This window comes from Schistocerca cancellata, chromosome 3 (genome assembly GCF_023864275.1).
Source record: "Schistocerca cancellata isolate TAMUIC-IGC-003103 chromosome 3, iqSchCanc2.1, whole genome shotgun sequence".
Lineage (NCBI taxonomy): Eukaryota > Metazoa > Arthropoda > Insecta > Orthoptera > Acrididae > Schistocerca > Schistocerca cancellata.
In genome coordinates this window covers 49,299,399-49,371,487 of record NC_064628.1, presented here as the reverse complement: position 1 = coordinate 49,371,487, position 72,089 = coordinate 49,299,399, and positions in this window count along the sequence as shown.

Genomic DNA, 72,089 nt, shown 5'->3' with positions numbered 1-72,089 from the left:
AGGACAGGGTTTGTTTTACTGCAGTATTTTGCATGGAGATCTCCCTTCGTTCATCATTATTCTCAAAAGTCCTATCTAAGCCTGCTTTCTGTATTCTGTTCACATCCTCTGTCAAAAATAGTTTTTCTCCACTGTACAGTATCCTTTTTTTTCTCAAACCATTTTCATATAGCTTCTCAATACATTTCTTCCAAATCATCATAGTTAGTTTCTTATTTAGTCTACCCCTCTTAAACTAACTTAAATCTACTGAGCTCAGATATATATACCACGGGACGAGGCAATGCAGCATCACATAAAACAATTAATATAAACAGCAATGAAAAAAAAAACGCAGATTTGCAAAGCAAGCAGCATTAAGAAATTAGCAAAGCAATTGTAATATTACAACTAATCTAAGGCAATGTGCAGCAAATAATAAAAATAAATCATTAGTAAAACCGGCTTAACAGAATAATACAAAGTCAAATTCAATAACACTATGCCTGGCAAACAGCAGCAACTTATACCTAAACATGACATAGCTTAAGCAGAAAAAATATTGCAGTAAAAACAACAATGCAGACAAGGGAAATGTCTATTCACATCTTAATGTCTATGTAATTAAAGTGGTGCACCACAACAACTTATTGTAAAAAGAAATATTACCATGTACTTGAAAAGAAAATTATGTGTCCAGTTACTGTTACTAGTCCCTTCTTATTGTTCTTTCCTTTCCAAGTGCTCCTTTTTTAAAGAATGTGGATTACAAAATTATTATTTAATAGATCTTTTGACAGAAAGTGTTCACATTAGCAAATGCATTTTATTTTATAAAAGCAATGCTGCAACACAGCTGGAAACCAGATATCAAGTGAAATAAGCAACTACGAAAAGCAAAGCATAAAAATATCATTCAATAGTCATGTGACATTTCATAAGTTATTAGAAATTCTCTCAACTCTCGTAGAAAGACGCTTGTCGTAATCAGGTGTGCAGATGTAAAAATATTTCTCGTCATTTCATTAGGCATTTCAGTAAATATCATAAATTACGAGCTCCACAGTATGCTTTTAACAAGGAAATGTCAATAGCGAGGATAATGGCCTCCTTTTTTTTTTCTACCTGTGCTTCCGGAAAGGCACACCCTAATGGCTTGTTCTCCAGGTGTCTGACACAGCTGTGTGCCGACGACGCACGTGCAGGTGGTCACTTAACTTTCTTACGGAAATATTTACGACAGCAGTTTCTGCTACAGTGACAGTTTCATATAAAAATTTCACAGGTTGAGAATTTACGTTGCAAATGTGTAGAAACAAAATCCTATGAATATAACAGTGTCCAAAAAAATTTTCGCCGGCATTGTGATACATTCACGCATTTACACACATTTCATAACTCTTAAAGTACGATTCTTGGTTTCCAACATCCTTTTTCACAAGTCAAGAGTCCCTAACTTCTATTCATTATTCATATACATGTAAACACGTAATCACATTCCTCATATATGGTAGCATCATCTTATTGACATAAACATACCTCAACAGCATAATACACATCGTCGTCGTAAAAATAACATCATAACACCTCAGTCAAATCTCAAAAACGTCGTAGCTTTCTGCAATAATTTCAAAACCTAAAAAAAATTCTCTGCTCATTTCAATAGTGTCATCTACCTAAAACGTACTTTAAAAATCATGATCTCATACCAAATACATCATTCAAAGCTCTCATAGTATCACAATGGTACCAAAAAAATATGAACAGTTCACAAAGTACAGACAAAATACAATTTCGTAAGTGTGAAGTGATACAACGGTGTAATTGCGTAAACATGTGTCACTGATGTAGTAAAAATGTTTGTCTCTCTCAGTTAAATGATCAGATAGCTATGTAATTACGTGTTGGAGGAATATGGTACCGATGTGTAAAGTTGTATAAGCAAATACCATATTAGCTATGGTTCCTTGTGCTTGCCAAACACATGGTACACAAAGTAAGCATGTACCCCCCTGCATTAGTAGCATCGTGATAAAATCGTGTAGCTGTCACATTAACTAACCACTGTGCCATCTGGGATCTCCCAGAAAGTACTTTAATTCAGAATGTATTTTCAAGTACACCAAAATGTTGCATTAAAATCTCATTAGCAGTACTGGTAAATGTTCTAAGTACGTGAACCTTATTGTCGTTACGTAATCGTGCAACTAACAAGCAAGAATGTACACACACAATAACACTGTGTCGTCTGTTCACAATAACAATGCATTCGTAATTTCTGTTTGAATAAGTTCTCTTCATTCTTGACTGGATATTTAACTTTAAACATTGTTGCATGGTAACAGTTTCTAAAGCATACTAGTAACGTGAAGTGAAACGTTTTATGGCAAAGACAAAGTTAAAAAGCAGATTATTTTTCAATAAACGGTTTTACATGTGAAATGTGGTGTAACCCTTTGCTCTTCTCAGTATGCAGAGTTTCAACTTTAACGCAATTATCATGTGGTATACGTCGGTAAAGAATACTGGAATTTTTCTCAAGGTTAGCGTCTATGTTATTTTTCCCTGAGCCAGTGGGCGCAGGTGGCTGCCTGCGGTGCGAGTCATTGCCTATTGTCTCTTTGTTGGCGCGCATCGTTATTGGGATTTGGAGACCTAACTTCTACAAATTCACCGTGACGAGAATCCCGCCAGTTCTGACGCAGTTCACGTCTGTTGTTATGATCATATTGTCTGTCGTCATGTCGGTAGATTCCATAGTTTCTTTCTTGTCGGTCACGTGGTGGAGAATTTCTCCCTGAGTCGTAACTGTGTGCTGGACCGTTGCATCTAAAGTTATTCTGTCTCTCTTGATAATAATTGTTTTGGTTCCCATATTGTCTGTTTCTCTGATTGTCTCTGTGATAGTCATTACCGCGGAGAGGTGATCTTTCCCTGTAATTATTACTGCTCTGCCAACGGTTGTCATATGGGTGGTGTCTGTTTTGGTCACGATTTGTGTTGTGAGAATAGCCTTGTCGTGTCCAGTTATTATTTCTGTCATCGCAGAATTGTGACAGATGTGACCTGTAATTGTTTTGTTCCTGTTTTCGCGTTACGCTATTGTCAGTGTCAATTTCTAGTTCTTGTAACAGTCCCTGAAAAGCTTCAATGTCGTCTTTGCAACGTCCTGCTAAAATAATATGTCGTAAATGTTCAAGCAGTTTGATTAAGCAAATGCGGATGAGTTCTGAGGGGCTGTATGGGTTTGACAGGTACTGATTCTTGTGCAACATGTCTTCAAAATATTTCACAAGACTGGAAAATTCAGATTGTTCGAAATGTTTCATCATTATGATGCCATGTTTTACTCGGTCTTGTGTGGCTTGAGACCAATATGCTGAGAGGAACGCATGGTAAAATTCTCCTTCACTGTGACAATCGTGAATGACCGATCGCATTCTTACAGCTGGTTCATTCTCTAAGTAGCCACACATAAATTCTAACCTGTGCTCCAATGACCAGTTAGGAGGGAAACAATGAGAGAATTGATGGAGCCGCGCTTGTGGATGAATGTCGTTGGCAGAATTCTTAAACGTTTTGAATTTACGTGTAGTAATGAACAGCTTATAGTCAAAATCATCGTGTCGGCGAGTAGCATGTCGGTCATTGTTACGTCGTGTCGGCGGTTCGATCTCAAAATTCGGTGCACATTGCCAATTTCTTTCATAACTTCCGAAATGCCCTGTGTTATTATTTTGTGGCTGTTCCGTATTTCTATGTCCCTCTTCCCATATTGGAGCGCGAGTGTCCTCTGAAATACGTAATTCTTGTATTACCTGTGTCAACTGATCTTGTACTTCCCGGATTTCTCTTTTGTACTGTGTATTGATTTGATTTTGATTTTGTTTGAATTTTCATATTTGTTCATACTCTTCTGTGTCAGTGAAGGCTACGAGTCTTGTGTCATACAGATCATCATCTACCTTTGTAGATAAGTTAGTGACCTGATCCGAAAGTTCGGCTACTTTCTCCGATAGTGTACTTATTTCCTCCATGTGTCTTTCTGAACCAATTTTCAGGGTATCTACTGTGTCCTTTAAATTTTCCTGAGTTTTTGCAAGTTGCGTAACCGAATCGGTAGATGCAAGTGAGTCAATTTTAGCTTGCAAGGTCTCATGATTTTCATGAACAATAGTTTGCAGTTCTTTTATGGCTGCTTCGTGATTCTGTAATGCATTTTCATGACGCGAAAAAATAGGTTGGAAATGCTCACAAATTTGTGTTTTTACATCATTACAGATTTTTTGACATTTCGATTCGATGTTATGTAACTCAGTAGTTAAATCTTCACGTGTTTGTTCAAGTGTGGTGTCTAACTTTTGAAGATTTTGTTCCATTGTGTCTAACTTTTTAAGATTTTGTTCCATTGTGTCTAACTTTTGAAGCTTTTGCTGTGTTTGTCTCTGATTTTGTTCCATTGTGTCTAACTTTTGAAGCTTTTGCTGTGTTTGTCTCTGATTTTGTTCCATTGTGTCTAACATTTGAAGATTTTGTCCCAACTGTTGCATTAATTGTAATAACAATGCATTAGTGTCTGGAATCTGTTCCTCTACACTTTTCGGCAGTGCATTTGCACCAGCAACATTCACATTTTGACAAGCAGAAAATGTGTCTTGACTCATTTGAGAGAACAGTAAGGACCCAAAAACCTAAGTCTACAGTATTTGCAATATTGTGTTCTGTCATTTCGGATTCCTGAGGGGAGCTGTTGCCGACCGATCGATCGATAATGCTTCCCTGTTGACTAATTGTTTCACTGTCTACACCATTGTTTGCAGCCCGCTCCATTTCCCTATGTACAATTACCAAATTACTACTTTCAACATTAGTTAATTCATTAAACGGTGGCGCTAACACACTGCTTTCGTCTTCACTGTCATTTCTCAGTTTACTTTGGAGCCTAGTATTATGTTTTTCACACGCCATTATTGTCACAATATTTCACACGACAACACAAAAAAAACACAATTTGAAGAGCAAAAATAAGAGAACACATTAACATAGAACTGAAAATAAATCTAGTTAATTGCAAGCGCAGCTGCGAAATACTTGGTGCAAATCTACATGCATGCCACAACTGTTTTACTGTGCAACAATGAAAAACCACAACTACCAAGGAAATTCTCTCTATAATTACGCGCTAGCATTAAACAAAAGCTACACTAAATACACAAACTACAAGAAAAAATCAGAAGATTCCAGTGAGGTATCCTAGGCTAAGGGTCGACATATGAAACGTCCCCTTAGAAAAATTTATACACGACTGTGCTTAAACTGACACAATATTTTTAGCGCAACGCAATCTGTCTATCAAAGATCCCTGCAAAAGAATGGCCCTGAGTAACATTAAACTATACCTTTCACAAATAACTTACCTCACAAAAATCTTCATTACTCGAACTACTGCAATACAGCGAGCGCCACTACTGCCAGCTAAATAAAAGATTCAAACTACGGAAGGCACTAACTACTGATAGGCATAGTTAGCAAATGAAAGATTTTGATAGAGAACAAACAATGTATTTACCTTAATAATCATAATATATATGCCATCCAGTCTTACAAATTTCCAATCTCCGCCATTTCTCTCCCCACATCCACCACTGCTGGCGGCTCACCTCCTACTGCGCAACGCTACGCGCTGTTCACATCCAGCTGCCGCTGCCCAACACTACAATGGCAGACAACAATGCAAACTAGCTACACACTGCACACAGCACAGCCAGTGATTTTCATACCGAGCGCTACGTAACGTTGCCGATAAGAAAACATAAACAACCTACTTACACATATTATTTCCACAGGGCCAGAACAGCAGTGAGGTCCCATAGCCGATCGTTTGTTGCTTTCAGTTGTTCGGCAAAGGAAAACACAATTGAAATTTAGAAAAAGATAGAGAAATATGGAACTGAAATGAGGGAAGCTTTAAAGTGAAAGACAGGAGAGAACACTGGGCACCTTGATAAAAAGTTAAGAGGGAAACACGGCCAAATGAGGAAAGCAAAGACCCAGCAAGCGGAATTCATTACTAAATGGAATGAGCGAAAGTAAAAGTGAATGTGTAACAAAAGGCGAAGAAACGTGTCGCATGCATGAACTAAGAATTACCCAGATTGAATCAGTTGTGAGTAGTTGCACCGAAAATTACGGCCAGCTCAGCATACGGCTATTCTCAGTACAAAGCGAGGCAAGAACTGTAACAGAAAGAGTGGAGTGTAACTGGATTTAGCGAGAACAGTAATGTGGAAGTCGCCAAGGTCTAGACGGTGTTAATAATGATTGCTAGCACAGTGAGCACCAGTAATGATATCTTGGGTACCCTTGTAAAATAAACTTTACAGAAAGGCGCTGCAAACATCAGAAAGGGGGTGAACAACACAGCAGTAAATGGATTGGGGAAAGCGCAAGATTTCAATAGGGAGTACAACAGATTCCAACCAGGAGGGAGACTGCACTCAGTGGCATTTTTGCGCAGACGTAAAAGAGTGACACCTGAGAAATGGACGGAGGAACTAGTGGCTAACTGGGCAAATTCCTAAAATTTAGACATGTGGGGACATTCACTGCAATATACGTACTGGGAGAGGAATATCTGTGACCTGACTAGAGACTTCAGTTCGTTGTTAGTGTCCATTGTGAACAGTCGTGTGTCTTTTACCCGGGCAAATATTCGCTCAATAAAGTGTAATTCTACCGTACCATGTTGAACCTTTGCAACTTTGAGGTTCGCCGATGACATTGTAATTCTGTCAGAGACAGCAAAGGACTTGGAAGAGCAGTTGAACGGAATGGATGGTGTCTTGAAGGGAGTATATAAGATGAACATCCACAAAAACAAAACGAGGATAATGGAATGTAGTCGAATTAAGTCGGGTGATGTTGAGAGTATTAGATTAGGAAATGAGACACTTAAAGTAGTAAAGGAGTTTTGCTATTTGGGGAGCAAAATAACTGATGATGGTCGAAGTAGAGAAGATATAAAATGTAGACTGGCAATGGCAAGGAAAGCGTTTCTGAAGAAGAGAAATTTGTTAACATCGAGTATAGATTTAAGTGTCAGGAAGTCATTTCTGAAAGTATTTGTATGGAGTGCAGCCATGTATGGAAGTGAAACATGGACGATAAATAGTTTGGACAAGAAGAGAATAGAAGCTTTCGAAATGTGGTGCTACAGAAGAATGCTGAAGATTAGATGGGTAGATCACATAACTAATGAGGAAGTATTGAACAGGATTGGGGAGAAGAGAAGTTTGTGGCACAACTTGACCAGAAGAAGGGATAGGTTTGTAGGACATGTTCTGAGGCATCAAGGGATCACCAATTTAGTATTGGAGGGCAGCATGGAGGGTAAAAATCGTAGGGGGAGACCAAGAGATGAATACACTAAGCAGATTCAGAAGGATGTAGTTTGCAGTGGGTACTGGGAGATGAAGAAGCTTGCACAGGATAGAGTAGCATGGAGAGCTGCATCAAACCAGTCTCAGGACTGAAGACCACAACAACAACATGTTGCACCTCATTTATATAGTACCTGCAACATACTCTACGGCCACACTGGTGACCCCAGCAAATCGCGACGATCTCATACGAGATAATTTTCATGTCGGTACAGTTTCTACGCGATGATAGTTTTGCCTTTTTGTAACCATTGTGTGCTGAAAATCACAGTCCAATCTGACGTTTTCCAGTCTAGATAGTTCAGTGCTTGTCAACCGACTCTTTAGACGTCTACAATAATCAGTCCTGCAAGTGATGTGCTTCGATACTGTGCTTAGACTTACAACGTTAGTGCCGAACAACTGAAAGCAACAAACGATCGGCTATGGGACCTCACTGCTGTTCTGGCCCTGTGGAAATAATATGTGTAAGTAGGTTGTTTATGTTTTCTTATCGGCAACGTTACGTAGCGCTCGGTATGAAAATCACTGGCTGTGCTGTGTGCAGTGTGTAGCTAGTTTGCATTGTTGTCTGCCATTGTAGTGTTGGGCAGCGGCAGCTGGATGTGAACAGCGCGTAGCGTTGCGCAGTAGGAGGTGAGCCGCCAGCAGTGGTGGATGTGGGGAGAGAAATGGCGGAGATTGGAAATTTGTAAGACTGGATGGCATATATATTATGATTATTAAGGTAAATACATTGTTTGTTCTCTATCAAAATCTTTCATTTGCTAACTATGCCTATCAGTAGTTAGTGCCTTCCGTAGTTTGAATCTTTTATTTAGCTGGCAGTAGTGGCGCTCGCTGTATTGCAGTAGTTCGAGTAACCAAGATTTTTGTGAGGTAAGCGATTTGTGAAACGCATAGGTTAATGTTAGTCAGGGCCATTCTTTTGTAGGGATTTCTGAAAGTCAGATTGCGTTGCGCTAAAAATATTGTGTGTCAGTTTAAGGACAGTCTTGTATAATTGTTCAAAGGGGACGTTTCATATGCAACTGCTGAAGTGCAACATTCTGGCTGCTCTGATTCGTATTCATTCGATACAGACACCGCATCTTCCGCACCACACGTTATTTCGTTCGACCCCCGTTTGCTGCCACCGGCTGCCCGGATTTTGAACATGCACGTTGCGTCACCGACACGTCTGGAATGTATTCAGTTTCCCCTGGTTCAGCCTCAAGCCCCGTCTGCGAGTGCAGACAGGTTATATGCAACTGTCGGTTTCACAAATGAACAGTTGCATCAAGTAAATTCCACCGAACACCGAAAACGTGTTCGCATTGTTAACTGCAATACTGGCAGCCGTGTGCTGCAGCATCAGCGACGCCCGGGTCTGCGCAGAACGTTGTTGAGCTTGGTGTGCATAAAGCCCGGTCCAGACGCAACGATCTGTCTGCGCAGACATCGGCGCAGATGTCTGTACATGCAAAAGATCGCTGCAAATGTTGTGTGTTCACACGACACAAACCTCAATCTACTACTCGCCCGCTATCTGTCGGTATAGAAAAGAAATATCAGTGCCAAGTGAGTACGCTCCCCGTAAACGTCAAAAACTTAATTCAGTTATTTTGAAACATAGAAATGGAGGAAGTTCTGTTGTGGTCTGTGTTCGCAACTTGTGTTGCAAAAAACATCCAGACCAACCGCAGGAAACAGAGAAAGCGGTCAAAATGGTGTAGACAGTGGCTGCTAAAGCGAAAGCAGTTTTCTCACGTAAATTTACTGCGAGAGTTGCAGGGCGAACCTAACGACTGGCGAAATTATTTGCGGATGGATGACGGAAATTATAATTCTCTCTTAAAGCTTGTAACCCCTCATATTATGAGAAAAAATACTTGTATAGAGAAGGTCAATTTCTCCTCATGAACGGCTGGCGGTAACATTAAGATTCCTAGCAACAGGAAGGAGCTACAAGGATTTGGAATTTTCAACTGCAATATCGAAACAAGAGTTGAGTGAAATAATACCCGCAATTTTTCAATTAGAGCATTGTATGCTGCTGTCTTTTTGTCTCGGTGACTATATTCTTTACTTTAATCTTCCACAGACATGGGTGGTTTCTATATATTTCAATGAATTCACTTACAAACTCTCGAGAACACTGACGAGTATCAGCCATTTTAATGCCCTGTGCGCACAAATACAAACACTAGACTGAGCAAACAGCTGTTTCGCGCCAGATTTGCGGCGATCTCTTGTCCACACGCTCCAACTTGTCTGCGCAGATGTGGTTTGAACCCACAGATTTGAGAGGTTTCGCTCAAACCTCCAACTCCAACTTCCAGGTTTGCACACACCTGAGATTGGTGCAAATCTTCTGTCCACACGCAACGATCTGTCTGCGCAGATGTGATGTGCGCAGACATTTGCGCAGACAGATCGTTGCGTGTGGACGGGCCTTAAGCCTGCGCAAAACATTGCCTTCAGAGTCGAGCCGCACAACCGCTTCTCACTGCCGACTACCCCGCACGAGTGCAAATTGCTTCTGCCAGCATCATGCAACAACATACGTCATTGCCGCCGCTTCGCACGGTGACCTTCACCCGGTCAGAAAAACCACTGAGCACCGTGTTACCACGCCCCGCGTGAAGCCACGTCAGCCAGTGAGCAGTTCGCTGACATATGCACTTCCGTCTTTTACACTGCAGCGAGTCTTCTCTCACTACTCTCTTCTCTGACTTCACATCTCCAACTGAGCACATGAACATGATATTCTCATCGACTTGGACTCTGACGAATGTCCTGCAGGGCTTCTATCGCCGCTCACCCTACTTTCGAGCACGGCATTTTCAACCACATAACGTGCCTCATCATCTCCGATGAGTAAAATTTTGGCAGACATCAGCCATGACTTCAACTTGCTAGCACTTGACTGCTCACTGGCAACAGAGGAACCTACGGCATTGCACCTCTACTTAGTGATGGATCTTGTATGCAAGTTATACTTCTCCCTGGACATACCACCCCGTACTGCAGTACTTTGAGATGGACCAACGCATCCCAGCACTTTTCTCACTGGCACCTCTACTCCTACCTTGTACATCTTCTGATCGAGACGAACAATACATTCAATGAATTTGCTTCCTCTGCTGACAAGCACTTGGACGTCCATCAACATTATGTGTGTCACTGAATGCACTGTAACAATGACATATCCGCTATCTCTGTTCTGGTGGGTGAGCAGCCCACAGCCTTAACACACAACTGGCATGGTGATGAAAGTGGGAAAAACCACATGGCCCCGGTCCCACCGACTGGTCGTGCCCACAGCCTTAATACACAACTGGCATGACGATGAGAGTGGGAAAAATCACATGGCCACAGTCCCATCGACTAGTCATGCCCACAGCCTTAATACACAACTGGCATGATGATGAGAGTGGGAAAAACCACATGGCCCCAGTCCCATCGACTGGTCATGCCCACAGCCTTTATACACTACTGGTATGATGATGAGAGTGGGAAAAACCACATGGCCACAGTCCCATCGACTGGCCATGCCCACAGCCTTAATACACAACTGGCGTGGTGATGAGAGTGGGAAAAACCACATGGCCCCGGTCCCACCGACTGGTCATGCCCACAGCCTTAATACACAACTGGCGTGGTGATGAGAGTGGGAAAAACCACATGGCCACAGTCCCATCGACTGGTCATGCCCATCCAGCAACCGACCGTCCCACTCCGCCTTCTACCCAGCAATCACACTGTCACCTACCCTGGACAAACAGTGAACTGCAGACATCACTACACCCAGCTCTGTCTCATCACAAGGCTACTCCATCACTGAAACCATCAGGCATGCCCCCCTGGCTGTAAAGCTCACCATTGCCACATCTCTTCCACATGACTCGCTGCCACACAGCACAACTGCCGCCTGCATCGATCTTCACATGACAGTAACGACCTCAACAGCCATAAACACCTGGTTACACATTCAACTAACACACACACACCACAGATTGGATGATGTTCTGCAGCACAATATACAGAACACGTCAAAGAAACTATCAAGCTCAACATAACAACATTTGACTGTGTGATAGCGTCTCTGTCTGTATCAGCTTCAACTGCAGCCTGAAACAGGTTCCTGATTAGCATTCCTGATTCCTGCCTCCTCATGACTCCCCATCCCCCCACCCACCTGCCACGAATGTCCATCATACAAGGTGTGCCCATTGAAGTTTGCATCAGCTACAAACTAGCAGCTCACGTCAATCAAACTGCCCTCAAAGTGACCTTCACTGTCACTTTGATCAGATCAAAGTCTATTTGGCATGTGTGGCCTGCACATGCTGAGATCCTTACCACTGACACCATTCCACCATTTCTTCAGTTGTACCTGGACGCTTCGTACGTCAGCTACAGTGATACCTCTCGTTCATATCTCATAGCACGCCCATTGTGACTTCAAGGAACGCTCCAGCCGTGTCTTGCGAAACTGCCAGCCATGGCATGACCAGTCACGTCTATCTGCACCTACCACTTCCGCGGTCGCTGACTTCACTCTTATCTTCCCTTCCGTGTACCACACTACAGGGAACAGGGGGAAGGGGAGCTCTTTGGGAACATCCACTATACACATTGGAGATGTGCTGGGATTGGAATATTTGTGACTAGATCAGAGACTTCAGTTCATTCTTAGCGTCCATGGTGAACAGTTGTGTGTTTTTTTCTGTGTGTATATTCACTCAATAAAGTGTAAGTCTACCGTACCATTTCGTACCTCATTTATATCGTATTCGCGCCATACTCGACTTCCACAAACAAAATGACTTATCATGAGTTTGAAAAAGCCTTCTTAGAAACAATATTGGGCTCATGAAATGCAAGAAGAAGTCAAGTAGCCGGCCGCGGTGGTCCAGCGGTTCAGGCGCTGCAGTCCGGAACCGCGGGACTGCTACGGTCGCAGGGTCGAATCCTGCCTCGGGCATGGGTGTGTGTGATGTCCTTAGGTTAGTTAGGTTTAAGTAGTTCTAAGTTCTAGGGGACTTATGACCTAATATGTTGAGTCCCATAGTGCTCAGAGCCATTTGAACCAAGTCAAGTATGAACTGAGGTTGTGAGGACATAAAAAGATGGATGGTGCATGCTCGAAAAGTTACTAGAATTAAACAGCTATTTGGAAACGCTAATGGGAGAGAAACCTCAATAAGATGGGTAATGAAAAGACTCCTGACGAGGTATGGGGACACGTCATACAATCTGATGATCATAAAGGAATAGCAACCAAAGGTAATTTTAAAATTCATAGAAGAAATGGCACAACGGGAAGGTCACGATTCTAATAGAAATAGCAAGGACCTGAACTACCAGAATCAGGGACACGCGGCACCAGTAGGCAGCACGAAATGCGGCACAGCAGTCGGTGATGAAAGAGGAGTGCTTATGCAGGCGGGATTTCCAATGTCCCAGCGGTTATAATAAGCACAACATGGGAACAGGCTTTCAACTGCGAGATAAGTAGACACAGCCACGGGTAGATCATGCAAAATACGAAGAGAACAGCACGAAATGGGTCCGGTAGCGACAAGAGATGACACTACACCCTGAGAGAAGAAGACATGTGTATATCCTGCTCTGAAAACAGATAGCAGGAAAACATAAATTTGTTTCAGCTCAGCACCGTTGTGGAACTGATGTTGAAGGGCAAGTTGTGTGATTAAGTTTTATAAAGACAGAAAGACAATACCAAATTGAGATACAAACAGAGATGTGAATTTTAAGAACCTATCAGTAATAGGGATAACACCACAAACAAGGCTGCAGACAATAACGAAAAAAATGAGTAGTGTGTGTACCAACTATCTGTGTCACTTCCTGTATATTGGCGAGTTTGTGCACAGAGATCATTGCCCTAATGTTTTCATCATCCTTATCAAGACCTCATCAGTCTTATCAGTGATGTCATCAGTTTTGCCAATGGGAAGCCATGACCCCTTTCCCCTCTCGCCCTCTTTATTTCTAGGTAACCATAGTGCAGTGTTAAAAAAAGAAAGCGAATGAAAAATCCAAGATGGCGGAAATAGCCCGATTGTTTAATGGAAGATTAAAAAGCCTCTCCTGTCCCCGCGGCTCAATTTGCGCCTAGCCTAAGGGCATCTTGTCACGGTCCGCGCGACTCCCTCCGTTGGAGGTTCGAATCCTCCCTCAGGCATGGCTGTGCGTGTTGTCCTTAGCGTAATATAGTTTAAGTTAGATTCAGTAGTGCGTAATCTTAGAGACCAATGGCCTAAGCAGTTTGGTCCCATAGGACCTTACCACAAATTTCCAAAATTTCCATGAATTAATGAGGTTGTCTTCATACCCGTATGCGTCCATCTGCTCAATACAATTTGAAATGAGACTCGTCCGACCAGGCAACATGTTTTCAGTCACCAACAGTTCAATGTCGTTGCTGAAGGGCCCAGGCGAGGCGTAAAGCTTTGTGTTGTGCAGTCACACGTGGGCTTTCGGCTCCGAATGCCCATATCGATGATGTGTCGTTGAATGTTTCGCACGCTGACACTTGATGGGCCAGCATTGGAATAGGCAGCAATTTGCAGAAGGATTGCACTTCTGGCACGTTGAAGGGTTCTCTTCAGTCGTCGTTGGTCCCATTATTGCAGGATCTTTTTCCGGCCACAGCAATGTTGGAGATTTTATGTTTTACCGGATTCCTGATATTCACGGTACACTCGTGAAATGGTCGCACGGGAAAATCCCCACTTCATCGATACCTCGGAGATGCTGTATCCCATCGCTCATGCGCCGACTATAACACCAAGTTCAAACTCATTTAAATCATGATAACCAGCCATTGTGGCAGCAGTAATCGTTCTAACAACTGCACCAGACACTTCTCTTACATAGGCGTTGCTGACCACAGCGCCGTATTCTACCTGTTTACATATCTCTCTATTGGAATACTTATGCTTATACCAGTTTCTTTGGCGCTTCAGTGTATATCGCAGTAAACAATTGATAAGCAAAATATATAGATTATTATTAGAAGCAGTATACAATGTACTTACATCTCTGCAAAGACAGTGACTGTAATGATAGTGTTGACTCTTCGAGTGCTCAGCATCAACTGAAATTTCCTAGTAAGTTTTCCAGACTTTATAATACGCTCCACTAAATCAGCATGCAGAAATGCGATAATTATGCAAAAACGTGATTAATAGGTATTAGTCAACAAGGGTTTTTCATATCTTGTTTACAGCACATAATTCTCAGAAAGGGGACCCTACTCGAGATATTTCAAGAAACACAATGTTTATTTGCATATATGTGCATTGAAGAGGAAACACCTTCAGCAGATCGCACTGCTCCACAATATAATTTTGCATTGAAAGAAGAACTTGTGGAGAAAGTAATTTTTTAAAGTATGCACGTCATAATTAAAGTGATAGTGCACTTGTGTTAGTAGCAACGGAAGTGAGAGCCATTTCAGCGGTCACTGGGGCCTTGGGAGAGAGATAAGGCTGTCGTCTTCTGTACAGACGTGTTCAGATTATTAGACTAGAGACTTTTTTCCAAAACTTTACATTTATTACACATTTACATTCACGTACAGATTCTATGTGCACATTCAATACTTTAAATGCATGCCTTTGTTCTTAATCAACATTTTTATCCTGTTTGGCATAGTTTTTATTTAATTTTCACACGACATTTTAATATCATTGTCATGGGACCATATTTCCTCTAGTTTGTCCATGAGATCTTGTTTGGTGGTTATTGTAAATTTCATTATCCTCTCTTTCACAACAGCCCATAAATTTTCAACTGGGTTCATATCAGGGCTATTCCCTGGCCAGGGCAACACTTTCTGTTGCTTTTCTTACAAGTCCTTTGAAACACTTTTGGCTTTGTTGCAAGGTGCCGTATCATGCATAAAAATGGCATCTTTATTAGGAAACCACTCATTTATTTGGGGGAAATGTTCTTTTTCAAATCTCTCTTTATATTGTTCTTGCCTCATTGTCCCGTCAACAATTTGTAATGTGTCAGGACCTTTCACTAACATCACACTCCAGACAATAATGGAAGTTGGATGCTTCACACATTGCTGCACACACTCAGCTTTCAACTGTTCTCCAGGTCTGTGACGAACATACTGGCTGCTTTCTTCCATCACGGTGATTACAGATTCATCATTGAAGCACACCTGAAGCATGTGTACAAAATTGCAAGTTAGAAAAATTGGGAATAGTAGCATAGGAGACCTCAACAGTCTCAAAATTCGAATGTGCATTTCTTCAGTCTCAATAAAACATCACAATTTCAAGCCAAAACTCCTAACTTCAGAGATCAGACACACTTAATTTACTATATCATTGCACATACCTTAGCCCAGTCCTCCTTGTCCACTTCTGAAGCTGTTTGGCCCATTGCAGACTTTTGGTTTTCGTGGCAGGTGTGATTTTCTGTTTTTTATTTGGTTGTCATGCCTTTAAACCGCTTTCACACAGCCTCTTCCTCACTGCCACGGGTGAAACTATAACACCCAAATGTTTCAGCTGATGGCTCATGTCTGTAGAAGTAAGTTTATGGTTCATTGTTGCCATGTTTGTAAGTCTTCTAATTGTTTTAGGACTGATCTTTCTTTTGTGTCCACATCTTCCTTTCCTGTTTGGCTTGTATTCACCACCTTTCTGCACTGAAAGTTTGATTCTGCTAAGAGTTTTCTGTGATATTCTCACTCTGTCAGCACTTTCTTGCCGTGTTAACGATTTTCAGCAAGAAGTGCTACCACAGCCGAAACTTTCCGAGGTGAAACATCTTTTTTCTCCCCCATTACCTCACTTTCTTTGCGATCTCCAGGATTTATTCCTATAGCTAAAAACATGCAAGTTCACAAGCTATATAATATCTTGTTAATGTAGCAAGAAGTTGATAGAATAAATAACAAGCTGAAGTACAGCACAGAAACATAAAATATTACTTTAAACACAGTTTCAAAGAACACAGACAACTAACACCAACTCGATTTGGAGGGAAAATGACAAATGTTACCAACTGTAAACTTCAGTGATCTGTAAGTTGCTTGGAAGGGAAATTTCGTGGCATCAATCAAACCATTAAAGCGAATCAATTATTACACTTTTCTCTCCTATTTTTACACCAGAAAACTTGAGAGTATCGAAAATAATCGTTAGTCTAATAATTTGAACACATCTGTAGATTGTTACTTGTCCTTGCTCACTCGTCTTACACTTTACATGTAGATGTAAACATGGCTGTATTATATGACTAATATTTTGAATTATAAAAATATGATCTCTAACCATCTGTCACATAACCCAGCATTTGTTGTTCAATACGAATCAATAAATACGTGGATTGTTTCTGAATCTGTAAAATGAACTATTTTTGGTGGGGGCGGCATCTCTTAGCCGATGGAATGTCTCCATATGCAATATCCGAGTCTTTCATTATAGTATTAGGCTACAATCGAAGCTCGTCTTCAATAGACATTATTTCGTTAACATGCTAATTAGTGTGCAGCCAACAAAGTTTTAACAACTGTAATAAAACCAACTAAAACTGAACTGCATTTTGTGGACAATCGCATCTTTTACACTGGTTATTCGATGCAGTTTATGAATTACAAATGCATATTTCAATAAACAATGAAACTGTAACGTTTCAAACATAAAAACTGCTCCCCTGAAAAACCTATAAAATGGACTTAAGAACTTTTCCATGTAGTCTTCAAATGTAAGTACCAGATATATTGAAACAAATCAGAAAATAATAATTATACTGGAAATGTAGTATTTACGTTCTTCTAGTTGTAGTGCAAATAGTATCACTGTACCTCCTAGTATAATTTTTAATTAAAAAGGTAGAAGCAATCTTTTGAAGTTACAAGAAAATGTTATTTACTGTAAAATACGTTAACATCGTAAATAACCCATAAATTAAGAAAATGTTATTGTTAATAAATATACAAAAAGTTGTTAACAAAAAGAAAAAAAATCATTCTCAATAACCTGTAACTTATTTTTTATCAATGTTGTTATTTGTAGAAGACCCTGACTCTTTCACTACAGAGTACAACTGACTAGGCTCATGTGATTGAATTACAGAGATAGAAAATTATTGTTGACGATCCAGATCTTAATTTCGTATTGTTTACAACAAACTTCAACTCCGCGTTCTCGCTTCCCACGCCCGGGTTCCCGGGTTCGATTCCCGGCGGGGTCAGGGATTTTCTCTGCCTCGTGATGGCTGGGTGTTGTGTGCTGTCCTTCGGTTAGTTAGGTTTAAGTAGTTCTAAGTTCTAGGGGACTTATGACCACAGCAGTTGAGTCCCATAGTGCTCAGAGCCATTTGAACCATTCAACTCCGCCTTGATGCTGAGACCTCAAATGCAGAAGCCTACAAGTAGTTGAGCTATTTATAAGATATGATGGGGAGGGTGGAAGGGAGAGATAGACTCTTATTGACCCACTGTTTTCCCTGCCATTTTATTGTTCTCCCATTGACTGGAAGATAAAGAGAGATGACAGGGGTTTCCTGCCACTTTTATATCACATAACCAGTATCAAGCTACGCCATGACCTTCAATTTAAATAGTCCATTTGTCCAAGGTGTTTGGGAGGTTCCTATAGATGACCTTGATCAGTTCCTGTTTCCCCAGGTGGAGGGGAGAGGGGGTGGTGTTGGATATACGTCGGCCAAGCGTGTAACCTGATATGCCCCTATCTAATCAGTGGTTTTGAGATAAGCCCATTATCTGTGCCTGTATCAGCTTTGCTTTGCTGCTCTAGGCTAGCAAAGATTGTGGGAAGTTTGGCGGCACAACAGTACGCCACAGACATCCTCTGTCCTCATCTCTTACCTCTCATGTGACATTATCATGTTGCAGTTTTTCAACAGAACAATGCTCATCGTGCACCACACATCTGTGTGATGTTAAGATACTCCCACAGTAAGCAAGATCCCCAGATCTGTCTCCAAAATAAGAAGTGTGGGACCATCTCTAATGTCAACTCTCTCCCATAGCCAGTATCCGGGATATCAAGAACTATACTTTGATTAAAATTACTGGATAGTTTACACTTCACGCGTTGCGGCTGGTTTCCTCCAATTAGAGCACTCAGCGTGACGCCCGAACTGTTTGCCGTTGCCAAACTGTTACAACAGTTAGTCAGTTTACTTCCAGCTCCTTGTCTGACATTCTTTCTTGATGTGTGTGAGTCCCAAATCACGGATCTGGCACTTTGATTTCGCATTTCAAATGGTTCAAATGGCTCTGAGCACTATGGGACTTAACTTCTGTGGTCATCAGTCCCCTAGAACTTAGAACTACTTAAACCTAACTAACCTAAGGACATCACACACATCCATGCCCGAGGCAGGATTCGAACCTGCGACCGTAGCAGTCCCGATTTCGCATTTCATCATACATGGTAACCACACCATAAACAACACACACACTTATGATGCAAATGAAATATACACGTTTCTACACAGCACTACATAAACACTACTACATACTTCCCTACAAGAATTGATTCAGTGTCACATGTGTGGTTATCGTAGTCACAGATGTCAGCTTACATTAGATAAGTTTCGCACAACATTGCATGAAACCGAGTTTTTGAAGGTTGCAATTCATCATTGCGACTGGGTGATCACAGTCAAAAATGCTGGGTGTACATAAAGTCCGGGAACACTTTTTCAATTATTTATTGTTCAAGAACTAAACATTATACAGATGTCATACATATTGTATTTTGAAGAGAAACTCTGAAAGTCTTTTTTACAAACATTCGATATGCGAACCACGAGTGACCCAGCAGACGTCAAAATGGTAATCGAATTCTTACCAAACCCGTCCCTGCATGGCATCGTCGACTGTGGCAGTCGCTTCCTGTATTCTCTCCCGGAGCTCTGCTACATTACGTGGTAGAGGTGGTACATTCACCAGATCTTTAATATGTCCCCACAGAAAAAAGTCAATGGACTGAGGTCTGGTGATTGGGGAGGCCAAAACGCTTGTCTTTGTCGTCGTCATTGAGCTTCTGCACTAGCTCCAATTTCAATGGTTTCATAGACAGCTTCTGTCGCAGGACTTTCCACACTGTCATTGGAGCCATTTTGAGTTCACGGGATGCACGATGCACCGATTTCTATGGACTCCTTATGAATGCCTCTCTTACGTGCACCACATTCACTTCATTCACACTGGGACGTCCGCTTCTCTTTGCCGCGCACAAGCAACCCATCGTAACGAATTTGTTGTGCCACTGGTAAACGGCCTTCCTTGTTGGTGGCTTCTTACCGAATTTGGTTCTAAACATCCGCTGAACAGCTGTAGCACACTTGTTTTTGTCGAACTCCAACACACAGAAAGCTCACTCCGCACCTGAATTCACCATGTTTGCGACTAGCACTGACTATCGGCAAATTACCGTACTACGCTGTGGCGGTGTACACGAAAAAAAAACTTTCAGGGTTTCTCTTCAAAATGACATATGTATTATATCTGTACAATGTCTGGTTCTTGTGCAATAAATAACTGAAAGTGTTCCCAGACTTTATAACTGAACTCAGTGTTGTACTTAAGTGCAATGATTGGTGTAATAACCTGCCATGTTCAAAGGTTTTAGGTTCGAATTTCGTTAATTGTTGTGGAATATTTTTATTTTTAAATCTAATCAAAAGAGTGTGCTTATAATTTTTATTCAGTTAATTGGTTTAAATGTATTTTTTTTTATTTCTACACTACTGGCCATTAAAACTGCTACACCAAGAAGAAAAGCAGATGATAAACGGGTATTCGTTGGACAAATATATTATACTAGAACTGACATGTGATTACATTTTCACGCAATTTGGGTGCATAGATCCTGAGAAATCAGTACCCAGAACAACCACCTCTGGCCGTAATAACGGCCTTGATACGCCTGGGCATTGAGTCAAACAGAGCTTGGATGGCTTGTACAGGTGCAGCTGCCCATGCAGCTTCAACACATTACCACAGTTCATCAACAGTAGTGACTGGCGTATTGTGACGAGCCAGTTGTTCGGCCTCCATTGACCAGACGTTTTCAATTGGTGAGAGATCTTGAGAATGTGCTGGCCAGGGCAGCAGTCGAACAATTTCTGTATCCAGAAAGGCCCATACAGGACCTGCAACATGCGGTCATGCATTATCCTGCTGAAACGTACGAGGCCGTTGGGATCCAGCACGGCATTCCATATTACCCTCCTGAACCCACTGATTCCATATGCTGCTAACAGTCATTGGATCTCGACCAACGCGAGCAGCAATCTCGCGATACGATAAACCGCAATCGCGATAGGCTACAATCCAACCTTTATCAAAGTCGGAAACGTGATGGTACGCATTTCTTCTCCTTACACGAGGCGTCACAACACCGTTTCACCACGCAGCGCCGGTCAACTGCTGTTTGTGTATGAGAAATCGGTTGGAAACTTTCCTCAAGTCAGCACGTTGTAGGTGTCGCCACCGGCGCCAACCTCGTGTGAATGCTCTGAAAACCTAATCATTTGCATATCACAGCATCTTCTTCCTGTCGGTTAAATTTCGCACCTGTAGCCCGTCATCTTCGTGGTGCAGCAATTTTAATGGCCAGTAGTGTAATTGTCAGCCATGTCAAATTCGTGATTGGATTGATTTTTTATTTGCTTTTATTTTTCTACTTATCATTCTCTTTTCGTCTGGAATCTGTCTATGCTGTCTTAATCTGCAACCAAGTACCAACGAGGACTGGTCATTGGTTGGTACCGTGGCAGCTCATGTAGCCGGTGAGAGGATAATTTCAAGTAACCAATGACAGTCAGAAATTAAAGTTTACTTTTAGCGCTGACACAGAACTTTTTCTGTCTTGAGTTTGCTTATAGGTATTAGTTTTAACACCTATAAACAAAACGATTGCGATTTTAAATCTGCCGCAAATTGTTGACCACTGCTCTCTCGGATACATTACACTTTATTACATTGTGGTTAGCCTACATGAGTTTAAATTCTGGGCTGCATAAGCGTCTCCTGTCACATTCTATCGTTGGTCATGTAAAATCAGTTGTCGACAGAGCATCTCGCATTTCCGACATACCTTGCAGCGGCCGCTTCCAACATCGCTCTGTGTTACACAGTAACAGCATTTGTGAAGTGACCTGCCATGTTTGTGTGTTACAACCGAGCAGCAGCCAGCACCCAATGTGGCAACACCACAGTAGCAAGTGACAGACGTCAACTATCAAATAATTTTAAATGGCCTATAACTACAACAGTTGTGAGCCAGCCTGTCTCAGGAGTGGATACAACAACAATGACACTCTTCCCAACCGAATGGGTGCATGCATCCAGACAATAGAGGGTGTAACGACATACTGATAAGTAAGCTCAAGTAGTGGGACAACAGTGGCGTCACCCCATTTTGCATTGCTGCCAAATTTATTCAAGATGCCAGATCCAAGATGGTGGCCATAGATGTGGCAGAGTTGCAGTGATATCATGGTGGGAAGCTCAAATTTTGGCGAGAAAATAGGTTAATTGGTCTACCTCCACTAACCTGAATCCACCTCACCCCTCCCCCCTCTCCATACTCACCCCTCCCTCACTTCCCCCACAGGAAATTGTAAGGAAAAGGACTTAGTCTGTGGTGGGCTGCTGGATAAGATGGATGTAAGTCTTTATTTTGTGTGTATTGCACTGTATCTGTAGAATTTTGGAACACGTATTGTGTTCGAGTATAATGACTTTTCTGGAGAGTAGAAATCTACTCTGTAGGAATCAGCATGGGTTTCGAAAAAGACGATCATGTGAAACCCAGCTCGCGCCATTCGTCCAACTCAGTCTCAATGTAGACAAGTGTAATGTGCTGCGAATACACAGAAAGATAGATCCTTTATCATTTAGCTACAAAATAGCAGGTCAGCAACTGGAAGCAGTTAATACCATAAATTATTTGGGAGTACGCATTAGGAGTGATTTAAAATGGAATGATCATATAATGTTGATCGTCGGTAAAGCAGATGCCAGACTGAGATTCATTGGAAGAATCCTAAGGAAATGCAATCCGAAAACAAAGGAAGTAGGTTACAGTACACTTGTTCGCCCACTGCTTGAATACTGCTCAGCAGTGTGGGATCCGTACCAGATAGGGTTGATAGAAGAGATAGAGAAGGTCCAACGGAGAGCAGCGCGCTTCGTTACAGGATCATTTAGTAATCGCGAAAGCGTTACGGAGATGATAGATAAACTCCAGTGGAAGACTCTGCAGGAGAGACGCTCAGTAGCTCGGTACGGGCTTTTGTCAAAGTTTCGAGAACATACCTTCACCGAAGAGTCAAGCAGTATATTGCTCCCTCCTACGTATATCTCGCGAAGAGACCATGAGGATAAAATCAGAGAGATTAGAGCCCACACAGAGGCATACCGACAATCCTTCTTTCCACAAACAATACGAGACTGGAATAGAAGGGAGGACCGATACAGGTACTCAAGGTACCCTCCGCCACACACCGTCAGGTGGCTTGCAGAGTATGGATGTAGATGTAGATGTATAGTTTATTTAAACAATTTGAATTGTCATAGACAGTAGCTCCGTCCAGTGCGTTCACTATGAGGTCTGGAGTCCAACTGACCTAGTCCGCGACACTCCCAGCAGATGGTGCTACCCCCTCCACTCCCATTATGTAATCCAAGATGATGGTTTTGAAAAAATTGCGGGAAATTCGCTCAGTCTCTGATATGCTCCCTAGGAGGACAGATGAAATTGTTTACTGTGTGTACTATGTGTTCAAAGGATGAGATGTCTGTGCTGGAGAAGGGGGAGTTTAACGGGTATATTAGTTGTAACCATGCAGCTGAGGACTTCGTCGATAACCAACTGCACGATGTTTGGAAAGCAATGATATTTGGTGAATTATGAAGAAGATGAATACACTTCATCAAATAATGAAGATGAGCAGGATGGAGATTACAACACACTTGTTAAACCTCCCTGAGACATTTCACATGCTTTTGTTGGAAATACCACATCCTCCCCTTGTCTTTGAGTTGAGATGCTTCGGGAGTCATTAAATCCAGTTGAGGGTGTGTCTCTAAATATGCATTCAAAAAGATCACTGCACAGAAATTTGCTTCAATTTTGTGATGTGTACCACCACACTTGGACACAGACTCTATAAAGATTGCGACACACTTGTGAAACCTCTTCGAAACGCTTCACAAGCCTTTAAGGGAAACAAATCCCGAAAGCGATATCAGCTGCAATATGAGATCCTACACGCAAAAACGACGATATTTGGAAGTCGAAATAAATATCTCTGTAACTTTAAACAGGACTCCCATCCCTTTTCAAGTTTTTGCTGCTTATTTGAATGCACTGCCAGAGAGAGAAAAATTTCCCTTTCTGACAGCTGCTGTGGTGTTCATCACTTTTCTGAAGTGCTGAGTGGGCTTAGTTTGTATTTGCTGCTGGAGTCCGGGACGTTATTTTCCTCACTCCTCGAAGCACACTTGTGTCTAAACACAGATGGGAAAAACAGAACCATTACAAGTTAATGGTCCGGCCGGAGTGGCCGAGCGGTTCTAGGCGCTACAGTCTGGAACCGCGCGAGCGTAACGGTCGCAGGTTCGAATTCTGCCTCGGGCATGGATGTGTGTGATGTCCTTAGGTTAGCTAGGTTTAAGTAGTTCTACGTTCTAGGGGACTGATGACCTCAGAAGAGTTAAGTCCCATAGTGCTCAGAGCCATTTGAACAAGTTCATGACATATTTCGAATTCCACAACAGTTCATGAAAAAACACAAACAGAATTCGAAGCACTACCCTACAAACGAGAAAAATGGCTGCAATTATCAGTGAATTTTCGATGTACTACAACTGCTGGGCTGGAGATGCTCTAGAGCCAGAATGGCGGGTGGGGTGACAGCATCCCGCCTGTCCGAACCAGAGGAGGATAGTCTGCTTGGACTTCTCTGAACACTCGAACAAAGAAGACACCACGTGACTCTCAGACGTCAAGGAACTTTCCATACGTATCTTTCCCCTATCTTGTCCAAACCAGCCTGTGAAGGTTCCTATGCGCCGCACAAAGGATGTCTTGCGACTCTCTGACATCATGGAACTACCTGTGAATGGAGCATTCTAATTGCTTCTTACTGAATTTACCTGCCAAACTGCTGCTGTTGCCGATGTGGGAGCACTTAGTGCTATTTTCTGCAGATGGACAAATTGTGAGACTTTCAGCGACAAAACTATTTTGCACAAATCGAAGAAAAACGTACACTGGTAGTTGGACCCTGCAAAAGTGTTCTACAGATCATGAAATATGGTAACTATCGCCAAAGACCCTTCCTCAGTTACATTGCTCTGTCTTGAATTTTTTGGTGTGAAACCGATCTCCAACTGGGCCATATCACCACACATGATTACCATACCTATGTAGTAAACACAATTCGTATCCTGCATCAGACAAAATTATCACTTCTGCATCTTGCATATAGCTATTGACCACCAGACACTCATACATATACTGTAAAGACCAACAGAGCCAAAAAAAAACATAGCATACATAGTCGCAGTACTAGATATATCCCACGAGGTAGGTCGGTTATCTTGTGCAGCCAACGGTCACGAGGCAACTGCCCACCGCACACGCTGGCCTGATCTGCGATCAGATCGTCCTCCATAGACCGCGGTCACTCTCCGAACTGCTGTACAAAGGCCAGGCTGGTTCCCCAGCACAAAGGCGTAAGTTTCCGGCCCTGACCTGCTTGCTTGCTGCTGTGCCATGCGCGCGATGGTACAGTCCACCAAATTACAACACCCCCCCCCCCCCCGCCCCCGCCGTCCACCGTCCATCACCGGTTCCATCGTCTAGCTCCCCCACAAACTTAAAGTGGCTAAATCTGTGGGGGCGAACTTTTGCGAGCTAGCCTAGTCAGGCCATCACACTGTGTGCTTGGGCCTCCTCAATTGAACTAGTTCCTAAAAAGAATTGTACTTGGCACCTATGTGGCGACTATCGCTACTAAGCACCCATACAGTCATGACAGCTACCTTGTTCCGAAATTGCACGATTTTTCCCACGTCTTGGCTGGGGAAAAATTTTTCAGTGTCGCCGACTGCAAAACAACGTTCCTGCAAATACCGATGGAAGCCAAAGACGTACCAAAAACAGTGATAATCATGTTATTTGGTGTCTTTGAGTTCCTGTAGTTCCTGTATATGGTGTATGGACTAAAACACATTGCACAGACTTGGCAAAGATTGCAGAATGAAATTTTCGCTCTGTAGCGGAGTTTGCACTGATATGAAACTTCCTGGCAGATTAAAACTGTGCGCCGGACCGACACTCGAAGTGAAGAACTTTGCCTTTCGCAGGAAAATGCTCTACCATCTGAGCCACCCAAACACAACGCAGGACCCTTCCCCACAGCTTCAATTCTGTCAGTACCACGTCTCCTACCTCCCAAATTTCAGTCGTGCGGAAGTATTCTACCATCTCAGCTACCCAAGCATGACTCCCAGAGTTTCTATGAAGTTTGGAAGATAGGAGACGAGGTACTGGCAGAACTGAAGCTGTGAAGACGCTTCGTGAGTTGTGCTTCGGTAGCTCAGATGGTAGAGCACTTGCCTGTAAAAGGCAAAGGTCCCGAGTTCGAGTCTCGGTCTGGCATGCAGTTTTAATCTGTCAGGAACTTTCGAGGCAAAGATTTATTGATAGCATACTGTTCAATTTGCCTTTTCTTACTCCTATCTAGATGACATGATAACCTTCTCACAAAACGAACAAGATCATGACAACCACCTGTGTGCAGTCCTGATAAGTCAGCCTGTAACCTCCCCCTCACTTACCGACCTTAATGACAGTGAAAAATGAAACCGCGTGTACCTAATGGGAATTTTGGAAAAGCAATCGTCACCGAAGTTAATCTGTCGGTAAAGAGGGAGGAAAGGGTTACATCTAAATGAAAGGAAAAGTGCTAACGAAACTGGTGGAAATTAATTTTGAAAAGGGGTAAAGTTAATAAAGAAAGTAAATGTGCAGCCGTTACGTTAACAAATAACTAGCGGTAATTAGATATTTGAGATTTGGGGGAAATTACGGTCGCCAGTCCTATGGACAATTACTATAATAACTGAAAAAGAAAGATTATTACACATATAATTAGCACTAGAAGCGTGGCAACTGAAGGTTGACACATGTAGTGTGAAAACTGAAAGTTTGTCAGAAGTAATAAATTTCACTACACCCTGACTTAATTTAGCAAAGGAATTAATAAAACAGGAAAATCGAAAGTTAATTTAGTGACTGAAGTTAATAGTGAGCTTTCTTTCTGAAGCACATCGAAATTCAGTAAAATACGGTTAGTCTTGGACTACCTCAACAATCATTTCAAAAAACTACTTGAATCTACGCAATTTGGAAATAAGAGATTTAACTTTGAACTTGAATTAAATGATTCTGAACAATTAACAATAGTAAAATTTAGTACGTACCAAGCTGAGCTGCAGTCACAGGTAAGCTAAAATACGATAACAAAACTCGCACTCTTAATTTGTGCTTGCGTAATCTGAATATTGTAGCCAGCTAACTGAACTTTGAAATTAAAGCAGTGAAATAGAATTAGCTATATTACTTTAGTGCTGGCGTTTAAATTTCAACGACACTCGGGTTCATTTCGGAAAAGGAAGGGACCCTGCTTGGTAATGCAATTGGGACAATGAGCAACAAAGGTTCATGCTAAGTTGCTGTTATTATAGTTACGAAAATGGTACAGTTTGAAAAGCTGAGGTCTGCCATACAGTTCTAAAACTTTACTTGCTTCCAGTCTTCCTTGATGGTTGATTGAAGGTTTGAAGCCGTCGATCGAGGAGGTGGCGACAGTCACTCATTGTCGGCCGTCGCTGTTGCAGAAGCTGGATGTTGGCGCGCCTTCTTCTCGACACGGTCACCAGACGAAACGGGCTCTTGATGTGCGCTAGTTAATGTTTCTCGTCCGCGACACCATGTCAGAAACTATCATCGCAAGTCGAGCGCAATTACATGCTGCCAAACCCCGAAAGCGCGGCAACTCGCGGGAGCTTCACACAACGCACCTGCTCCACTCGCTACTCCCGCCAGACTCCTTCCCTCAGCCCGCGCTCCACGCGGCAGAGTTAACACTACCAAAGATCCTACACACTTTGATTCTTCACACGACCTATCGACGTAATCGTTCGATAGCAGTTTTCCCTAGGCAAGACCCAGCGTAAAAATACAAATAATATTTACGAAACAAACCAATTATACATCGACATAAATGCATAAATATACAAATAGTAAAACAATTACAATATACAAAGAGACAGAAATGTCATATCTTGAGGTAACAAAGCAAGGAAAAAAAAATAGTACAATAGATGGAAATAGGAGGATATGCATTTCCGGCGTTACACGTGCCCCACATTGTCTGAGGATGTTCGTGTAACGTAAACAGACTCAGAAAATGTCCCAAAAAAGAAACAGCGGAAATGCATATGCTCAAAACATCAAAAAAATTTAGCATTCGTCTAATTAACCATAAACCAATTTTTAGACAATAATAATTGAGTGGAGACACTCCTAATCTTATTCCACTCTGTCATCTTGCACAAAATAAAACAGGTTGACAACATATCAAAATTCATAGAAAACATAGAAAATGGTTTAGCTATTCCAAAATCATTAAAATTCGTAACACTATAAGAAATGGAATACTATTTGCAAAATTGATCAGAGTACATGGTCATAAAAAACAGGTATATCAAAATACGCAAACTAATAATTAATTACATAGAATACACATTTTTATGTAACCTTTCCATAATTAATTTTCTCGTCATGTCCAATTAACGCTAAACAAGAAAATAATATACAGCAGATCGAAAAAAACATAAATATTGACAGCAGAATTCTTTCAGCTGTCCAGGAAGAAAAACAGTTCCGCCTTCCGTACCCGCAAGTACAAAGAATGCCGACAGCGGCACAAGAGCCGACAGCGGCACAGAGCCGACAGCGGCTTCGCCTCGCAAGTATTGTTGCGCCCGCCTGTGCGGCACGCTTGATCTCACCTGCCTGTGTGACGGCATTTCCAGAACGTCCGTTTCACTGAATTCTTTAGGAAAAACTCACTCCCGAGTAATCTCAAGGAGTCCCTTAAAACTATCACAGTGGATAACTCAACACTGTCCATCATCACACGCATGTACTAGCCTGAAACTTAAAACAGCGTCTAAGTACATCGGCAATGACTAATAAAAACACACATTCATGAAATATTACAGAAAGTTACAAAATCATATTTACATTGCTTAATCTACTGTGACTCAGCTGAAAACTTAAACTAGCAGCTTGGATTTTTCAGATGATTACTAATCAGTTACTCTTAAATCATTTAGTCAAAATTAATTACTTATTAATTACAACTTCTCTAATGACCTCTAGGTCAGGCAAAAGCATCGTAACATGGCCTATCCTTAAATCTTACACTCTATATTTACATACTGTACAAATTACCCATTGTGTTGTATTAATCGATCCTAGGTTGGTACAATTTCAAGTCTACAATATTCCGTATACCTAATCGTTTTCCAGAGCTTGGATACTCTAAGCAATAAGCATTTGTGTGAGGTATACCAATGACTTTATATGGTCCATTATAAACAAACTTAAATTTAGAGATTTCATTGTCTATCTCGCTCGATTTCTCATGAGCTTTTACAAGTACTAAGTCTCCGATTGCAAAATTAGCAAAACGCGCTTTTGCGTCATGACGACGTATGCGAGCATCGGCTTTTAGCTTCATTACTTCTCGCAAACGATCTTTTTTCACACCAATACTAATGTCAATCCGTGGAGGGAATTTGATTATCTCTTCCAATTCACTTTCTACACTTTTGTCACTGCCGAAATTCCTCACGTTACGGCAGTTCAAATTCATTCCTACGTAAATGTCATCCGACCAGTTAACAATGTGTATAGGCTGGTATTGCTTATGCACACCGTCTCCTGCCTCGTCAAAACTAACTACTATCGTTTTATCTTGTGACGTACATGTCAAAGTTTTGCTTTCGCAATTAATCACTGCACGGTACTTTAATAGCCAATCTAACCCGATAATTACTTCCGTAGTCAAGTCTGGCACGACGACAAACTCTTGTTCAAATCGTGCCCCACATATCTCGAAGTTGACAAAAATCTGTTTTGTGACCGGTTTACTGGCCTTCCCAGTAGCACCGATAATTTTCACTCCTGCTACTGGCATAACTACGATGCCAGGTCTGTCTTTCAGTAACTCAAATATTTTCCCAGATACAGCACTCAATTCTGCACCGGTGTCAATCAACACGTTTAGTTGTAGGTCGTGCATATTAACCGACACTACTATCTGTCTACACTTGTCCTCGACTGTTTCTTTATTTTCCCACAGTAAATCCTCGTCTATATCCAGGTCATTCCAGAAAAAACCATCCGGCTTTGATCCTAAATCCGGCTTATCTGGCGGCTTTTTCAGCCTCTGTTCACATACAGTTTTAATTTCAACACGTTTGTCCTGAGGCTTAGTCTGTAGCTTCGCCTCCAATACCGAAACCTTTTCCTGTAACTCGTCAACTATTGAGTGTTGCTTTGCTATCAATTCATTAATCGTCACCTTCGTTGATTCCACCTTGGTCAGATTAATCTCATCCGCCAATCTACCTGGAGGAATGTGTCCAGTAGTTTCTGCAATTACTTCCGCTAGATCTGCGCAACCCACACTGCTATCGTCTGACCGTATAATGTCAGCTCTAACCTCATACACGTTGTAATCTATGTGCTTTTCTACCAATCGTGTCCGGCTATCACTAAAATTTTCGCAATCTTTCTCCTTAATACTCTCGCAATGTTTAAACTGGAGGTTTGCGTCGGATGGGTCGGTTACTTCTACCACTGAAACTTTCGGTAAGGTCTGCCGGTTAGGGCCAGAACTTTCCGTTACTACTTCAACATCTAACTCCTGCGGGACGAAACACGACGAATCTTGCTCGTGCTCCCCCTTAACATCAACTATTTCTAGTAAAGTCTGCCGATTAGGGCCAGAACTTTCTATCATTTCACAAACACTATCTTCCTGCGGGACGAGACGCGGAAAATCCTGCACGCGCTCCCCATAAACGCTTCTCCCATACAGGCCCCTATAATCTCTTAGTTCGTCGTATAAGCGACCGAACTGCCTTAACCAGACCTCATCCCTCTCTGCATCCCCTCGCTCGATGACGGACGTTTTATCCGACATCTGATCTTCTCTCAACACTTGTGAATCATTATTAAACTCAATCTCCAGTTCCGCTGTGGGTATTACAGCTGCCACTTTATGATCGATTTCCGGAACACTACTTAAATTGTTCTCACTGACAGCGAATGTATTTTCTACTGCCGTGTATACAGCTGATCTACTACTTGTGGGCGCACTCCTTTCTCCTAACACTGGCACACACTCCCGCCGTTGATTATTCCACACGGAATTTTCATAATGACGATACCTGGTTTTTCTCCTGTTATTGGGCCGCCAAAATTTCTCCACGCCCGCTCGGCCCCTCACCGGCGCGGCTAATGGTTTCCCTGTCTCGTCCCAGCAGATACGCTCCCCGGATGCTGCTGAGGCGGCTGATCACACCCTCTGGCGTTATTACTATACCGCGAAGCCCGTATCACGCTAGTATGATACTGATTTCCGTCATTCCTGTTATTATTTGCATTGTACCGATTGTTATTACGGTCCGAACCATTATTGTTATTGCTGCGGTATGCATTATTCCCATGGTTATCGTTGTTATGGTTGAGGTGGTACCCGTTGTTGTTACCAAGGCCTCTACCACTGTCGCGATTATTGCGCCAATTGTCCTCGTCCTCAACTCTTTCCAGGAAATCATTGATTGTCCTGTAATTGCTTCCTACGTAGCGTTTTGTATCATCTGGAAGCTTCTTGTAGAGTTCCCAGACTATTTCGGATTCCGTGCGGCGATCACGCAAATATTCCAACTTGCGGATCCAGCCCTCACAAAACTCCCTCATCGAACCGCGCGAATTCGCATCGAAAGGCCTCGATACGACAAATTCGCGCCAGACACTTTGCTGTTTTTGCTCTGACCAGTATTCAGCCAGAAACAAATTTTTAAACTCGTCAAAAGTCAGGTTCGTAATGTTGAGGTTTAAGCCCCAACGCTTGGCATCACCAGCCAGCACATCAATAACCGCATTAATTTTTCTCTCATTAGTCCATGATCTGGGTAAAACTCTTTCACAATTTTTAATGAAATCCGTCGCGTGTATACCGCCTTTTTTCAAGGGGTCGAACCGCTCCTCTTTCGTCAACAATTCCGAACTATGTGCACAGATTGGCACATAGCTCTGTTTTTCGTCAAGTTTCTTTTCTAATTCCGACACTCTCGTAATTACTTGGCAAGTGGTTGTCGCAAGCGTTTCCACTTCCCTCTTTTTCTCTTCGCAGGTATTAGACTGCTCCCTCACTTTAGTGTCTACTTCGGACACTAAAGCCTTTAAAGTTTCCACCTTCTGTTGATCCTCTTTTTTCACTAATTGAATTTGTTCCGTCACCTTATTCTCGATGATCGGAGCAACTGCTTCTCCTACACTTTTCTCGATTCTGCTAATTTCGGAATCAAAACGAGTATTTATGCTCGCAATTTCCGCCTGAACGCCTATCATTTCCTGTTTAAGATTACCGATTTCGGTATTAATTACAACAATATCTTCTTTGATTTTATCAACTTTTGTATTAACAACTCCAACATTGTTGTTAACAACATTAATAGCTTTGTTCTGATTGTCTAGCTTTCGTTCAATTCTTTCAGACTGAGCTTCTTGCTTGGCAGACAGAGCTATAATTTCTGCCGATTGACTCTTGATTTCATTAATCAAAACATTCAATAAATCAGTTAAATTCCCGGAGACTACCGGTTTTACTTCCGTAGCTGGTTCCTCTATATATGTTCCCCCGTATTCATCATCAAGGGGTACAGATTTGATTTTCGCTTCCGATTCCGAAACATTTTCTAAAGTTTGGAATTCCATTTCTGCTCTTTGTTGCGTTTCGACGGTCGCGTCTTTCATGCTAGCCGCCTGCCCCTGAACAATGGGAGCCGCGGTGCGCGTTTCCCACTGTTCGACCGATTGTTCCGTATCCAAGTCTACCAAATTTTGGCAATTGTTGCCTTCACTCATTTTAATAATTTTCAATATAAATGCCAAATCTCAAATCTAATTAGGATTCCTCACACTAACATTCTCGCTGACGTATCGACCATTTCGTAACCAGTACTTTGTTACGAGATTTGCACAATGCAAAATTCGTGTCCAGAACAATCTCAAAATTGAAGATTGTCCTGTCACCAGGTCGCCACGTGTAACCTCCCCCTCACTTACCGACCTTAATGACAGTGAAAAATGAAACCGCGTGTACCTAATGGGAATTTTGGAAAAGCAATCGTCACTGAAGTTAATCTGTCGGTAAAGAGGGAGGAAAGGGTTACATCTAAATGAAAGGAAAAGTGCTAACGAAACTGGTGGAAATTAATTTTGAAAAGGGGTAAAGTTAATAAAGAAAGTAAATGTGCAGCCGTTACGTTAACAAATAACTAGCGGTAATTAGATATTTGAGATTTGGGGGAAATTACGGTCGCCAGTCCTATGGACAATTACTATAATAACTGAAAAAGAAAGATTATTACACATATAATTAGCACTAGAAGCGTGGCAACTGAAGGTTGACACATGTAGTGTGAAAACTGAAAGTTTGTCAGAAGTAATAAATTTCACTACACCCTGACTTAATTTAGCAAAGGAATTAATAAAACAGGAAAATCGAAAGTTAATTTAGTGACTGAAGTTAATAGTGAGCTTTCTTTCTGAAGCACATCGAAATTCAGTAAAATACGGTTAGTCTTGGACTACCTCAACAATCATTTCAAAAAACTACTTGAATCTACGCAATTTGGAAATAAGAGATTTAACTTTGAACTTGAATTAAATGATTCTGAACAATTAACAATAGTAAAATTTAGTACGTACCAAGCTGAGCTGCAGTCACAGGTAAGCTAAAATACGATAACAAAACTCGCACTCTTAATTTGTGCTTGCGTAATCTGAATATTGTAGCCAGCTAACTGAACTTTGAAATTAAAGCAGTGAAATAGAATTAGCTATATTACTTTAGTGCTGGCGTTTAAATTTCAACGACACTCGGGTTCATTTCGGAAAAGGAAGGGACCCTGCTTGGTAATGCAATTGGGACAATGAGCAACAAAGGTTCATGCTAAGTTGCTGTTATTATAGTTACGAAAATGGTACAGTTTGAAAAGCTGAGGTCTGCCATACAGTTCTAAAACTTTACTTGCTTCCAGTCTTCCTTGATGGTTGATTGAAGGTTTGAAGCCGTCGATCGAGGAGGTGGCGACAGTCACTCATTGTCGGCCGTCGCTGTTGCAGAAGCTGGATGTTGGCGCGCCTTCTTCTCGACACGGTCACCAGACGAAACGGGCTCTTGATGTGCGCTAGTTAATGTTTCCCGTCCGCGACACCATGTCAGAAACTATCATCGCAAGTCGAGCGCAATTACATGCTGCCAAACCCCGAAAGCGCGGCAACTCGCGGGAGCGTCACACAACGCACCTGCTCCACTCGCTACTCCCGCCAGACTCCTTCCCTCAGCCCGCGCTCCACGCGGCAGAGTTAACACTACCAAAGATCCTAAACACTTTGATTCTTCACACGACCTATCGACGTAATCGTTCGATAGCAGTTTTCCCTAGGCAAGACCCAGCGTAAAAATACAAATAATATTTACGAAACAAACCAATTATACGTCGACATAAATGCATAAATATACAAATAGTAAAACAATTACAATATACAAAGAGACAGAAATGTCATATCTTGAGGTAACAAAGCAAGGAAAAAAAAATAGTACAATAGATGGAAATAGGAGGATATGCATTTCCGGCGTTACAAGCCTCTCACTGGATAGTTGTAAACGATGACAGGTGCTAACTTCGCCACCCCCATGTGACCTTTGTCAGACACCACGTCGGCACATCTGAGGTGCGTCCTACTCTCGAGAAAACTGAGCAGATATGCCTCCTCCTACCTCCCAACAACTACCAAGAGCTGCATAGGTTTTTGGGGGTCATAAATTTCTACAGCAACCAATAGCCACACGCTGCTGAGACTTTGCTACCAGTCACCCAAGTATTGCACAGCAAGAATACGTCTGGTACACAGGGCCTCGATTGGACACTGCAAATGCATGTGGACTTCAATAAAATAGAAGAAAACCTGTTCACGTCATGACCCTCCCTAACCATCGCTGGATACACAACTAATTATTACGTCTGATGTTAGCAATCATGTGATCAGTGCTGCTTTGCAGCAAGAGATCGGTGGGATCACTCAGCCGTTCTGGCATTTGTCACACAAACTTACTGGCACCCAGAAAATACTGTCCACATTTGACTGCGAACTGCTAGTCATATATGAAGCAGTTTATCACTTTCAAGATGATTTTGAGGGGAGACCTCTCACCATATACACAGACCATTGCCCATTGGCAGACGCATTCTGCAACCTGTCAGCTGATTCTGCACCTAGGTGTAACACTTCTGTCTCTAAATGTAGCTGGGTTTTCTCTTTTGATGCTAGTCAATTGTCAGGATGCAAAGGGCATTTGATTCTAAAGCATTATGTCAGGGTGCAAATACTAAATAAATTAATTTTTCTCTCTTAACAGCATGAGGGCAGGGTGAGTTCTTCCTTGGCTCGGGTATGAGGTAGAATGAAACAGCATTTTTACATAAGATAACTTTAATTGAAAGTTTTGTACAACTGTTTCTTACTGGATGTTCTGGTTCGGACAGCGGCAGCTGTGTCGTTTGCGAAGCCTTCTGCTGCGGCAGCGGCGGCGTCTGATTACGCCTGGCAGTGTGTATCTCATATCGCCATCTCGCCCAGTTGACTGGAGACGCGCATCGTGCTGTGGCCCGTTTAATTATTGAGAACGAAGTCGTGCATCGGATGGTGATACCTTGGATGTGGCGTCCCAGTGTTTCTCTTCTCTAAGCGGCCGCGTGTGTCAGTGATGTGCGTCGGCCAGCGGAGCGGCGCGGCGGGGGAAGGCCAGTGTCCCGGACTCGAACAACGGACTCCCGCTTGCCAGACTTCGGCTGCCAGATCTTCATCCCAGCTCACAGGTGGCTGCTGACGTGAGGCCGTCTCCTTCCCGTCCTCACGAGTCACCCGGGTACGTAAAAATCAGACTTCAAATACCTTTTAACTTCTGTCTTATGGCGCCGAGGCTGCTGCTTGCTATTCCATTACAGCGGCGGACTTGGTGCGTCTGTGTATGATGTAGTCTCTTCTTGCATGACAGTCTTCAGCACCGAAACCGACTGAAAACTACTCCTAGTCTCTTCTTGTCGGGCCCGCTGCGTCTCGCATATTTATTCACTTCAGTTCACTGGAGGTGAACGACTTCACGGTCATTGCCTCTTCTGTCACTTTGAAAAGCTTCTTGAAGAATCTTCTTAATGTCGGTCATTGGCTCTTGGAATGTAGGCGAGGGCCTTTGCTCACATGCGACAACTGAGAAACACGTGAGCCGGTCGGGCGATGCCCTGACGGCTGAATCGAAAGCGCCCGCTTATGTGGAACTTGCTGACTTCACGGTCATTGTCTCTTCTGCTCTGCCCACTGTTTGCCAGTATGTAACTCTCTAAACTAAACCAAGTTTTTCATTTATTTTCTAATTTCTACTTCACTTTGATTTCACTAATTTATTTACTTATCTTAAGTACCACTCAACATAGGACATTCCACCACCTAGATTTCTCAGCACAGTTTACACTGACATGCAGTACATTAAAGGTACCAATAATATTGTGGTGGAATATGTTTCTCGTATTGCAGCTGTCTCCACTCAGTTGGACTTCAATAGGATCACAGATACACACGCAACAGATGCTGATATCCAAGCTAATTTAACAAATCAGACACCAGACTTCAATTGCAACAAGGCACGCTACCTTGCGCAACACAACAAGTTTGGTGTGACATTTCGAACAGATGGATCAGATAAGTCGTCCCATAACCGTATCGCAGGACAATTTTTGACCTACTCCACAACCTTGTACATCTGGGCATGTGCCCTACTGTACACCTCATCACAGAACCATTTGTCTGGCCTAACATTAAAGAGGATTATGCCACATAGGCCAGGACATGCATCTGTGCCAGCAGGCACACAGAGCCCCCCCCCCCTTATTAAATTCCCGATTTTAAAGTAGGGCCAGTCCCCAAACTGCATGGTTACCATTACATTCTGTTGACGACCGATAGCGTGACATGATGTGGAGGCCATGCCTTTTTCTGACATATCAGCAGACACAGTCGCGAAAACTTTTGTCAACAGTTGGATTTCCAGATTTGGCTGTTTGGCCTCTTTAATGTCGGTCAAGGGTCTGCAGTTCGAATCTCAATTATTTAACGACTTATGCCACCACCTATGCAGATACCACCAGTCCCACAGAACCGCCTACCACCCCCAGTCCAATGGCCTCAAGAAATTGTGGCTTTGGATGATGAAAGCTACTCCCATGTGACACTCAGAATCGTGGGTGGAGGCTCTTCCATGGGTTCTCCTGGGCATTCACATGGCACATAAAGATAACTTTGACACACCGCTCGCCAGAATACTATACAGCGAACCCCTCACTCTACCTGCTAAATTCATAGAGCATGAAACGGTCCTACAGACCAGAACTTCGAGACTTAGTGGCATGAGAGGGCAAACATATACAAAACATCCGTGTGCCACCCACCTCCCATCACATGACACAACTAATTTTTATTCATGAAGATCTGGCCACATGTTCTCATGTGATGCTTTGTACAGACGCAGTGAACCCCGCCACACAACCGCCATTTACAGGACTATACCGAGTGTTGAAACGTAGGACAAACACTTTTGATATCGAAATTGCTGGAAAAAAAAACCACAGTCTCAGTGAACTGGCTTAAACTTGTGTGGACTTTCGCGAACCAGTCACAACAAACACGCCCTGCCCAACCGCCTCCTATGCACCCATCAGTCAATTTCCAAGTGCTTGTGAATCACCACGATTTTCTGCCTGATGGCATGTCTGTCACTTTATGCAATACTGCCTCGTGATTCCCGCTACCTACACGGACAGGTGGTCGGAAGCAAGAACTGACACAAACATTTTCCTGTCCCACCAGGAGCTGATGCAGCAGAACTCACCTCCCTTTGTACTGCAAATGGTACACTCACTGTCACTAACCCAGCATTCACTGCCAGTGGCTGATGTGGCAGAACTCACCTCCCATTGTACAGCAGACGATACAAGTAGTAAGGCAAAGAGAGAGTGAGTGCATTTTGTTAGTGTGGATTGCCTACATCAGGGGCAGGTATGCACTCAGGGCAAACATATTGTTCTCCTTTGATTGACAGGTCATTAACCTACTGTTCTCCTTTGATTGATGTGTCCTTAACCTATTATTCTGCTAAGAGTATTCTTCCTTTTAATTGACAGGTCCTTAAAGTATTGTTCTACTAAAAGGATTATTCCTTTCGATTTACAGGTCCTTAACCTATTGTTCCCACCCCCCCCCCCTTCCCCAAATCCTTAGGAAACCTGTAACCCACCCTCTCCTCCACACTGCTACGGGTACACTTTCAGGTCTCAGTTATTGGAATAGTCCCTCTCACTTTCATCAGTTTGATTGACTACTTCATTAAATTGATCAATTAATTAACCTCTCCCCATCTGGTAAACCCCTTCCTCCCCTCCCCTCCAGAAAATGGCATGAAGTTGAAGCCATGGTGGGTAAAAAAGATCAACTGGGCCAACTCCACTAACCTAAGAAAATGGCAGGAAAAAAGGTCACTTGGCCTACCTCCGCTAACCGAAGTCGTCCAACCGCCACTTCTTCGATGGAATTGATGGCAAAGGGACTCAGCCTGTGCTGGGCTGCTGGATAGGATGGATGTAAGTCTTTATTTTGCAGCCAGTCTTTATTTAAACAATTTGAGGCAGTAGCTCCATCCAGTATTTTCACCATTAGGTCCGGAGTCCAAATGATCTAGTACACAGTACTGCCACCAGAGGGCACTGTCATCCCTTACATGATGTAATCCATAATGGTGGTCTGAGGGGGAAGGGGAGGGGGAATAGTGGGAAGAGTACTCAGCCTGTGCTGTGCTGGTGAAGAGAGGAGGGAGTGTACTTTTTTTTTTTTGAACAATTTATTTAGGTTACGGATTTCACATAGTTCATATATTACACTGATACAAAACACTCGCCCTGACGTGCTTGGGGTCACACTACATAGACTACAGACCTGCAAACTACTCATATATTTTCGAAATAATGCAGTACACTGATGCACAGACATGCAAACAACTTGTAAACTGTTGAAATAATGCAGTACACAGCACAAAGACCTGCAAACTACTCTTAAATTACCGAAATAATGCAGTACATTGGTTTTCAGAGACGCAAACAACTGGTAAATTACAAAAATAATGCCGTACACAGCATGCAGACACGAAAACAACTCAAAAAGTGCCAAAATAACGCATGTAAAACGCTCTGCAGACACGCTTGCTAATTGTAACCTGTAGAACGAATGCAGTACATAGCCTACAGACCTGCAAACTACTCGTAAATCACCGAAATAATGCAATACACTGATGTACAGACACGCAAACAACTCGTAAATTGCCAAAAACAGTGCATGTGAAAGGCTCTGCAAACACGCTCACAATGCTTAAACAGCCGAAAATAATGCAGTGCACAAACACTCATTGCACATAAAGAACGCTTTTGAACTATCTTCAACCACAACATATCAGAGGGCCCAAAGCATGCATGAGCTGCCGCCGCCGTGAGCCACCGCTGGACAGACGGATGCAGAGGTGCGAGCTATTGATCACAGGACGCTACCGCATGCAGCCAGAAGGTGAAACTCATGTCTGTTTTCGGGTATACAGTTAGACTCTTCGAGTATACAGTTAGACTTCTTCGAGTGTTATACTGACATCACATGTCTATGTAAATAAGAGCCAAGTCACCCTCTAGACGCACATATGTTTACTGTTGCTGGCGCGATGCCTCTCTAGCTGCGGTCCAGCAAAGACTTAATTGCTGAACAACTCACCCTCACAGACGCAGCTAAACGTTTCTCAATGTTATGCTGACGTCACAGGTTCCACTATAGAAATCTGTTGCAATGCTTCCCAGAACAGCACAGGGTGCATTGTTCCTAGTGATCCTAACAGGACATGTGAGACGCCTCTGGCCACACACATGTTTACTGTGACTGACGTCTACCTGCAAGTCCAGCATCAAGTGAGAGATGTTCGCGCAGCGACTCACCATTGCAGGCGCATGCAAAAGGTTCCAAGGTTATACTGACATCACAAGACTATGTAAATAAGAGCCAATTGTACAGTGCCGCAGAAATAGTTAATGGTCGCTTTTGTAGGAGCTTTTGTGATGTCTCAGCTTGTCTGCAAGGAAATTCTTGTCTTAACAGAACCTGCTTACGAAAATAGCCCAGAATAACGCTGAGTGCATTCTTTCTGATGGTCCTAACTTGGCACCCTGTTTATCACATGTTACCCTTCCTGGAAATCGTTAAGGGGACATAGTACGTGGAATTCGTTGAAATTTGACATTTTCTGTTTTTTACTCCATAATGTACTTTAGACTTTCCTGAACTTTTTGGTATATAATACATTAAAATCAGTCAATTGTGAGATGTTCAAATAATATTTTGAATGTTGATATTTGACTGTCAAATTTCGTGGCTACACATATACTGCCACAGTTGAGCAGTCATATCTTGGGAACTACACAGTCTAGAAGGCTGTGAATTTCTTTGTTTTGTGCCTACTGCTACATCTCAGAAGTTGGCATTACGAATAAACAAATTAGTCCTTTGTCTATGATACTAGTTTTCGTTGAAAGTAGTGTGATAATAGGCTATTTTTTGTAGTAAACCAACTTCTATTACTTTTTGTACGTAAATAAAATGACTAAGGGTAAAAGTAGCTTCAAGAAACGCAAATTTGCGGGTAACAGATATGTGAGACCTACATATTCTTCTGAAGTACTTGAAAATCAACTGACGAAAAGCCATGTCATGCTTTGTGTCCACCTCCACCAAACACTTGGTGAAAATAAAGGCAAGTTGAATTTTCTGGCACCCTGCATGAATTTACACATAAACATTATTTTTCTTAGGCAGTAATGGAAGCAACCAAACCTATTTACAGAGATTTAGCAAATCCTGAGGTACTAAAGAAGTGTTTACATGGGAAGACCCTGAACATGAATGAGTCCTTCAATAATGTTGTGTGGAGCTGTGTGCATAAAAATGTATTTGTTGGCCTTATGACTCTAAAGTTGGCAGTGTCTGATGCTGTAATAACTTTTAATGTTGGGAACTATGAAAGACTTAAGGTTCTGCAGAAGTTAGGGGTAAGATTTTGACAGAACACAGCTAAATTACTTTGGGAACTGGATGAGCTTCGTGTACGTGAAGCAGAGTTAGCTCCTCAGCAAATGACAAAAGAAGCAAGAAAGAAAAGGAGGAGGAAAGCACTGGGCACTTGTGACACTGAAGAAGACACAGACTATGGGCCAGGGCAATTCTACTGCATAAAAGATGTAGAAATGTAAGTCTGTATAAGAATTTGTAATAAAAAAGTTTTAAACCTCAATATCTCTCAACTACATTTTTTTGCAGTAAATGACCAATTTTCTAAAAAAGTAATGATGCTAAAGACATGAAATTTTCACAGCATGCCAAGTGTGAGATTCAACACACATGGCACTAGAATAATTAAAATATCCTGAGTTGTTATGCTTTTATGTTCATTTATTTAGAAAATTCTGTCAAAAAATTGAGTGTTTGAAAAACAAAAAAAAACTAACATAGGCCACAATACACATAGTAATAATTCTTGTTCAATGTATCTAGAAAGGTGCATTCAATAATTATGGAAAATTGAAAGGTGGTGTTTTAAAAAGTTTCCAAGGTAATGAGTCACAAAATTCGATAATTTAACATTGGCGGCATTGGACATACAATGTCCCCTACATCTGGCTTTCAACAAACATTTCCAAAATGGAAACGTTCTCACCACTATGTAGAGGCTCCTACATCCCAGCACAAAGGATGTCTTGTGAATGAATGGAGATTTATAATTGGCTCTTACTGAATTTACCCGTCAAATTACTGATGCTGCCAGTGGAGAAGCACTGTCCACCTTTTTCTTTCTGCAGACGAGACTTTCAGCAACAAAACTATTTTGTAAAGATCGCCATATTACAAATTGCACTGACAGTTAAACCCTGCAAAAGTAACCTACATTTCGTCAAATATGGAAATACTCTTGCTCAGCTGTCACTGAGGATGGAAGCTTAAATATTAGAGTGTGAAACCAATCTCGAACCCAGCAGTATATCATCCCATACTGTATCGGTGTAGTAAACATACAATTCGTATCCTGCGCCATACAAAATCGCCCTTTTACATCATGCACATAGCTATCGACCGCCAGACACTCGTACATATACCACGGAGACTGTGGTACAAAGCCTGGGTCGGTTCCCCTCAGCACAAAGGCCTCGACGTTTCTGGTTCCGACCTGCCTGATTTCTTGTTTTCTACACCAATCTCCAGACTCTGGGATTACAAGAACACATGTATTTTGACATGGTTTGTCAGAATATTATACCATTTTCGCGATACACTCGTACATATACCGCGCAGAGTGTTGCACAAAGGCGGGGTCGGTTCCCCTCGGCACAAAGGCCTCAACGTTTCTGGTCCCAACCTGCCTGATTTCTTGTTTTCTACACCAATCTCCAGACTCTGGGATTACGAGAACACAGGTATTTTGTCATGGTTTGCCAGAATTTTATACCATTTAGGCGATACTTCTCGATATCAAGCACATAGAAATATTGTGTGTATAACAGTATTGCTCAGGCAACATAATTCCGAAGATATAGACTGGAAATTATTTCTGTAGAAACCCGAAACTTTAGCGGGGTGGAATGTGCTGTAAACCACGGAGTAACTAGAAACGTATCGCGTCTGTGAAGCCCTGTAACTGAAAACCTGAAAAAAATATAGGAAGCTCATATTTCCACTAGCAAATACCAATGTCGGTGATGTAACACGCGGTTGTATATCCGTCAAACGCAGGCTATGTCACACAACTGATGGATCCTGACAGATCATCGGGAAAAAATGGTCAAATGACATGCAGCAATTTCTCGCTCTCTCTCTCTAGAGAGCATCACCAGTTACAACTCCATCTCAACCAACCACTCCATCCACCCTATGTCTTCCTTTAATGCACATGCAAGTAAGTTTAGAGGCAGATGGTTCCTTGTCTTCCTGAATAGCGTCAAATACAGTAGTCAACTCACATGTATCACTGTTACCTCAATAGACCTTCAGCAGAATGTTGCCTCGACAGAAAAAAGTGATTAATTCCCCAGTTCCCTTCGCTTCCAAGTCGACATTTTCTCTGACTCCTGTTGCTGTCACATACTTGTTCCCATATACAAATTGTTCTGCACCAACCAGACGACGTGCAAGTACTTCCTCAATTTATTCCATCAATTTATATGTATTTTCCGCAGTTCTATCGATTTTTTTGAAGTCAGTTCTGCCTATGCAATCATGACATAACCTCTCGTTCCATGTTCTTTTATTGCTTGTGAATGTAGTACAGCTGCCAACACCTACCGCAAGTGCACTGATCGGGGGGCATAGTCTAGCACTGTACTCGACTGTATCCAGTCGCCTCCACCCCACATATTCCACATTTTCAGACCATCTGCTCTCTTTTCTGTATGTCTGTGTATGTGCATGTGTCACAGGCAGCTCCCAGGACAGATACTCGCAAAGTAGAGTAGGGGCGGTTTAGCTATGATACTGAAATTGGGAAACATGCTGTTGCACAATTGGTCAGTGTTGGAATTATTGTAAAATTGCTAAAATTATTCGCACTATCAACTGTGTTACTTATTATTACAGTACATTGACGGTATCTTTTCCATCCCATCCATACACTGGTATGCTGTTGGTTACCACATAATAATTAACTGACACCGTTTGAGTTGGAAAAAAAGTTTTGGTATAGGGGCAACAACTTCTGGGGATGGATAGCGGCGAAACAGTGATCACATACATGACTGCAACACGAGGAATCAGTCGAAATGAAATTCAGAGCGATCAGCTATTCCATCACTGTGACAGATGAATTTAAATGTAGAGGCAGTTTGGAAACTCCAAAATGCGCCAAAGTCTTCCAGTTTCCTTATGTTGTAACTGTCTTTTATTTAGAATCATCCATTGTGTGTGGCGTGTTATGGTAGCAGCAGTAACAACATGACTTATACCATGCGATGTCTAGGTTTTGGTGAGAAGCAATGGGCCAGAATGTGTTAATGTCAGTTTAGAACCTGTCACAGAACTCGAAGTCGTGGTGGAAAAAACAAAATGTATGGCATTGTACAAAGCGTGTTACATCAGAAAAAAAACAATGTTTCAAACAATGAGACAGGATCACAGGGAGGGTCTCTTCGACTTGTAGTATAGCTTGTGGGATTCGGTCATCCTCCTACAGTGCAGGCGATGCAACTTTACACTAGGCCATGCAATAGGATCAAAAGCTGTATATTTAATAGGATCGTCACATGTGCTCAATGCTGAGTGTATTTTTTTTTCGATATATGGGAGCAGAGAGATGCGGTAAAAATTTTATTGAGTTCTCTATCGGATGAGATTAGTGGAGCTTTTATAGTTCGTAATTTTTCTCTGTTTGTTGGTACGGAATAACGAAGATGGCATGTTGGGCTGATAGACGTGAATGGACCCTGAAGGGCTCGGATCTGCTTCAGACAGCAGTACATGTATGTAGTTTGGGGATGCACCACAATGCAGTAGCAAAATCCTCGTCCTTCCCCCAGTTCCCAAACTGTCTTTTATACTACCTCGTGTTGCAGGAGCAGGCTTCGTTTGCTGCTGACCTTACACACTGTACACCATTGTCAGAGCTACAACAACATGTTCCCATTTCCACGGAATGGTCAAACCATGGTCCTGTCACACTAACTCAAGTGAGTCTGTTTCTACACGGCTTGCAGAAGGTGGTAGATACAGACTTCTTCTCAGTTCCTACTTCAATAGCCGTGTGGTTTAGCCATTCGGTCTGAGCCATCTTGTCACGGTTCACGATGCTCCCTCCCGTCGGTGGTTCGAGTCCTCCCTTGGGCATGGGTGTGTGTGTGTTGTCCTTAGTGTAAGTTAGTTTAAGTTAAATTAAGTTGTGTGTAAACCTGGGGACCAATGACCTCAGCAGTTAGGTCCCATAGTTCTTACCACAAATTTTAAAATTTTTTCTTACTTCATTTGGAACGATCAGATGCGCAAATCTGCAGGAATGGCAGCAGTTGCATGAGGCATAGGGACTATCTAAAATTTTACTATAGCAGGCATTTTCGAAAAAGGTGACTCCTTTCGATGAATTAGAGTACCAGAAATATGAACCACTAGTGGCTGTAATCATTGAAGGATTTCTCCATCGGATACAACGCAGGTATGTGGTTGAATGGAAAGACTTGACTCCATATCATAGACATTTTTTCTACCACTGTGTGTAACACTACAGATCTGAAAAGCCTGTGTACATTTTTTACGACCTCAATCAGCACGCCATCTACTGTTTGCGATCCTTCTCAGTCAACCTTCGCCTGTAACCCAGTGGATATATCGCAGAACCTGTGACATGGCATCGAGACAGTTACAAACAGTGGAGAAATATTTAGCGGCAGCATAAGGGATTTGCAAATACCAGTTTCATACCATGTTCCTTAGCCGAATCACTTTCTAAATTCAGTGATTTTATCACGAGGTTGCATTGTTGGATACATGTGACGGCACTATTGGTCTGATCATATACACTCCAGCGATCACCGTCCATTTTCAGTGATGCGGTATTTGTCTGGAAAAACCCCTTCATTTGGAGGTAATGGCATACCTCGATTTATAAAGCCTGTATAGCTTTTAACATGGATACTTGTGTGCACCTGTAGAACCAAGAACGTTGCGATCGTGTTTTTTTTTAACATATGGTGGTTTGTAAGACGATTATGCCTCATTTTCTAAGACACAGTGGTACCACTCGCAAGAAAAACTTATGAGACATGTCCACCCATAATTGATTTTCGATCAGTATTATTTTGTAATGACAGCACTCAGTTATTGGCCAAGTATTATACTTAGTAGTAGGGGATGTGTGAAAGGTTCGCCTTGAGCATGAGGCTTATAAAGTATGTGTGTGTGTTCTGACATGTGCAAAGGAAATGACCATGTCCTGTCGTAAGGAAAGTATGGATTTGACATGGAATACTGTGACAGCAAAGGGAAGAGTATGTCAAGTCATAAGAATGGTACAGATATGTCTGTTTCCAGAGTCGCAGCTGTCAGCAGGATGTATGTCCGATACTTTGCTCACTGTCAAATGTCGTCCAATTGAGACTGCGATCATAATATTTAATTGTAAGTACCGTGATATAATATATATGTGACAGGTTTCCTAGGATGATTCTGACCAGGTAGTGTGTGCCGCAAAGCGTCAGTGGCATGTGGTGGGAATGATTCACGTTTCTGGCTAACGGTAGGAGCTGTCTGAATGGAGACATCTGTTGAGATGCAGGAATTTAGGTGTCTTAATCATGTCGTCCTCTAGACGGCCGAATAGCGAACTAATACTTAGCATGTGCTGGACAGCTTTTGTTATCGCATGGAAATTTGAGAAGACTCAATATGGAATTGTGTTTGCGCTGGATCATTATTGCCTCCCATGTAAATTGTCCAACTGACTGCTTTTGCACATTTCCCACTTTTATTTAGTTGAGAGACAATCGATTGTGGTGTGCACATATAGCAGTAAAAGACGGCTGGAAGACATGTTTGCTGGTTCTCTAGACATGAGAGACGCCTTAGTTGACTTTGTAAATTACAGGGATGATTTGGAATCTGTTATACTACCAACATCGGTATTCGCGAGTGGAAATATCAGTTTCCTCTATTTTTTTCGAGTGTTCATTTAAAGGTCTTCACAGACGAGATACGTTTCTAGCTACTCAGTGGCTTATAGCAAGCTCCACCTCACTAAAGTTTGGGTTTCTACAGAAATAATTTCCAGTCTATATCTTCACAATTATGTTGCACGAGTGATACTGCTATGCACACGATATTGCTATGTGCTTGATATCGAGAAGTGAAATGGTATAGTATTCTGACAAACTATGTCAAAATACGTGTGTTCTTGTAATCCCAGAGTCTGGAGATTGATGTACAAAACAAGCAGTCAGGCTGGTCGGAACCAGAAACGTTGTGGCCTTTGTGCCGAGAGGAACCGACCCCGCCTTTGTGCAACACTCTGCGCGGTATATGTACGAGTATATCGCGAAAATGGTATAATATTCTGACAAACCATGTCAAAATACATGTGTTCTTGTAATCCCAGAGTCTGGAGATTGGTGTAGAAAACAAGAAATCAGGCAGGTCGGAACCAGAAACGTTGAGGCCTTTGTGCTGAGGGGAACCGACCCAGGCTTTGTACCACAGTCTCCGTGGTATATGTACGAGTGTCTGGCAGTCGATAGCTATGTGCATGATGTAAAAGGGCGATTTCGTATGGCGCAGGGTACGAATTGTATGTTTACTATATCGATACGGTATGGGGTGATAAACTGCTGGGTTGGAGATTGGTTTTACACTCTAATATTTAAGCTTCCATCCTTAGTGACAGCTGAGCAAGAGTCTTTCAGTATTTGACAATATGTAGGTTACTTTTGCAGGGTTTAACTGTCAGTGCAATATGCATTATGGCGATCTTTACAAAATAGTTTTGTCACTGAAAGTCTCGTGTGCAGAAAGAAAAAGGTAGACAGTGCTTCCACACTTATTTACGCTAGGGACGAATTTTCGCTATTAGTTACTGTGTGATAGTTCCTTCGAGTACTTTCCGTATGTGTCTGAGAGTCTTGCGAGAGCAGAAGTCAAATGTATGTGAATTCCTAAGGGACAAAACCGCTAAGTTCATCAGTCCCTATACTTACACACTACTTAAACTAACTTGTACTAAGAACAACACACAAACCCACGCCCAAGGGAGGACTCGAAACTCTAGTGGGAGGGGCCGGGCAGTCCGTGACAGGGGATCTGCAATCGCGCGGCCACTCCGCACGGCTTCAGACGTCAGAAGCGTTTACACACAGCATCGTGAGTGGCTGTGAGAGCTGAGAGGTAACTCTCCGTGAGATTTTTCTGTCACTGTTTTGTGTGTGAAGGAAGAGGTTGCAATGAGAGAGCATTGGGCTGTAGCTGAACTTTAAATACTTTTAGTGGCAAAGAGAAAACCTAAACGACCATATTCGTTTTAGATATAAGACGCTGATTAATCGGTGGGATGATTTTGGAGCATGCCCGAGGGAGGACTCGAACCTCCGCCGGGACCAGCTGCACAGTCCATGACTGCAGCGCCATAGACCACTCGGCTAATCCCATGCGGCCCCCCATGCACTTTCTATTGTGCCAGTTTTCGCTACTACTAACTGTGATTCGCAAAGTATACAAGTCTTCCACTTGTGCATCCCTCGCACTTCTCTCTCAATGTCGCCACAAGCAGCCCCTACTTTCAGCTTGGTGCCCCAAACAATGGCTTGTGTCGCCTGGGACTTAATCTGGCAGTATATTTCCATACTTGATGCTGGCACAGCTGCACTGTTGCCAAATTTATCCAAGATGGCGGCTCGTCTTGGGTGGTTCCTGACCTCCTCTCCCTGGGGTGTAGATGTGGCAATGTCGCAATTAAATCGATATGTGAATTATTTAAATTGATACGCAAATTAATTAAATTCAAAATGGCGGACACTTAAAAATGGCATGAAATTCAAATTTTGGAGCCCTCGTACGCAATACCACCACCAGAGAGCACTGTCAGACTCCTTCTTCTCCTCTCCCCCACTGGTGAATTGGAGAGAAAAAGATTCAATCTGTGTTGAACTGTTAGAGAAGAAAGTACAATCTTTATTTATTTATTCTGGTGGGAAATGTGTTTTGGTGGTGTTATCCTGTTGCTGGTTTGTCCTACAGCTGCCTCCACATTCCACTGCCCCCTGTCCCAACTTTGCTCCGCCCCCAGTCCACACTTACCGCTGCCCCCCACCCCCCCCATCCCATCTCACCCCTTCCTCACTTTTTCCAATTGTGTGTGTGTGTATGTTCTCCTCAAAGTTTGAAGACTGTCCGCTCTGGTCCAGAATACCGCCACGGGAGAGTGCTTAAGACTATCCTACAGTCTCCCCCACTTGTGAATGTGCAGGAAAAAGATTGGAGTGGAAGGTACTAAGGCAGGAAATGTGTTCAATTGACGAGATGTTGGTTTTGGATACAGAGAAGTTTAGAAAGTCTATTATCTATAAACATACAACTGAGGATTGTGTCTATAGCCTCCTGCATGAGAAATGGAAGGAGGTGATAATGGACGAGCATAGAGGAAATACTTTTCGGCAAATATTGGCGATGCAGTGAGATGGACAGAACATTCATTTCATAACTCATAGAGGCTACTGCCTGTGCTGGAGCCTGATAGTGTATGTATCACGCTACAAACGCCTCCCGCTGCACTGCTCTATGCCGTACTTTACAAACACCCTGCAGCCCTGGTGTCCGAAATTTAAATAAATGGCGCTCTCTATATTTCTTGACAGCTTCGTCCTATTCCACTGCACCTGAGAGGTCAAAATGGTGTAACTGCTGAGGAACTTTCACAGTGATACGTGGGAAGAAGGAATAGGGCAGCAAGCTATCACTGAACTGTAGGAACGTTAATACACACTACCACAACTAATGGAAAATGCTTCACTATTCTAATTAAACACGGAAATCTACATCTACATCTACATCCATACTCCGCAAGCCATCTGACGGTGTGTGGCGGAGGGTACCCTGAGTACCTCTATCGGTTCTCCCCTCTACTCCAGTCTCGTATTGTTCGTGGAAAGAAGGATTGTCGGTATGCCTCTGTGTGGGCTCTAATCTCTCTGATTTTATCCTCATGGTCTCTTCGCGAGATATACGTAGGAGGGAGCAATATACTGCTTGACTCTTCGGTGAAGATATGTTCTCGAAACTTCAATAAAAGCCCGTACCGAGCTACTAAGCGTCTCTCCTGCAGAGTCTTCCACTGGAGTTTATCATCTCCGTAACGCTTTCGCGATTACTAAATGATCCTGTAACGAAGCGCGCTGCTCTCCGTTGGATCTTCTCTATCTCTTCTATCAACCCTATCTGGTACCGATCCCACACTGCTGAACAGTATTCAAGCAGTGGGCGAACAAGCGTACTGTAACCTACTTCCTTTGTTTTCGGATTGCATTTCCTTGGAATTCTTCCAATGAATCTCAGTCTGGCATCTGCTTTACCGACGATCAACTTTATATGATCATTCCATTTTAAATCACTCCTAATGCGTACTCCCAGATAATTTATGGAATTAACTGCTTCCAGTTGCTGACATGCTATATTGTAGCTAAATGATAAGCGATCTTTCTTTCTATGTATTCGCAGCACATTACACTTGCCTACATTGAGATTCAGTTGCCATTCCCTGCACCATGCGTCAATTCGCTACAGATCCTCCTGCATTTCAATACAATTTTCCATTGTTACAACCTCTCCATATACCACAGCATCATCCGCAAAAAGGCTCAGTGAACTTCCGATGTTATCCACAAGGTCATTTATGTATATTGTGAACAGCAACGGTCCTACGACACTCCCCTGTGGCACACCTGAAATCACTCTTACTTCAGAAGACTTCTCTCCATTGAGAATGACCTGCTGCGTTCTGTTATCTAGGAACTCTTCAATTGTCGTGAAAAAACCAGCAGTCGTAGACAACGGGTCATAATGCAACACAAGCACTGGGGATTGAGAAAAATCATCCCAGTAACAAAACTGCCGCAAAAACCGACCCCAAAAGATCGCATCAGGAGAGAGTGGCGGCAACTGCACATGTTTTCACTTCGACGTGTGTTCGCGGACTAACCGACTTAGAACCAGTCTGACCTCCCCTCCTTCCACCCCTCATCCCTCCCTCTCCTCATCGTTGATTTGGATACAGGCCTGTTCTATCCTGTCACTGATGGTAAACAAAGAGATCCATCCGATGGCATCGACGTCTGCAGAAATCAGTCACAGATGGCAAAAGACTCAAGAACAGGACGCTTCCTGCAAGCTGTTAAACGTATTTCTCGGAAAGATTGGCACCCCTGGAACATCTGCGTAATACCTGACTATCTGTAAAAGATGAAGAACTGAACAGTCTACAGCAGTGTGCTTTCGAACGTTCTGGATGTGTCGGCGCTGTCTGAAAGTAGTCCTCGGGTAAATAAAATCGGGATCATGTGGGAAAAACATTGAAATAATATATCCCACTTAAATGATATAAACACATATCTTTATACTTGTCATCTCGCCATGCGCTGATCTGTTCACTCTGCCCCCTGAGAGGTGGAAAGCAGTTTCCGCCAGTACATTCGGTTATAAACTGTCATAGCTCGCATTTTTCCACCTCATCATGCAAACCTTACAAATGCATTCTGGTAGAGGTTCAGACGCTCCACTGCACCGAATAACAGCTTCTTATACGTGTCTGTGTGTTCTCGTACAATGTGGAAGCATGAGGTATTCCGCTTGTCTCACAGAATGTCGCTTTTAGGAACATCCACCTAACAAGGGAACCTCCCCATCGCACCCCCCTCAGATTTAGTTACAAGTGGGCATAGTCGATAGGCCTTGAAAAACTGAACACAGATCAATCGAGAAAACAGGAAGAAGTTATGTGTAACTATGAAAAATATAAGCGAAATATACAAACTGAGTAGTCCATAAGCAAGATCGGTAACATCAAGGTTAATGTTAGCTCAGGAGAACCGTGGTCCCGTGGTTAGCGTGAGCAGCTGCGGAACGAGAGATCCTTGGTTCAAGTCTTCCCTCGAGTGAAAAGTTTAATTTTTTTTTCAGACAATTATTATCTGTCCGTCCGTCCGTCCGCTGCGAGGTAACTGCGCCGTAGTATGGGGACGCTACACCTAAACAAACATCGAAACAAAACATATGTTTTGACAGAACACAGGGAAAATTGTGCGACTGTGAAACTGTTGCATTCACTTGTTGCAGTTTATGTGACAAACTCTTATGTTTTCATCACTTTTTTGGGAGTGATTCTCACATCCACAAGAAAACCTAAATCGGGCAAGGTAGAAGAATCTTTTTACCCATTCGCGAAGTTTACAAGTTAGGTGGGTCGACAACATATTGCTGTCATGTGACGCACATGCTGTCACCAGTGTCGTATGGAAAATATCAGACGTGTTTTCCTGTGGAGGAATCGGTTGACCTATGACCTTGCGATCAAATGTTTTCGGTTCCCATTGGAGAGGCACGTCCTTTCGTCTACTAATCGCACGGTTTTGCGGTGCGGTCGCAAAACGCAGACATTAAACTTATTACAGTAAACAGAGACGTCAATGAACGAACGGACAAATCATAACTTTGCAAAAATAAAGACAGAAAACTTTTCACCTGAGGGAAGACTTGAACCAAGGACCTCTCACTCCGCAGTCGCTCACCCTAACCACGGGACCACGGCACTCATTGGCTCATATTGTTCTTGATATTGCCTATACTGCATATGGACTACTCAGTTTGTATATTTTGCTTATTTTTTACATAGGAAATACGGAAGCGTCCGATCCCGCCCGTCTGCTTTGACCCATGACGTCACAAATATGGCGGAAACAAAAACAAGCACACACACTTTCCACAAGAAGCCTAATGACACTAACGGGACAAGCGCGGGAAATGGGGTGTTTTGGGTGGGGGGGGGCAAACTAAATATAAACAAATTTAGACGCCTTGTGTAGCTACAACGTGTAAGTGAAGACAGCCATGCATGAATACCCGTCCACCTCCCCAGGGGTCGTAACCCCTGCAACCCATAGAAGATAAAGATGCTTCAGTAGCTGATTAGTGTTTTTTGTCTTTTTTTAAAAAAAATCTCACGGGATAGAACGAACAGATCAGAAAGATAAATATAATAAACTAAAACAGAAATTGGAGGAAACAGATAATTAAAATAAGTAATAAGTGTTTTTAAATTTAAAAAAAAATCTCACGAGATAGAACGAACAGATTAGAAAAGTAAATACAATAAGATAAAACAGAACTGGAGACAGCCACACTCAAACCAAACTCCGCGCCGTCATGACGTCACACACGACAACACCCTTACGTCACGGGTCAAAGCCGACGCGTGGGATCGGACGCTTCTGTCGACCCCTGTGCCAACTTATAACTAAATCTGAGGGGGGTGCGATGGGGAGGTTCCCTTGTAAGTAAAATGCTTGTTGATAATGCACTAGGTACATATGTGGGTAGCTGAAACATGCTCTGGAAAGAATAATGCTGGTGTTGAAAGAGAGGCATTCTTGCTCTACAAAAAAATGAAATGAGCATATGGCATCGTCGGCCCATAGGCCCATATCCGGGGAAGTTCGGCTGCCAAGTGCGAGTCTTACTTCAGTCGACGCCACAATGGGCGACTTCCGCGCCGGTGATGAGAGTGAAATGATGATGAGGACTATAGAACACCCAGTCCCCGAGCGGAGAAAATCTCCAACCCGGTCGGAAATCGATTCCGGACCCGCTCGCACGGGAGGCAAGCACGTTACCACCAAGCTAAGCCTGCGGCCTCTTGCTCTAGAGACCAGTGGATGAATAGACGGTGGAGGAATTTTACACAGCTCACTTGCTCCTCATGAAGTAACACACTGCCTGTCAGCCTAAAGTGTTGCCATCCTCAATAGCTCAACTGCTGTAATGTCAGCCCATTTATTTAAAAAAATGACTGAATAAACACGAACACTCTTTTGCGGCATGAAGTATTATCATCATGTATTCTCCAGTGTGACTCCTATGCCTGCAACAACAAATTTTGTACCGACAGATCTTACATCGCATTGTGTAAAGGGTGTAGTCTAAACGTTTTAAAACGAATACTGTGATGGCAGTAGTTCAAACAACGGATACAGTACTAAAATTAATAAAATCTCTAGCTAAATGAGTATCAGTTCACTCTCATGATGCGAAGTAATGCTTGATACAATGAATACTGAACTGAGAACATTCAATCTTGCATCGTTGAATACACTACCAAATAAGCACTTGACACCATCCAACAGTCCTTAAACATGTATTCAGCTAGCAAGTTCCACACACTATGGTGAATAGGAGACTTCGCCGAATAAGTAATGCTTGTAGGACCAAACAATAACATGATAACCAACACTGAGTGAACATTACGGGATGGATAGTCATGCTCTTCTTGAGAATGGTACCAGTGCGTCTTATGAGGAGAGAGATATAATCCTAGAAAAACACGATAGCAACTTCTATGTTATGATGTGTGTGCACACCAGCCTTGGTTCTACAGGAAGACGAATCAAAAAAGCAGATGCGAGTATTCCTGTGTCGATTTTCACATTAAAACTATACGTGTTTGGTACCTCACAACGAGGGCTATGATAATTTTAAGGAAAAACACATGGAAGAAGGACCCATATATTTCATCACTTGTTGTTTCATGGAATAACTTTATTGCTTACCAACAATGTTAAAATTACAATTTAAAAACATTGTTAAAAGAATAACAACGCCCACATTTATTTAAAAAACCTGAACAGGCTCAATTTATTAATAACAGACTTCAACAAATTTTATCATTAAGAGCAGGGCTTGAAACTAAAAGTATACAGTCCCCAAATACAAGTAAGAAGTCGCACCAACTAGACATGACTGCAAGCAGGTTTAACAAACTGAGCTCTGTCAGTAAAATGAATTACATTGACTGCCACTAAATGTACTAAAAATTCCTAAACATATGTGACATGTTACACAAGTATATAATGCCCATCCAAAATAGATAAAATAACAACTAATACCACTGATTATGGCTTTTGGAAAGCCCTTGACAATGTGTGAGCCTCAATAAATCCCTTAACAATAAAATACCCAAATAAAATACACAATCCCCCAAAATATGCGCAAAGCTGGGATGGCATACAATTTAAATGCTACTGCCAACTGGTACACACCAGCAGAAACATTGGCAATGACCCTTAAATAAATATGCAACTGCCCGAAATACAAGATAACCTGAGAACTACAGCAGGTGGCTATCACAGCCAACAGGGAACATGCAGGCAAGCTTCACAGTGAGTGGGGTTAACTAACGACTGTGGACGAAAGGAAAGGCTCAACAGGTCACACTGATAAGGAAAAGGCCTTAAAACTTAGTTCACTCCAGAAGAAGCAATAATGGTGCAAGGTTTAAACGAGTAACTAAAGAGCAGGTATGGCGACGAGGAACTTCAGGAATGCAGAATATGTTTTAAACTTTAAGAGCTTAGTGAATTTAATAGGTTAATAGTTCCCAATTCATAGGTAACACCCCGTTGTGGCACACATCAAACAATCAACTTTACTTGAGCCACCATGATGCAGCTGGTAGCAGATTGTAGGCCAACCTGGACGTCGTGCGATGATGAAGTGTCGCCGCAGCAGAAAGAAAGCATGTCTCTGGTCCAGGTCTAGGGCACAGGAATGCGTCATCCGCTGCCAAAGCTACCCCGCCAGCACGCATTAGAAAGGGACAGTAATCTGCACAAATAAGGCTACAGACGAGAACACCTAAGATGTAGGAAATCTTAATGTGGAAGTGACTACATGTACCAGCTACAAGCTTATAACTCCTTAACATTAATTGTAAATTCCACGACGAAATATCAGCAGCTGCTGATGCAATGACTAAGGCATACTCATCTACAAAGAATGCTTTGCCTCTGAGACAGAATATGTTGCAAATTTAATTTTGTCAAGTCAATTTATAATATACTCGCACGTTTGCACAGAATATGGCCTGGAACAACAAATTACCATCAGTTACACTGACCAGTGAAGGATTCCAACCTGGGGTGTTATTGCCTGAAATAAGTACAGGCGGTCTTCGTGGTATCATAAAATTTAAGTTTTCAGAGTAGTCCGGGAACTTGCCGGCCACATTTCACACGATTTTTACTGGTCTTCTCGCAACTCGCTGCTACCAATCCTTAAGTGAGCCGGTAAGGCTTGCCTCCGACCAATTTAACCACTTGTGGCTTCTTGAGGCCTGTACTGGACAGCCGGAGTCCATGAAAAGTAACAACTTGCCAGCTACGTGTCCTCCAGCTAACTGACTGTAAAAAGGGAAACATCTCCTTAGAAAAATTAATGAAATACTGTGCTGATAAAACTCTTACATTATTTGATTTTCAAACAGCTGAGCAGAACTGAACGTACTCAGACATTTCGCTCTTTGCCTATTCTGATCAACACTAAACTGACACACAATATTTTTAGCGCAACGCAATCTGACTTCCAAAAATCCCTACAAAAGAATGGCCCTGGCTAACACTAACCTATACCTTTCACAAATCACTTACCTCACAAAAATCTTCGTTACTCGAACTACTGCAATACAGCGAGCGCCAATACTGCCAGCTAAACAAAAGATTCTAACTACTGAATGCACTAACTACTGATAGGCATACTTAGCAAATGAAAGATTTCGATAGAGAACAAATAATGTATTTACCTTAATAGTGTTCAAAAATCAATATATATATATATATATATATATATAAGTTCATGATACCCAATATTACAAATTTACTCTTTCTGATGGACACACATCCAGATCGTCCGCTCTCAAGATTCTGCCATCTCTCTCCCCACATCCACCACTGCTGGCAGCTCACCTCCAACTGCGCAACGCTACACGCTGTTAACAGCCAACTGCCCAACACTACAATAGTAGATATTCCAACAATGAAAACCAGCCACAGACTGCACACAGCACAGTCAGTGATTTTCACACAGAGTGCTACGTGGCGATACCCACATAAAAACCTAAACAGCTACTTACAAAGGGTCTGCCAAATCAACAACACACGCCTCAACCAAAGGCCCTAGCTTTTGAAAAATGATCAGATCGATATCGGCAACCCAAGTAGTTAGTGGTGCGAGCGGAGTGCCATGCTGCGAAAATTCAAGCCACTACGGCTCAACCTCCCCCCCCCCCCCCTTTCAACGAATTATCCGCCCCCCTGAGAAAAGGTGGGTGGTCAACGAACTGGCTTAATTTTAGTAAGGTGGACTCTGAGGGTCCTGCCCATGGATAAAACCTTGACCAGCAAAGTAACCGGCCCCAGAACCTTAACAATGGAACACAGAGCGATAAAGTGGCAGGAGTGAACTTGCCAAGTCCAACGCCACCTTGCTCGCCCAGCGTAGTTGCTAACAAAGATATTATCACCTAACTTGCCTTGAAAGGGACGTCTACCCTGGTTATAACGATCTGTCTGTCGACAATGGGCTGATTCGATATTGTTTCTAGCCGAATGCCAATTTTCCTTAAGGGTATCTGGAGTTATAGATGCGGGCAGAAGATCATTAATATTCCACGAGTTAGATAGTGGAGAATTGGGGGATACAAAAACATAAGGTCGACAGGAGCAGCTTTTGATGCTTCATGTTGAGCGGAGTTAAACACAAGGCTGAGCCAAGGGAAGTAGTATCCCATTGACTCTGGGACTTATTATGGTATATAATCAAAGCCGACTTAAGATTAAGGATCATAACTTTGGCAAAGGATGCCTGAGGATAATATGGCGTGGTAGTGATGTGCTTAATGGCGTAGCGAAAACAGAACTGTTTACATTGCTCTGACACAAACGCTGGGGTGTTATCGCTCACCAGGGCCTTAGGATGGCCAAGCCAGGAGAAGATGTTGGTCAGGTATCCAGCAGTAATAGCAGTAGTAACCCCTCAGGTAGGAACGAGCCAGGGAAATCGCGAAAACGCGTCAACGACCTCAAGGATATAACAGTTTCCTTTCTTAGTAAAGGGAAGGGGCTCCACAAAATTAATAAAGATTTAATCCATAGGGTACTTTTCGCGCTCGGATTGTAATAACCGCCTTGGTGGGTTGTTATTGGGTTTCACCCTTCTACAAGAGTCACACTCACCAACCAAATGCTGGATATCCCTGTACAATGACGGCCAGGTGAGGTGATCTCGTATCTTTGCCAAGGTCTTGTACAGGCCTGAATACCCAACCACCAACGAACTGTGAAAGTGATGAATGATAGAAGGTACTAACTCAAGAGGCAAGCAAATCCTGAATTCCCCAGGCACATCCACTTGTTTACACAATATACTATTCTTCAAAGAAAACCACAGCGTATCCTTTCTGGACAACAATTGTGTCCTGATCGGTCCTCACAATGGATCCTGGTCCTGCTTAACTTCAAGGTCACCAAATAATTGAGGCACTTCATTCAGAACAGTACAGGCAAGACCATCAGAGCCATGGGCTCGATCTCCCTCAGTGTTATCTGCTCAAACACGCGGCTGAGCCCATTTGCTTCCTGATTGTCAGAGCCTTTAATGTGGTGCACCTTAGAATCAATGCCAAAATCAGGATCGCCCACCTAGCGATTGTATCGGTTTTCATAGGCCTGGTCAGGACCCAACTTAACACCTGATTATCGGTCTCTAAATCGATCTCCCTATGTTCCAGATAGAACTGGAATTTTTCTAGGGCGAAAAGAACGGCCAGTGCCTCACACTCGTACATGGAATAATTAAACTCGCGGCCAGACAGCCTCCTTGACACGAAAGTTGACAGGCGTCTATGACCTTGATCCTCCTGGAGGAGAACTGAAGCAACGCGTCGGTCTGTACAATAAATCTCTTGCCATAGTTGGGCACAGCGAACACTGGGGGATTCGTGATGGCGTTCTTAATGGCTTCAAAGGAACACTGTTGGCTTTCATCCCATATAAAATTTTCTCCCTTACTGCACAGATTATTAAAATTGGGGACGAACCTGCAGAAATAATTGACCATTCCAATAAACCTAGCTACCTCTTTCCTAGTTCCAGGTAGGAAGACCGTTTTAAGTCCTTCATTCGCTCTTTCTCGATACTAATGCCATCCCCAGAAACCAGATGACCCAAAAATGAAACCTGACACCTGTCGAGAATAATCTTGAAGGATTTGTCAGTTAACCTAGCATCATGAAGCTTCTACAGCACCTGTCTCAGATGGCATTGCTGTTCCTCAAATGAACCACTATAAATTACCATGTCATCCAGATTGTTAAATACACAGACGAATGTCAAATCCCCCAAGTTATGATCCAATAAACGAAAGAGAACATCTGCTCCATTGGCCAACCCAAATGGCACGCTACTGAACTCGTAGAGCAGGTATAAGAGGCCATAACGGCTTAGATTTTTTGGTGAAAAAACCACTTAGCCCCAGAGAACCCTGAAAAACAGTTGTGGAGGTTGGGCAAGGGGAATGACTCTAAAACAACCTTTTTATTGAGCAGCCTATAATCCGCAACCGGCCTATGGTCCTGACCCTGAGCCTTGGGGACAAGAAACATGGGCGAGGCGTAAGGAGAAGTAGAAGGCCTGATCACCCCATCCTGCAACATGTTAGCCAACTTATGCCCCAAGGTTTTCATTTTAGGGGACGAAAGTCGATAAGAAGGCTGCTGAACAAGAACATCATCAATCAGATGTGTGTCATATTGGATCATACTAGTCACTCCTAGATTATTAGACAATGCAATTGCCTGGCCTGCTCTGATTGAAGACGAGCCACGTCAAATTTCCCAGTCTCGCAGCTTATAGAATTAGCCATGGTCGGACGACGACAAGAACAGAGGGCTATCTTCTCGCGTGGCGAGAATTTAAAGAAGAAGGCACGACTAGCAAAATCAACGACCAACCCAGTTCTTTAAATACAACTGCAGCCGAGCAAAAAATTAACTTCTAGAGCCTTTACAACCGGGAGAGTAACTGGCCAGGAAAAATTGCAAATGGACAAGCTACTGCGCATCTACCCAATCAGAGGCAATTCTTGCCCTTGGCTACACGGTATCTCCAAATACCACTTACAGTCAAGTAACGAGACAGAACTACCAGAGTCCAAAAATGCACAAAGCTTTTCCTGTCCGACATGGGCACAAACATAAGGTAAGGACGATCTTGCCACAGCATGTATACATGCACACCAAGGGCTGACCTTCGCTGACAAGTATGAACTCTCCCTCCCCCACGGCGCCAACTGTTAGGCCACTCGCGTACGAGACTGTCTTGCAGTCCGCAACGAAAACAACGCCTGCCCGCAAGTGATTCAAATTCACCGAAAGCACCAGTGCCGAACCTATATCTACCCTGCGCTGCTTATCATCAAAGGTGAAGGTCTCAACAGAATTTACTAGTTCTTGCAATTCATCAAAGTTGGTGGGACGGCGAGCAAACACCAAACGTCATCGATCCTCGGCGTGCATGCCCTCTAAGATGCTAGAAATGCTGTCAGACTCGGTAACAGATATATCAAGGGCTAGCACGGCCGTGCATACTCGCTCCACGTATTGGCTCAATATCTCCGACGTAACCTCAGTTTGCAAATAATACTTCCGCTCAAGCTCGTTGTGCATCTTACCCAATGTCCCTTTATCATAAGGCATCGGCATGAGACTCAAACCGCACAAGCAGACACAAGATTTGCTGCACTTGATTTATAATATCAACAAACAATTCTGAAATGCCAGCCAGGAAGCACAGTCTTAGCAAAGTGAAGGCAAACTACCTAGACTTCGGACCTTAGAGCGCTTATCGTCACTGAGTTGATTATGGCTTAAAACTTCCTGCCCCAATCCTACATCCTCGTTTTCGCTTTGCTGCCAGGGATGTCGCCCAAACCTGCCAATTCCTTGCCCGATAAGTCAATTGCTTAACTTTCAGGAATAAAGCGAGAACTTTTCAGTCTCTCGTGATCGTTAAGCACAACATGGCTCAAGTCCAACGAGCAGCTCCCTAAATGCGCCAGATGAATCCTACCAACAGGCCTAGTTGTGGGTTGGCTATCCTCCAGAAAGGAGAGATTTGGCTGTGCCTCATCTAACGCAGCTGAAATGTTATGAAGAGAGGCGCCTACCTCCCTGATAATCTATTCAGAAAGATTAAGATGCTTGTCCAGTGCTGCATGCAATCTGGCCGCCAGTTCCATGACACTACTTTCGGTTGGAAATTGACGGATAATCAGTTTGTATTCCAAGAACTCCATTTTCAGAAGCGAAATTCCGGGACACCTCCTGGAATCTATGATAAGTTACAGCACCGACAACATATAAGTACAATACCTTGAAAAGGAGAAATATATTACCACAACAAATCACAAGAAACAACAAATGACGTCAAAGGGTAGACAACTCTAATCCCCCCTGCCAGACAGAAAGTAACCACACTTTGCTACCAATTAACACGTCACAACGAAGGTCAGGATAATTTTAAGGAAAAACATAACATGCAAGGTGGACCCACGTATATCATCCAATGTTGTTTCATTGAATACACTTTATTGCTTAACAAAAATATTATAATTACAATGTAAAAACATTATTAAAAGAAATGCAACGCTCACGATCATTTAAAAAAAATTGAACGGGCTCAATTCACTAATAACAAACTTTAATAATTAATACCATTTATACCATTAAGATCAGGGCTTGAAACCAGAAGTATACACTCCCCAAAAACAAGTAAGAAGTCACAGCAGGTACAACAAACTGAACTTTATTAGTAAAATGAATTACAATGACTGCCACGAAATATACTAACAATTCCTGAACATGAATGACACATTACACAAATGGATAATGCCCATCCAAAATACAGACAGGATAACAAGTACACTGCTGATTGTGGCTTTTGGAAAGCCCTTAAGAATACATAAGCATTAATAAAATCCCTTAAGTAATAAAATATGCAAATAAAATACACAATCCCCCAAAGTACAAGCAAAGCTGGGAAGGCGTGAAATTTAAATGTCACTCCCAATGTGACTCCGAACTGGTACACACTAGCAGAAACATTGACAATGCCTCTTAAATACACTCCTGGAAATTGAAATAAGAACACCGTGAATTCATTGTCCCAGGAAGGGGAAACTTTATTGACACATTCCTGGGGTCAGATACATCACATGATCACACTGACAGAACCACAGGCACATAGACACAGGCAACAGAGCATGCACAATGTCGGCACTAGTACAGTGTATATCCACCTTTTGCAGCAATGCAGGCTGCTATTCTCCCATGGAGACGATCGTAGAGATGCTGGATGTAGTCCTGTGGAACGGCTTGCCATGCCATTTCCACCTGGCGCCTCAGTTGGACCAGCGTTCGTGCTGGACGTGCAGACCGCGTGAGACGACGCTTCATCCAGTCCCAAACATGCTCAATGGGGGACAGATCCGGAGATCTTGCTGGCCAGGGTAGTTGACTTACACCTTCTAGAGCACGTTGGGTGGCACGGGATACATGCGGACGTGCATTGTCCTGTTGGAACGGCAAGTTCCCTTGCCGGTCTAGGAATGGTAGAACGATGGGTTCGATGACGGTTTGGATGTACCGTGCACTATTCAGTGTCCCCTCGACGATCACCAGTGGTGTACGGCCAGTGTAGGAGATCGCTCCCCACACCATGATGCCGGGTGTTGGCCCTGTGTGCCTCGGTCGTATGCAGTCCTGATTGTGGCGCTCACCTGCACGGCGCCAAACACGCATACGACCATCATTGGCACCAAGGCAGAAGCGACTCTCATCGCTGAAGACGACACGTCTCCATTCGTCCCTCCATTCACGCCTGTCGCGACACCACTGGAGGCGGGCTGCACGATGTTGGGGCGTGAGCGGAAGACGGCCTAACGGTGTGCGGGACCGTAGCCCAGCTTCATGGAGACGGTTGCGAATGGACCTCGCCGATACCCCAGGAGCAACAGTGTCCCTAATTTGCTGGGAAGTGGCGGTGCGGTCCCCTACGGCACTGCGTAGGATCCTACGGTCTTGGCGTGCATCCGTGCGTCGCTGCGGTCCGGTCCCGGGTCGACGGGCACGTGCACCTTCCGCCGACCACTGGCGACAACATCGATGTACTGTGGAGACCTCACGCCCCACGTGTTGAGCAATTCGGCGGTACGTCCACTCTGCCTCCCGCATGCCCACTATACGCCCTCGCTCAAAGTCCGTCAACTGCACATACGGTTCACGTCCACGCTGTCGCGGCATGCTACCAGTGTTAAAGACTGCGATGGAGCTCCGTATGCCACGGCAAACTGGCTGACACTGACGGCGGCGGTGCACAAATGCTGCGCAGCTAGCGCCGCCATTCGACGGCCAACACCGCGGTTCCTGGTGTGTCCGCTGTGCCGTGCGTGTGATCATTGCTTGTACAGCCCTCTCGCAGTGTCCGGAGCAAGTATGGTGGGTCTGACACACCGGTGTCAATGTGTTCTTTTTTCCATTTCCAGGAGTGTAAATATACAACGGCCCAAAATACAAGACAAGCTGAGAACTACAGCAAGTGGCTATCACAGCCAACAGGAGACAAGCAAGCAAGTTTCACAAGGAATGGGAGTAGTTAATGACTGTGGATAAAAGGAAAGGCTCAACAGTTCATATTGATAGGTAAAAGGCCTCAAACGTTAACTCGCTCCAGAAGTAGCAATAAGAGTGCAAGGTACAAACGAAGAGTTAAAGAGCAGATGTAGTGAGGAGAAACTTCGACCTTCCAGAACTTACTTTAAACTTCATGAGCTTATTGAATTTATCAGATAGGGCAGATTAATGGTTCTTGATTAATCAGTGACGCTCCGCCGTGGCACGCATCAAACGATCAACTTTACTTAACTTTAGGCATCATGATGCAGCTGGTAGAGGCATCAGATTGTGGGCCAACCCGGAGGTCGTGCGACGAGAGAATTGCCGCCGCAACAGAAAGAAAACACGTCTCTGCTCTGGGCCCAGGAACAGGAATGTGCCGTCCACTGCCAAAGCTACCCTGCCAACAAACATCAGAAGGGAACAGTAAACTGCGCAAATAAGGCTACATATGAGAACACCTAAGATGTAGGAAAGCTTAACTTATCGTGACATTGACTACACATACAAGTTACAAGCTTAACACTCCTTCAAATTATGAGTACTTGAAAATTCTACAACGAAATATCAGCGCCTGCTGATGCAATGACTAAGGTATACTCATACACAAAGGGTGCCTTGCCTCCAACACAGATTAATTAAAGCCGACACGGATCAGATGTATTATAAACCGTGGTTGTAAGTATAGTATTGAAGTGCGGTATTGCTTCCTATGATTCATTAAAAAAATACGGCCTTCCCCTACCAGCTACAAATGTTGCTTTGCGCGTTGGTTGTGATCACATTAATAGCATATTAACCACCTGGTGAGAAGCGCAGAATCATGTTGCCAGAAGGCAGGACGCCATATGGTGTAAGGTCGTAACAAAGTCATCCATATTACCAAATTTATAAAGGGATGACACGTCCACAGGGTTGTAGGTGATGGAGTATGATTCTCGACAGAGAATCATTACGTGATATATTAGGTATCACTCAAAAAATGCAGCACTAGCTTGGACACTAGATTGACGTCGTTAGAAATGCACAAATTCCTACTACTGATACCATGGCTTTGTAGTAGAAGAAATGTTGTCTGCGAGTTCGGGTCATGTCTTTCCATTCAACCACGCGCTTGGGATGGAGATGTTTTTTAATGATTACCACCTGAAATGGCGACTGATATCCATGGCACACTCGTCCATATTTGTAAATGAGATGCCCTTCTTTGAACCTTTTCGAGCCTATCTGCTAAAGATCTCTTCAGTCTCACAAGCTGCGACATCGTGGGATCTCTTCAGTGTCTCTGCGTCTTGTACCTGTTCTTCAATCTATGACGCACCCTCCCTGTAACATTGTCTAGGTGATTGTGTAACGTTCTTTATAAATGGTTTTTTGTTTTTGTTTGCCAATGAATACGAAATGCATAATATTTGTGTCATACAAATTTACTGTGTGATGTATTGTTGAGCAAATAACTTAATCTGCAAAACCAATACACAATTTTCATAATGAAATCAATCCCTCTGAAATTTACACAATCACGTGAGCACTGAGTTCTATGGCCCTGTGCAATAAACTGAAAAAATTCCCTTTGCAAATAAACAATGATATGAATTTTCCTTAGCTCTAGAGTCACAACGGATGTAATACTGGTATTCTGTTCTCTCCGCAGTAAAATAGCTTCATACAAACCATATCAGTAGATTGGTTGACAAATAAATAACCTTGCAAATGTTCAATGAAATTAGTGGATATTGGCTCAGCGCAGTGCAATGCTGCCTGCGTTGAAGCTTTTACAAACAATAACACTTTTCTGATTCAGCAACATTAATATTTTTCTGACTACGATTTAAAAATTATTTCTTGAAAACAAATATTGATTGAGTTCAAATAATCACGACAGGGAAGAGGATGAGGTGCTGATAAGGGGACATCTTAAGACCAAATGCTTCAGTTTGAAAAATTGTATACAAAATAAAGTTTCTCCTTCACAAAATCTGGTATGAAACATTTTAGAATAACATCAAAATCAGTGAACTTTTCAACTGTTCTATGTCACTTACTGTCGTAATGAAAAACACTTGGATTGTTACATAACAAAAAGTCTGACATCGTTTGACAAAACGGATTCCAAAATTTAACTTCTCTGTACCAGGATTACAAAATTCACAAACGTATTACAAATCGGGTATACCCAATCAACCTGTACATTAAATGTGATGGAAAAGACTTGGTTCCTACATTCAAGGGTCAGCACTGTAAAAATTAGCGAAATTTACATTGCGTTGCTGCATACTTTAAATATACACAATTTCATTACCTTACAAATTTGTTCTTGTTGCTTTACCTTTGAGTTACAGCATAAGTCCATTACTCTTCTATATTTGCCATGGGCAATGCTCAGTATTTGTTAACGATCAGTACCACTTCAATTCCTGATAATCTTACAGCCTCACAAATTAATAACACACTTAACACTTCTATAGAAATAACTACTGCCTAACATTTACTGACTCTATGTAAGTATAAACAATATCATTCGTCCATAGACCAACAACTAAATTCTCCCAGTTAGCCACTAGCTTTAAGTCTTAAGCCCGGTCCACACGCAAAGATCTGTCTGCGCAGACATCGGCGCAGATGTCTGTACATGCAAAAGATCGCTGCAAATGTGGTGTGTTCACACGACACAAACCCCAATCTACTACTCGCCCGCCATCTGTCGGTGTACAAAAGAAATATCAGTGGCAAGCGACTGCACTCCCCGTAAACGTCAAAAATTTAATTCAGTTATTTTGAAATATAGAAATGGAGGAAGTTCTGTTGTGGTCTGTGTTCGCAACTTGTGTTGCAAAAAACATTCAGACCAACCGCAGGAAACAGAGAAAGCGGTCAAAATGGTGTAGACAGTGGCTGCTAGAGCGAAAGCAGTTTTCTCACGTAAATTTACTGCGAGATTTGAAGAGCGAACCTTAAGAAAGCCAAGCAGATCAAAATACCATAACGTTGGCTGGTGTACTTGATCTACTCCTACTTCAGATCTTCTAGATTTCTGAACTTTGGATAACTCTTTTCGGTAAACAGTTCGCAAAGAATTTTTTTTTTAATTCTGTTTGCCGAGGCGTCAACTGCTCGCAATTTTTCAATTAGAGCATTGTATGGTGCTGTCTTTTTGTCTCTGTCACTATATTCTTTACTTTTAATCTTCCACAAACATGGGTGGTTTCTATATATTTCAATGAATTCACTGACAAACTCTCGAGAACACTGGCGAGTAACAGCCATTTTAATGCCCTGTGCGCACAAATACAAACACTAGACTGAGCAAACAGCTGTTTCGCCCCAGATTTGCGGCGATCTCCTGTCCACACGCTCCAACTTGTCTGCGCAGATGCGGTTTGAACCCACAGATTTGAGAGGTTTCGCTCAAACCTCCAACTCCAAAAAAAAAATGGCTCTGAGCACTATGGGACTCAACATCTTAGGTCATAAGTCCCCTAGAACTTAGAACTACTTAAACCTAACTAACCTAAGGACATCACGCACACCCATGCCCGAGGCAGGACTCGAACCTGCGACCGTAGCAGTCCCGCGGTTCCGGACTGCAGCGCCAGAACCGCTAGACCACCGCGGCCGGCCCTCCAACTCCAACTTCCAGGTTTGCACACACCTCAGGCTGGTGCAAATCTTCTGTCCACACGCAACGATCTGTCTGCGCAGATGTGATGTGCGCAGACATTTGCGCAGACAGATCGTTGTGTGTGGACGGGCCTTTACATCCTATCTATGACAGAGTGCAACGGCAACTGCTACTGCGCTCCGCACACCCCTACTTACAATCGATTCCGCCACTCAGGCAACATCTTTGGTTCAGTGGTATCAAAAATACAATCTCTTCTACATATGACAATCGATTCAGGTCATTTTTCATGAATTATATTACAAAATCTGGCTCCCCGTACAAGTAGACCCCTCCCAATTGTTCTAATTTAATTTACACATTGACCAGAAGTTGGGGTGCACTTCATTTACTTCCTTCTGTGTCTCGTAGAGAAACAGAGCGAGCTGAGTTAATTTGACTGGACCATGTGTTAACCACTCGATGGAAATGAGAGCATGTTGTCGTAGATGCGCCGATCATGTACATTGTGTAAGACCACCGTTAAATGGTGCTGCCTCAGGCAATAGAAGAACACAGTGTGAGCGGTTATGGTGAATTTGGAAGAGGCTGTTGATATACTTTCCGGGATGTGAGGTCGTGGTCCAAGAACTTTTCTGCTCCTTACGTTTCGTCCAGGACTGCGCTGGACTTCCTCAGAGGCGCTGCTCCGTTGAGTCTTGCCGACTGACTGGTCGGGTGTCTGAGAGCGACTTATATATTGTGAGAAAGGGGGGCGTGGTTCAGGTGACACGTGATGAGCAATGGTAATCCATAGCAAAGATAAGGTTGACTATCGATTACCACCTTGTCAAAGATAAAAATTGTTAGCAATTTTGTAGAGCCACTGTCCATATATCGCTAAGTTTCATAGCCTCCTCTTTCCTATTAAAATTATCGTGATGTTTATAAATTTCGATAGCTTCTCTATGAAGCCGTGGATAGTAATTTAACGTTGTAGATAAAACTTCGGCATCCGAAAACTTCACTTGGTGGTTGCCTGGTTGAAGAGAATGTTCCGCTACAGCTGACTTTTCTATTTTTCCAAGTCGACAAAGACTTTTATGCTCTTTCAGTTGCGTGTTTACGCTTCTTTTGGTGGTACCAATGTAAACTTTACCACAGGTACATGGAATTTTATACACGCCACATGTCGACAGGGGAGGGCGTCTATCCTTCACAGATCGTAGTACTTGACTTATTTTCTTTGTTGGTTTAAAGATCGGTTTTATGTCATGTTTTCGTAAAATCTTACCGATCCGATCTGTTACTTTTTTAATAAAAGGGAGAACTACTGTATTTTTCTGTCGTTGTGGTTCATTCTTATCTTTTGGGTTTCTGTTCCTTGGACGCAAAATTCTATTTATCTCTTTTCTTGAGTAACCGTTCTTTTCAAAAGCCTGCTTCAGATGTTTCACTTCAGCATCCAAATGTTCAGGTGTACATATCCGTTCCGCTCGAAAAAGACTTTTTATAACACCTCTTTTTTGTTGAGGATGGTGATTAGAATTTTTATGTAAATATCTGTCCGTATGTGTTGCCTTCCGAAAAACTTTATATTCCAAGCTTCTATCGGGCCGTCTCATAACTAAGACATCCAAGAAAGCTATTCTGTTTTCCTTTTCTATTTCCATGGTAAACTGTATTTTTGGGTGAATTTTATTTAGATAATGAAAGAAATCGTCCAAGGCCCTTCTGCCATGGGACCAAACCACAAATGTGTCATCTATATATCGATACCAACGAGATGGTTTGTTATTGGCTTTGTCTAGGGCTGATTGTTCAAATTTCTCCATATAAAGATTGGCTTCATTCTACAATCGAATTTGGAAGACTTCGCGTCATACGGAAGCTGGTAGAAGGACGAGGAACGTTTTCAAACTACAGGTACTGTCCTGCAAAGGAGATGACCTCTACATTGTGCAACAGCACCACGTCAAACTAAATTTGCCTTTAAAAGGACGCAGTATCACGGGACAACTAAATGGTGGGGGATGGGGGAGCGGTAGGATTCTGATATTCTGATCACGTGCACATGATGTTCTGCCGACACCTAAACCGTTTGTGAAGAGGTCAGGGCACAGGGACTGGCATTGCGTGCACTCCTCAGATGGGAGCAGAGTAGTGATGGCGAGAGCTGGAAACGCGTTATACACCCAGGAACACTGTAGTTCTTGTAGAGGAACTCTTGTTATGATAGGGTATTCGCCACGACTTAAATCTCGTCAGGCATGGACAGTATATGTTGCATCATCGATTTCCGGTAGAGGTGGTGAAGGAATGGAATGATTTACCGGAAAAATTTCCTACCAACCCTGTGGACACGTTGTAGAGCGTGCACCACCGTACCGCTCTGCTTTTGGCCATCAGTTCTAAGCTTGTAGGTAGTGATGTAAACATTTAGCAACCTGAAGGCATCACCGTCAGGCATGGGATATATGCTCGTGTCTAACACCTACTCGATGATATGGACACCGAAGGAAACTTGCACTGTATTCTCATTCCAATGCCGTAACTAACGTTTCGCGAAAATTAGCTCCCAATCAGGGCAGCACAAGCCTCTGTAAACTGCATATACGGGATTCAGATTATACGAATTTGATGGTTAACTAGTGCTCCTCAAACGACAGTTAATTACATGGGTAATGATTGATATGTGTGTGTGTGTGTGTGTGTGTGTGTGTATGTGTGTGTGTGTGTGTATGTGTATGTGTGTGTTGATGGATGTCTAAAATGCACTGAAAAGTGTTAAAGCGCAGTTTACTAACTTCGACTGGAACGCGCACACACATTGACTGTAATCATCTGGCTCTATCAGCCGGCCGGAGTGGCCGGCCGGTTGTAGGCACTACAGTCTGGAACCGCGCGACCGCTACGGTCGCAGGTTCGAATCCTCCCTCGGGCATGGATGTGTGTGATGTCCTTAGGTTAGTTAGGTTTAAGTAGTTCTAAGTTCTAGGGGACTGATGACCTCAGAAGTTTAGTCACATAGTGCTCAGAGCCATTTGAACCAAAAGCCATCTGACTCTATCATTATAACAACGTGGCGCTGTACTTCTAGCGAAACAGGAAGAGCGAACTTATTCAGACTAAGAATAGTGACATCTCCTAAGTTGGAGAGTCATCCAATGTTATGATGGATAGTTGCTATAGTTTCAGCTACCTGTTTTGGATACGTTTCTGACGGTAAACACGCAGTTAAATTCTCTCTCTGGTCACAAAGCAGATCAGTAGGTGAAGTAAACTTTCTGCTACCACAAAAACTCTATTACAACCCAAATACAGACAAGTACAGGGAGGGAAATGATTCTGTTGTCATATCAGGCAAGCAGTAGACGCGGCCAGCAGCGGATGCGATTCTGGGCGGGCGATACAAAGGCGACTATTCATTCTGGCCAGCTGTGGAGAATCGCAGGTGGACGTCTCTACCATGACCTGACGCCAGAGTAAAACGCCGCGTACTTCGAACGAGGCAGCGGTCTCCTTGTCGGTGGACTAGCACTGCGGTGAGCTGTTTGCTCTGTACTTGTGAGCCCCAGCTACGAAGGTAAGTCAATTAATATCCTCATAGTAGTTATAAAATTTTATTGTAACCAAATAGGAAACTTATAAGAACATCATTTTTCGACATAGTCTCCTTGCGTTTCGACGCACTTGGTCCATCGTTATACAAGCTTCCTAATGCCCTAATAAAACAAGGTTCTCGGTTGAGATGCGAGCCAGGAATGCAGCACTTCTTTCACTGCTTCGTCCGAGGCAAAGCTACGGCCCCTTAATGCCTGTTTGAGTAGACCAAACAAGTGATAGTCAGAAGTGGCAACATCGGGACTATACGGAGAATAATCCAGTACTTCAGATTTGAGTATCTGGAGCGTTTCAGCAATTTGGGCAGCAATATACGGACTGGCATTGTCGTGCAACAACACAACACCTCTTGACAGCAATCCTCGGCGTTTGCTTCGAATTGCAGGATTTAGCCTGGCAGTAAGCATCTCACTGTAATGTGCACTGTTTATTTTTTAGCCCTTTCCCCATAATGTTCCAGTACTGGACTTTGTGCGTCCCAAAAAACCGTAAGCATCAGTTTTCCTGCGGATGGTTGGGTTTTAAACTTTTTCTTACACGGCGAATTTCAATGTTTCCATTCCATACTCTGCCGTTTACTCTCCGGCTCGTAATGATGGATCCATGTTTCGTCACCAGTAATGATCCTGTCTAATAAGTTCTCCCCTTCGTTACCATAGCGATCGATTTTTTTTTTCAGATGTCCAAGCGCATTTGTTTATGTAACTGTGTGAGTTGTTTTGGGACCAATCTCGCACAAACTTTATGAAACCCAATTCTATTGTGGATGATTTCGTTGGCAGTACCGTAACTAATTTGCAGACGATGTGCCACTTCGTCAATAGTTAATCGTCTGTCTAAGAGTCATTTCACGTGAAGGCTCAATGGTTTCTTGATTTGTGGCGGTAAACGGTCGTCCGGTTCCTTCATCGTGCGTAACACTTGTGCGACCATTTCGGATTTTTTCAATCCATTCGCAGACACTCCGTTGTGGCAAAATACTGTTCCCATACTGTACCGAAAGTCTTCGTTGAATTTCGGCCCCTGATACGCCTTCTTTGGTGCAAATAAAGACAGCGGAGCAGCCATGGTTAACAGCACGGCAGCGATAACGAAACTTACCTAGCAGCTTGAAAATTGAAAATATGGAACAACAAATAAAGAAAGCATGCGTCATCAACGTAAAACGACAGTACTACCAAAATAAACAAAAACGTAACTAAATTGCGGATAATACTTGACTTACCCTCGTACATAGAGAGATAGCGGCCGTTCTAACAGTTGGGAGACTACAAATGAAATGCTTTCTGTCAGCCATCTGCTTTGAAAGTGACGCGCAGTATTTCTCTTGTAGTAGCAACATTCTCCAGTGGTCTGCAGTTGACGCCGTGCTGTGTGTGTGTGTGTGTGTGTGTGTGCGTCGTTAAGAATGGATTGCTTCCCATAGTACACACACACACACACGCACGCACATTAGCTGCATCTGCGAGTTGTAAGCGGCCCTAACCTCTCCGCTTATATACCTATTTTCAGCCCCAGCGAAATAATCTGCTAAAAGGAATTCACTGCAGAAACTCTGCATTGAGATTTCTGCATGCGGAAGTAAAAAAAAAAAAAAAAAAAAAAAAAAGGTAAGCACACTACAT